This window comes from Trichomycterus rosablanca, chromosome 20 (genome assembly GCF_030014385.1).
Source record: "Trichomycterus rosablanca isolate fTriRos1 chromosome 20, fTriRos1.hap1, whole genome shotgun sequence".
In the NCBI taxonomy this organism is placed as follows: domain Eukaryota; kingdom Metazoa; phylum Chordata; class Actinopteri; order Siluriformes; family Trichomycteridae; genus Trichomycterus; species Trichomycterus rosablanca.
The window spans coordinates 7,790,943-7,851,890 of record NC_086007.1 but is presented as its reverse complement, the minus strand read 5'-3'; the positions used below and the strand labels follow the sequence as shown (position 1 = coordinate 7,851,890).

General features: G+C 38.1%; 5 protein-coding genes across 8 annotated transcripts; 3 read left to right on the top strand and 2 right to left on the bottom strand.

Annotated features, from left to right (window-relative positions):
- Nucleotides 1-5,768: 5,768 nt before the first annotated feature.
- foxn1 (forkhead box N1) lies at nucleotides 5,769-12,751 on the top strand. Its single transcript, XM_063017351.1, has 7 exons — nucleotides 5,769-5,882; nucleotides 6,824-6,931; nucleotides 7,429-7,556; nucleotides 8,709-8,805; nucleotides 10,317-10,524; nucleotides 11,000-11,440; nucleotides 12,408-12,751. Exons 1-7 carry the CDS (start codon nucleotides 5,769-5,771, stop codon nucleotides 12,680-12,682), a joined length of 1,371 nt encoding a protein of 456 aa, XP_062873421.1. The 3' UTR covers nucleotides 12,683-12,751.
- Nucleotides 12,752-16,028: 3,277 nt separating this feature from the next.
- Nucleotides 16,029-25,948, bottom strand: unc119a (unc-119 homolog a (C. elegans)). Of its 3 annotated transcripts, none has more exons than XM_063016955.1 (5): nucleotides 25,637-25,948; nucleotides 19,037-19,150; nucleotides 18,741-18,840; nucleotides 17,837-18,009; nucleotides 16,029-16,431 (listed from the first exon to the last, which is right to left on the bottom strand). In XM_063016955.1, exons 1-5 carry the CDS (start codon nucleotides 25,815-25,817, stop codon nucleotides 16,319-16,321), a joined length of 681 nt encoding a protein of 226 aa, XP_062873025.1. In that variant the 5' UTR covers nucleotides 25,818-25,948; the 3' UTR covers nucleotides 16,029-16,318. The 3 variants fall into 3 exon arrangements, with proteins under 3 accessions (XP_062873025.1, XP_062873026.1, XP_062873027.1); XM_063016956.1 differs by lacking the exon at nucleotides 25,637-25,948 and adding an exon at nucleotides 20,671-20,687; XM_063016957.1 differs by lacking the exon at nucleotides 25,637-25,948 and adding an exon at nucleotides 20,110-20,194.
- A 2,640-nt stretch (nucleotides 25,949-28,588) lies between these two features.
- On the bottom strand, nucleotides 28,589-30,460 carry crybb1l3 (crystallin, beta B1, like 3). Of its 2 annotated transcripts, none has more exons than XM_063016251.1 (5): nucleotides 30,372-30,460; nucleotides 30,168-30,287; nucleotides 29,833-29,965; nucleotides 28,860-29,002; nucleotides 28,589-28,757 (listed from the first exon to the last, which is right to left on the bottom strand). In XM_063016251.1, exons 1-5 carry the CDS (start codon nucleotides 30,458-30,460, stop codon nucleotides 28,589-28,591), a joined length of 654 nt encoding a protein of 217 aa, XP_062872321.1. The 2 variants fall into 2 exon arrangements, with proteins under 2 accessions (XP_062872321.1, XP_062872322.1); XM_063016252.1 differs by having other exon boundaries at nucleotides 30,168-30,286; nucleotides 30,395-30,460.
- A 1,849-nt stretch (nucleotides 30,461-32,309) lies between these two features.
- On the top strand, nucleotides 32,310-35,591 carry cryba1a (crystallin, beta A1a). The gene is made up of 5 exons (XM_063017350.1): nucleotides 32,310-32,411; nucleotides 32,887-33,005; nucleotides 33,777-33,918; nucleotides 34,092-34,234; nucleotides 35,444-35,591. Exons 1-5 carry the CDS (start codon nucleotides 32,310-32,312, stop codon nucleotides 35,589-35,591), a joined length of 654 nt encoding a protein of 217 aa, XP_062873420.1.
- Nucleotides 35,592-36,832: 1,241 nt separating this feature from the next.
- On the top strand, nucleotides 36,833-42,694 carry dhrs13a.3 (dehydrogenase/reductase (SDR family) member 13a, duplicate 3). The gene is made up of 5 exons (XM_063016474.1): nucleotides 36,833-37,021; nucleotides 38,122-38,240; nucleotides 38,334-38,457; nucleotides 38,829-39,155; nucleotides 39,405-42,694. Exons 1-5 carry the CDS (start codon nucleotides 36,895-36,897, stop codon nucleotides 39,662-39,664), a joined length of 957 nt encoding a protein of 318 aa, XP_062872544.1. The 5' UTR covers nucleotides 36,833-36,894; the 3' UTR covers nucleotides 39,665-42,694.
- Nucleotides 42,695-60,948: the final 18,254 nt, after the last annotated feature.

Below are 60,948 nucleotides of genomic sequence, written 5' to 3'. Positions count from 1 at the left end.
AACTTGGTAGAGGTCTAAGTGGAAGAAAGTCTGAGTAGCACTCTGGAAATAAGGTATGTGGTATCATTGATGGTTTAGGAGCTTTAAGCTTATATTAATATTCTATTAATTGACATCTGAAATATAGGTACATTTATTTGATTATTTTAGTTTAAAATTATTAATAATTATGTCAAAAGTTTTTCTTTGCATTTCTGCAACATGTAATTGTAGATATATTTGCAGATGTATTTCTAGCATAATTTTGGCATGCAAATTTATCTGCCAGTGGGATACAGTACAGTGACTAAACCTGTCTATATTTAAGTTGTTTTAATTTGCTAAGACATGATTTGTAAGCATTCTTTCACAATTCAGTAGTGAAGGCCTATTTCATACCATATTTAGTTTGGGGCATTTTTAAAATAATGAATGCATTTATTTTACAATATAATTTTTACAGTTAAAGTAATAGTAGTAATATTATTTTAGTAATATAATATTGATAGTAATAATAATATTAAAACAATAATTAATTATCCTGGTCAGGGTTGCAGCAGTTCTGGTTTCACCATGAAACACTGGGTGCAAGGCTGAAATACCCCGGACAGAGCGGCAATCTATGACAGGGCTTCAGCCACCAACTCCCTTCTTTCCTCCTTTTCCTCCAGACATAGCCAGTCATCGGGCAGTTGTAGAGCAGTTGTAGCCTAGTGACAATCTACTGTCACAGTACTGTAAGTCGCTTTGGATAAAAGTGTCTGTTAAATGCCAAAAATGCAAATGCCTGTATAGATGCCCAGCCAGCCAAAAACAGTAGTGCAATAAATGCATCTGTTCTTACAGGAAGCTTTATATTGACATGGGCTAAAGGGCTTATCTGCAAAAAAGAATACCCTATTTCTGTTGTCCATGAGATCACTGGAAAACTTTAGTAATGCTATTAAGGTGGCAAATTTGTAGCAGGGGCTACTTTAGCCTCTAAGCCTGTGGCAGTGTAAAGCTCACTTGACTGTGGAGATTATGATAGTGTGTAAGTCATGGCAGACCTGATTTTTTTAATTATATTTGACCACCTAGACATATATTCTCCTAGCAGAAGGTTACAGTCACCACTCACAATCTTTGTTTAATTAGCATTATTAGAATGATATATGTCTGGTGATACAGAGAGTATTACATTCTTCCACGCCTGTTGCCTTAATGTAACAGTATTCAAATATGTTGCTAAAATATTAACTAATGGAACATTATGTAATTTATATGACGTTACAATATCAGGTGTAATATCTGTTTGTGTTGTGGTCTTCAGCTTTAAAAGGAATAATAGGTCACATGAATGTCAGAATAGTGCTAAACTTAGTCCTGGCACGTTGGACTTTTGTTGACTTTGCATTAATAAACTATACATTGACAGACTTGATTTGTGTGATTTCTGTTTGAAAATGACATGTTTAACCCACTGTAATAGTTTACCTTAAATCTTTTTTATGCCTTGTGCAGATATATCTACAAAACAGCTGTAGCCAAGACTAAGTAAGTATTTTAAAGATGTTTTATATTTGTATTAAGTTTTGCCTATGGTGGATTAGGACCTGATTTGTGGACAAGAAGGCATTTCAATTAATTCCAAAGATCATTCTGTGCAAACCACTGGAGTTTCTCCACACCAGACTCATCAAACCATGCCATAATGGACACTGCTTTGTGCCCAGGGGCTGGAACAGCTTTGAGCCTTCCTGAAACTGTTGCCCAAAGTTGAAAGCATATAATTTATATAACCACTGACTACACATTGGTATATTCTAAATATTATATATTAGGGGAAAGGGGTAGCTCAGTGGTTAAGGTACTGGACTCATAATCAGAAGGTTGCTAGTTCAAGCCTCACCACTGCCAAGTTGTCACTGTTGGGCCCCTGAGCAAGGCCCTTAACCCTCAGTTGCTTAAACTGTATTCAGTCATACTTGTAAGTCGCTTTGGATAAAAGCGTTTGCTAATGCCGCAGATGTAAATGTCTAAAAATAAAATATCATTTTGATACAGGATTTCATTAATTTTATTACAAATGGACTCATTATAATGCACCACTAATAAAGTGTGTGTGATTTTCAGTAAAGTTCAAATAAAATTCTCAGCAAATCCGGCATTCTGAAAATATAATAGCCACAGTTAAAGTACAGTAAACTACTCCTTTCATCACATCAAAGATAACTGCACCATTTGAGCAGCACAGGGTCATTTTACACATGGACATTGACAGATAAACCTCAGAGAAATCAGATCCACTAGAAGTGCCTTGTTTGATGCTGTTGACATTTGTTCCTGCTGACCTTACCTCAAAGAAAGTCTAAAGAGCAGCACTTAAGTCCACCGAGCGGAAATGAAAAAAAAAAAAAAAAAACTAATGACATGATGTATGAAAGGATAGAGAAAGACACAGTCCATTTCAGATGTCAATCAACAATGTGTTAGAAGACCAAATCTGCAGGATGCAGTTGAATTGACATGTATGACACAAGCAAGAGATCTATGAGGTGGGAGATATTTCTCAAGTTATTGCATACTGTGGTTAAAGTACAAATACATTACAGAATCTGCATTTAACATTGTAGACTATGCAATAGGTTTAAATGAATGTGTTTAAAAAAACAACGTGAACTTGGACTGGTTGATATAATGATGTTGAATGAAGTCAAAGGTTTACATATGCTTTTAAGGGACATGTATTTCAAGGCAACGCTTGGATTTCAATGTCTTCTGCACCTGTTCTTTTTCTGTCTTCTAATACCTCATTAGCGATTATAGTGATTGCCTATGCTGAATTATCTGTGTTATGTGAATAGTGCGAGTACAAAGATAAATGGTCATGATCAGCAAAAAAAAACAAGCTGTCACCTAATGCGGAACGAAAATGAGTCCAGATGCTTGGATGTAATTTAAGAATGAACAACAACAAAAAAAAATCTGGTTCACCATGAATTAAAAGCTGCTGAAACACGGGCAATTGCAATTGCCACTGGACTCTGTGCAGGCCAATGGAGTTTCTTGAAACCAAGCATATGTTCGTTTCTTTATAGACCTTGCTTTGTACACAGGGGAACCTTCATTTTGGAAAAGGAAAGCATCTTCCCTAAACTCTTGCTGAAAAGTTGGAAGCATATCATAGGGGGCAGTGGTAGCCTAGTGGGTAGAGCTTTGGGCTATCAACTGAAAGGTTTAGAGTTCAAATCCCACCTCTGCCATGCATCCACTGTTGGGCCCTTGAGCAGGGTCCTTAGCCCTCTCTGCTCCAGGGGCGCTGAACAATGGCTGACCCTGCACTCTGACTCCAGCTTCTAAAAGAAAAAAAAGCTGGGATATGCAAAGAAAGAATTTTATGTACTGTACATGTATGTATATGTGCATATGACTAAAAAAGACGTCCTATTCTATTTCCTTTATAGCATTGATTTATTATACCTGTTGGGAATTGTTGTAGCTAAAACACCTGAAGTCAATAATAAGAAGGGGTGTTCCAATACGTTTGTCCCAATAAATTGGAATACAGTGGCCAAGTAAACGTGGACTGAATATGGCTGCACAATACAAACTAAGGAGAAAATATTTACTTAGCTTGAAAGAAAGTGAGAACTACTAACTACTATTTGTAGAACAGGTGTGAATGTATTGGAATATGATTGGAAAAAATTCTGGACATTGCTGCAACGTAAGCAGCGTGTAAACCATTCTGCATGTTCAGCTTTTTCCTCTTTGCACTCAAAATGCATTCAAGCAGACTGCAAAGGTAAGCATAAAGTCATCTCAACTTCCTCCATGATACTCAGTTACATCACAAATGTGTTTCGCATGAAGTCCACCTCACCCCTCTTTCTTTCACTTCAGCTCCATGCTGCAGATAAATTGGCCCTAAAGTGACAACTGCTTCATGGTTTGTTGGGGATTTTAATGAGCTTTTTACCTTCTAAGCAGTGCAGTGTGTTTACAGTAAGTGAAAGGAGGAAGCGTTTCCCGTAAATCACCTGTGGTCTTCTGTCTTACTTAAGCCGTGATCGAATATCAGGAGTCTGAAATAAGCAAAGTATATTCTTCATTTCAAAGTTGCAGGTAGACAGTTTCACTTACTGAAAATGCTTATGTTTAAACTTGAGAAAGAAATGTAATCAGTCTTAATAACCTTTATGAAGGTGGTCACATGGCCAGAACAGCTGACAGAGCTAGTTTTAGCTGTCAGTCCAGAATTGGGACTACATATGAATCTCCATTTGTGCATTGACTGCTGAACTACCTGAGTGCCCAACAATGCACAGTGTTAAAAGGAACAAACTAGGATACTTGCAAAAGAACTGCTAAAATCTCCAAATCTTTTCCAGTATAAGAAAATGGTGTTTATGGAAGGATATGTAAGTCACACTGGTGTACATCTTCTCAACTCTTAATTGAACTGGACAATTATGAAATGAATATGCTCAGAATATTAAAATTCTTTTATGGTTGCTTTACAGAAGCTGTGTTGGAAATTGATGTCTACTGAGCTAGAGTCTTTCTCACTTGCAGTCAGCAACAGCTCACCAAAAAGCATTCAGAGTACACTGCTGGAATCACCCTGTCAGCAAATGCCACTTTCACAGGTCTGAATTTAATAGACTTTAAAAAGGTATCTGGGTTTATACGCTCGATCATTTCATGTATATTTTGCTCTTTAGCTGCGGATATAAGTTACTGCTGTCAGGCAGCTGCCTGCAGGAGTACGTACATGTTTTATACCCGTAGCTGGAAGGGCCATGAACCTCTGTACCAGGCACCATCTAAGGACATGCTTTCCTGGAGGCACTATGCCTGTATTTTATCTTGCCAACTTTATTTCCTTTATATTAATGAATGGCAGGTGGTATAGCACATCAAATGCATTAATGTAATTGCTTTCATATCTATCGTTATTCGATCATTACATATCATTATATATCTTATTTTTATGCTTTTTAAGCACAGGCAGCATGTGATGTGCTTCATTTAGAAGGGATAGGAAGTGACTAATTTTATTGCCTTGTTATAAGAAAAAAAAACACAGAATCATATATATTATATTAATAATTGAATTTACTGTATAAATATGTGGTGTATTTTTAGAAAACCACCAACAAACATAGAAAAGAACTAAAATTACTGAACTATGTTTGGACAAACAAGTATGTTTTCCATTGCAAATTGCAGAAAACACTGAAATTTTAAGCTCACAAAACATATAATGGCTCTGACGAGGGACAGCATGTGGTATTCTTGGTATTATTTATTCGATGACCTATTCTGCAGCAATTAAAGGTTTACACAATTTTTTGGTATATTTTTCGGGAATGACTCTTTCAGTGATGGACAGACTAAAATATTAGTACATTTGCAAACCACAATTAAAGTATTGTATTGTATAGCCATTAAGGTTTGTCAGTGCAAAAAGCAATAAAATTTGTGTTAGTTAATTTCGCATAAGCTACGGATGCAAATAATGAAGTTTATAACATGCCCTTGAACAAAGTGTTAAAATGGACACTTTCATTCTTTTTTGTCGTTTGTAGTGTGTAAAATCCACAGATGGCTCTGTCACCAGCTCTCAGAGAGACGGCCTCCTCTACAGGTTAAAGAGCGGCTCTGGAGAGCGTTTTAGAAGGCACAGTGTGGACGGGATCTGTGTGGACCAGGAGTCCGAACCAAACAAGGACAAGCGCTTTCACCCCTATGGGCGGCAGTACAGTGATGGCGATGCCCCTGGATCTTCCCTTTATTGCTGTCTCATGGAGTGTGCGTTGTCTGAATCTCTCAGCCCAGATACCACTGTCATTACAGATCTGGCAGAGCAGAATTCCTGGACTCCACTCAGCACTACCCTACAACCAACTGTGTTCATGGTAAGTGAATTATTATGAAAAAAAAAAAACCATCAGCTGTAATTGCTGTTTGGCTAAATCAAGTAAAAATAAAAAAATATATTACATGCAGGTTTTGTTTGCATGTTCCACTGATGTGCAAACTTGCAAAAACATGAGACAGCAGTGCACTTGTTAACGCCCAGATGTATAAATGTGAACAAAGTACACAGTGTATTATCTGCAATACATATCTTTTATTATTTTTATTTGGGTACATATTCTGCATGTCAATGTAGAAAATCAATGATGTGTGTATTGTATTTCAGATTTTTTCACTGTAATTATTGCATTTTAATTTGGTACTAATTCCTCTCCATAGATTTAGTCACACACTAATCTTTTTATAATCTTCAAAGTAATATGTTACATTTAGTAACATTAGTACTTAGTTACAAAGCCATTGTTGGTAATTATAGCTTTGAGACATCTACAGTAAGGAAATAATTAGCTTTTTACAGCATTGGAGTTAAATATATGTTTCCCAACCAATGGCAACATATTTTATTTAAAACCAGATACATTTATGTTATTTTTTGCAACATTTACATCTGGGCATCTACACAGACATGCCCTGCCTAGGGTGTGTTAATGACTTGTGCTCAATGACTCTGGTTGGACCAGACCCTTTGCAACCCTAATCAGGATGAAGTGTTCATGAAAAAAATAATCCAAAACATTCTAAAGTAATCTTTACATATAATGTAGTGACTAAATATACAGTATAACATACTTTATATATAACATATTTGTTTATTAGTCTTTAATAATCCGTGTTTCTTGCCAGTGCAGTTGAATAATCAAGGCTAAGAATTATTATAAAATCAAGAATGTTATAAAGGCAGATGTGATTTTGGATAACTTCCCACTGTAAAATTATATAAACATTACCTACCTATAATTACCTCCTAATGATCTTACAGAAAGTGGAGGAGGGCACTGCTGAACTGCAAAACGGGCCAGAAGAACCACCCAGTTATTCAATGTCTACCCACAGTACATACGACACCCTCAGTCCCCTGCAGCAACAGGTAAACTGTGTGCACATGCACGGCTTTGCAAATGCCTTTATGGTCATAAATATTTTATCATGCACTAGAGAATGATAAACACATTCAGCTTTGTGTTTTTCTAGTGCATTTTTATTTACTATGTTAAGTCAATATTAGTCCCACAGCTAAAGTTTAACATGTGTCAACAAGAAAATCCTTGTGTGATAGTGCAGAGGAATATCTTGGAAGTCATACTAGCAATCAAAACACCGGCAGGATGTTACAGATTCTTACTGACAGTATACAAATAGGGGTTCAACATACGTACCATGTACTTTAAAAAAGTGCAGTTTTTATTGTAGAAAAGCTGGGCAAACAGTTTTGAATTCATTCATTAATCAAAATTATTTGCAGACATTACAATGCATCCTTTATTTTACCTCTTTTATAGAGTTTGTAAGAACTGTCATTCGTATTGCAATAGCTTTAAATGTCATTTTTCTTTTAACAATCAAAATGTGTGTGTTTTATTTTAGTTTTCAGGTGAATACCTGTTTGGAGGACTAGAAAGCAGTTCACGATATTCTTACCAAAACATTTCCTCACAAACCAATCAGGATACTTCAGTCCAGCCACCCTATCCCAAACCCATCTACTCCTATAGGTACACATATGAACCTCCTATCTTCTTAAACTTATATTAAGAAAACAAAAAAACATACCTGTCCTTGACATATCACTCTGAGGCAGGCAGGTGTGTAATAAACTCAAAAAGCTCAAAAAGCCCTCGGCTTACAACTTTTGAGCTTAATAGTTTTTGTATAGGGCAGACATTAAAAGATAAAATATGTCATGTATATAGAACACTTATTACTTTTTAAGAAACCAATATTAAACCTTTCTTGCTTTTTGAACACATTATTTGCTTTTTTTTATTTTAAAAGGCATATATCTTTAGTAAGATGCACTGGAGCCCGAATCTCATAGTTTTAAGCCATACTTCTTAGTGGTAGTAGTAGGTGTGTTTAGTTTTTAGTTTCTATTGCCAGTAGGTGTCTGCCAGCTATAGCCAGAAAAACTGTTAATTGTTGTGATTAAAACATTATTTCTGAAAATAAAGAAGTTTGTTTCATTCCCTATTCTGTACCATTACCACCCACAATAGTGGCCCAATCAGTTCTGTTTTCATTATTTAAATTTTGCGGCAAAAACATTTAGATGTTTTGCTATTAAAAGTAACAGTGTAGCACTGTCACCTCGTCAGCCAGGGTCCTTTCACTGTGGAGTTTGCATGGTCTTTCTGTGTCCGTGTGGCAACCTATCCAGCATGTTTCCTACCTTTTGCTTATTGAATAATCTAAATCTAAGATAAAAGAATATAAAAAGGACATATACAAATAATTGCATAATATAAAAAGGACAATTCCTCCATCTTAATAGTTCTGGAATCTCCCCTGATTTAAATACTTTTTAAAATCAAATACTTTTGTGGTGTTGATTAAATCATGTGCGATTGCAATTGCCTTGGCTATTCCTGGCCACCCCACCCAAATAGTTCTAGAATCTGAATTTTCATGGAGTTCAGGAGTTGTATGGTTTCTAATATACTACACATCATTGCAATCAGAGCACAATCAGCCTGGGGTAAAGTTCAGATACAGAATTAGGTCCTAATGTCCCTATAGTTCCTGAGGTTTGTTCTTGTGGCTTACAGAATTTAATTGCCCATGTTGTTTAAATTGTGTAAAAAACATTCAATATGAATCATTGACTGATGAGTTGTTTAAAATGTTTTTCTTTCTTTTAAATTCTATAGCATTCTCATTTTCATGGCTTTAAGGAATAGCAGAACTGGCAGCCTGCCCGTCAGTGAGATCTACAGCTTCATGACAGAGCATTTTCCTTACTTTAAGGTACTTCAATAGGTCTTAACTAAATTCCTACTCCCGTGGTGACTCTTTTCACTATTGTCAACAGATTTGTTTGGTTTAGTGTTTTGGTTGAGGATGCATGTTTGCATTAATCCCCATGAAAAGAAGGATATTTCTTAAAGATACACTCAATGATACAGGATGGAACATCTTTCCACTGCTCTTAGGAACATTATTTTGGCAAAGTTCCAGACATGATCAGTGATGGAGAATCACGAACACATAGTTCTGTGTTGGAGCTGCCACAGGCTATGCCCGTTATAGCTTGATCGGAGTGCCTTCACCTGCTGACTTCAGGCAGGCTTAACCAACAAAGGGATTTATTGCACGGCACTGTTTTGGTTACCTTCCAAATACACATCAAAATTTATTTGCATTTCAGTACAGAGATCAATAATGTTATTGTACTGCACTGTACGGTGGCTCAGTGTGCAGCACAGCAAGAAAGTCCTTGGTTTGATTCCCAGGTGAAGCGGTCTAGGTCCCTTCTGTGTGGAGTTTGCATGCTCTCTCTGTGTCTGTTTTTCCTCTGGGTGCTCCGGTTTCCTTCCACAGTCTAAAGACACGCAGTCAGGTTAACAGAAGATACAAAATTGCCCTAGGTGTGTGAATGTGTGTGTGAGTGTGTTTGCCATTTGATGGACTGGCGACCTGTCCAGGGTGTTTCATACCTTTCCCCCAGTGAATTGGACCCACTGCAACCTTGCTGTTGTGAAGTAGAATCATTGAAGAGAAACAACAGATCAACCACAAATTTAAACTCACACAAAAATGGAATTATTTAGTGATGTTCTCCATTGCAAAAGTCATTTCTGTTACTGTTATCATTTGTCAGGACATTAAAGGGTTGGGGTTCCATGGCTGAATTAATTACCATGTTCAATTAAAAGAAACTGGGTGGAGATGAATAAAGCACAACACTGTTGGAAAAACAACTTTTGAAAGTAATACATCTTGCTTCACAACCATGCAGTCTAATGGCTTAATCTGGGTTTGGTAGATGTCAGGAGAAAACTACCTGAATAGATCCTGCTCCTGCCCTTAAGTTACTAGATGGCCAGCATTAGTGGCAAACAAGTGGTCCTGTGGATGAATTGATGATGATTTAAAAAATGAGGATAAATGCACATATGAGTTAAGCACATATGAATGTAATGTTTGGGTATTTAAATGTTGGATCATTAATTAAAAGCTGTATTTAACTGGGTAATTATAGTTGTTGTTTGTTGCTGCAGAGTTGCTAGGCATTAATCTCAAATAGTCTTCGTGTGGAGGAGCAATTCCATGTTTAAGCAAAGGTAAAATTCCTGATGTATTATCTCAGGATGATGAATAGAATCTGACCTGAAACGACTAAGTAATATATATTACTTTTATTATTAATTGAATTAGTTTGGCACAGTAAATAATGTGTGGCAAATATGCAAAAATAGAAATATTTATTACAGCACTGTATATGTTTTAAAACTCAGATTGTATTGTTGTTTGATCAGACAGCACCTGATGGATGGAAGAATTCTGTCCGCCACAACCTTTCCTTGAACAAGTGCTTTGAAAAAGTAGAGAACAAGAATGGAAATGCCTCACGGAAGGGCTGCCTGTGGTCCCTTAATCCAGCTAAGGTGGAGAAGATGCAGGAAGAGCTGCAGAAGTGGAGGAGGAAAGACCCTATCACAGTGCGCAGGAGTATGGCCAGACCAGGTACCACGACACAAGCTTATTTTAATATTTGGGGTTGCCTAGTTGAGGATGGGTCCCCCTGTGTGAGTAATTTCTTTCAAGGCCAGTAGAAGTAGAAGATTAGTAGATGTCTAGACCTGGATGTCTATAAGATCCTATGTGACAGTGCCTATACTAACAAAGTAGCATTAACTCGGTCTGTAAAAGATCATGAATTTAAGCTCTGACAATGTCATAGGCCTCTAAGGCCAGGAGCCCAAAGATGGTATTTTTTTTACACTGCTGTCTAGTTGGTAGGAATGGCATTCATGTCTTTTCTATTAGTCAAAGTGACACCAGCCAGTCTCAAGGCTCTTTAACCTGAAAAAATTAGTACCCTCCAAAAAGTAAGATGGCTTAGTTGAAGAGGTGGTGGCAGAGTTCTTGGTATTTTAAATGTGTTATATTAAAGAGATTAAACTCAATTACCACTTGTGTCTTACTCTGTCTTACTTAGAGTTGCTAGATCATCTTCTGGGCGAGAGACCGGAAAAACTTAAATCCCTCTCTTCCCACCTCAACAACCACACTTATTCAACACTCCCAAGAGCCAGCTTGCTGCCGCCATACACCTCCAGTACTCCGCTCAGACGACCTCACTACAGTTATTACAGCATGCCCTCACAGGCTACTCCTCAGCAAGTCCAATACCTACCCTCAAATTCTCAGACCTTGTCCTTGTACTCCCCTATCCCACATCAGCAGCCCAGCACACGGCTGCCGCACAGAACTGGCAGCCTTGACTCGCCCTTACTTGCACACACACCACCCAGTTACAGTGCTACTCTGCAGTCCAGCCATAATGCTGCAACAAGCATGCAGGAGCTGTTAATGGAGGGAGAGCTAAGCAATGACATAGATACACTCAATCCAAGTCTGACTGACTTGCAGCTCCATGGTAAGAGCGTTGCACAACAGACAAACCTTACAAACGTAAATACTGTCCCTGATCATACTGTTGCTGCTATGGTACTTTTATTTGAATGGCATTTGCAGTTGGACAGTAAACCACTATGTTATGTAGTTACCTCTTTGTGACTTTATAAGACAATTGTCAATCAGTTCAAAACAACTTTTCTGAATGCAAAATTACAACTGATTTAGGTCTTTCACCTTCTACCATACTTAATATTGTGAGAAGATTCAGGAAATCCAGAGATATCTCAGTCTGTGTAGGGTAAGGTCAAAAACCACTGTTAAATGTGTGTGACCTTCAAGCCCCCAAAAGGCATTGCAAGTGAAACATTCATGCTACTGTGATAAAGTCCACAGAGTGCCCATGCTGACCCCTGTTTATTGCCAAAGGTGTCTACAATGGGCATGTGAGCATCAGAATTGGACCATAGAGCAATGCAAAAACAAGTTTACATCATGTAAATGACCAGGTGCATGTGCCTTGCGTACCCATCAGGGTGGCATGAGGATGCACTATGAGAAAAAGGTGGGTCAGCAGAGGCAGTGTGATCCTACAAGCAATGTTCTGCAGGGAAATCTTGGGTCCTGGCATTTACCACCTACCTAAAAATAGTTGCAGACCAAGTAATAGCAGCAGTATTCCCTAATGTCTCCTTCAGCAGGATATTATGCCCTTCCACACTGCAAACATTGACTAGTATTGGTTTGAGGAACATGACAAAGAGGTCAGGGTTGACTTGTTCTCCAGATTCTCCAGATCTCAATCCAATCAAGCACCTGTGGGATATGCTGGACAAAAAAGTCTGATCAATGGAGGCCTACACAATATAAGACTGATTAAAGCTGATCAGTTTAGATCTTATTGAGTTTAAATGAGGCAGTGGTCTTATGTATCTTACAGAACTACTGGATGTTCTGACAACAGGATTGTGTCATTTCCCTTTTGGCAGGTCACTTGTGGGAGGAGCTGAGGGATGACAGCCTGGCTCCGGACTCACTGACAGTCATTGACACACCAGCCACCCCTGACCAGCTCAGCCCCAACCATGCTGGAGATTGTGGAAGAAGCTCTAGTGGTTCAGGTAGTGGGGACATAGAAACAGCTGGGCATGATAATCTTTCTGAGCTATACATCACTGGACTTTGCCCCAGTGGATTCAGCAGTGCAGAAAGCATAGCGAGTCTCTATTCTGCCCCAATATCCACTCCCATACCCCTGCTATGAAAAAGGCTGGTGTCAATAAAGGAGGATATTTTAAACTTAAATGTACACAAAATGTACCACTTGACAAAAAACTAGGCCATATTTCATTTCCAACATTTGTGTTTTTAATTTTGTACTAAATCTATAAGGCTGATGTATTGTTTAATATAAAAAGGTCTAACTCAAAATCTTTACCATGATGCTTACTTCAAGTGCCATTGTTAAGCTCTGTAATGTTTTTATACTACATTAAAAAGCATGGAAATGTCAGGGATGGTGTGTATTTACTACATAAATTAACCATGAACATATACGTGAAAGCCAAAAGTTTAAGGTCACTGGCTAAAATAATTCTTAAATTTAATACAGTGTTTTTTAATTCATAATATATAATCAATTTAACTCAAGTAAAAAGTAAAATTCTTAAAAAGTATTTAATATGTTTCCTCTTTTGCTGTGTTTACAAAATATATTTGCACAAGTTTGTGCAAAATCTGATAATTCATGACCTGATTCTGATCATGTTATCACAGCATGATTTTTACACAATATTTCAAAGAACATATTGTCATATTAATGAATGATTGGTTTTCTGTGTTTTCAACTGCCCCTGTGATGATGGGGTTTAGGTCAGGTGACTGTGGTGAAACGTCCTTGACAGAGTACACTCCTTTGGTCTTTAGTCTTAAAGTATATATTTTTATATACACTACCATGTACTATACTATATATAGTATATAGTATAGTGTATATATATATATATATATATATATATATATATAAATTATATTATATTGATATATTAATATTGTGGTAGTATGTGGATAGTAATTCATGAGCTTGAGCTTAAAAGCACTTTTCTTCTCCAGAATTCATACTGCAAAAGGCTTAGTATTTATGTTACCGTTAATTGTACTCAGTTAATTTATGGTGTTCAAATAAGAATAAATTACCTTGGGTGAAAGTCTGTGAAAGTTGTTTGAAATCCCTAATATGTGGAGCCAGTAATAACAATTAATTATTTATCATTAGTACTGTTTTTTCAGCTTTAAGTGGACATTTATACCTTTATTCAAAAACATTTAGAACTTATAACAGAGCTGATGGTTATTATCAGCTGGGAAATCCTGGTTTTTCAGGCTAAAATGAATATACTGTGGTAAAAGGCCTCAAAAATCTCTTGGAATTTCTGATTTAACATTAAACCAAGAATCTGTCAAAGAGAAAAGTGCATTTAAAAAGTGCTGCCACAGGACCAGCTGATAGGAATCTCCTGTTGTGACATGCATAAACCTGCTAGGGCTTCACCCACATTTACTAATACTTTAACTCAGCTAATTTAAATATCTAGAGCTGGCAAGTAGCTGCACAAATAAATTTTACAATTTTGAAGAAGCTGCGATGAACTTTGTGACACTGATAATAGGTCAAGTATGTTTAAGGTGGATTCCTAAAATTTTCATTTGTCACTGACCAAATAAGACAACCTCTTTGGCAGCATTTTTTAAAATGCATTAAGGGTCAATGTGTTTTTAAAATAACTGGTCCATAGATCAACCAGTGCCATAATGAAACTGGTTTTCTGCAAATCTAAGTCTTCAGTATTTATTTTATGTAGAACATTCAGTTGCATTTAATACCACCAGATGGAGCCAAACATTCACATAAAGCCTTTATTTCTGTCGACCAAATTAATTAAATATTTCTACACATACTTTTGAAAGTTTGGACATTTCTGGACACCCCTGATCAAAGGTCATGCGTTGCTGGAAATTTGAAATGTGCAAAAATAATGGAATTTTGAAAAGTTATTGTTTACCAATATGTTACATTTTATGAATATGTGGGTTTTCTTTAAACAGTTACCCATGAGACAGGGATGGGCACTCGAGTTAAGCATTTAAGTCGCATACAGACTTTTTGTAACTTGTCCCTTATGACTCCTGACTTGACTCTTGACTTGGACTCTAGCCCAAAGACTTGTGACGACTTGGACTAATATTTTTTGACTTGTGAACATATCTGCCCTGAGAGATCACTGCAGGACTCTTTAAAAACATGATTCCCTAACATGTAAACCATTTTATTTAAAATATATAAATTAAATGTGGGCAGTCTGCACTTTTCCTTCATAACATTACAAGTGCTCATAGAATTATGCAACATTTAATAAAGAAAACATTTACTTCATTCATAGAATATAGACTGGATTTGACAATACACAATCACAATGATGTATAAACTACTGAACATTTGATATAGATCTCTCTCTAAGACATTTTACCAGCACAGCTATGAAAATATAAGACAATGTTTTTACAAGTATAAATAGTCACACTTCAGCAGTCCAAAATAGATTAAATCATGTACAAATTAAATTAAAATGTATGAATCCCTTGTTAATAATCCGCACATAGAGTTTACGTGCCCTTTTCAATTTAAGTAATTTAATTTCACACGCAGACACTGGAAGATTAACATTAATAATAATAATGGCCTTATTTTGTTTAAGGTTAAGTTAGATTGCAGTTTCAAAATATACTCAACATGACCAAATCTATGTGGACACCCATACATCACATCCACACGTGCTTGTTGAACATAATCCTAAATCACTGGGATTAACATGGATTTGCCCCCTTCCATTTAATGCTCTAAAAGCTTTCTATCATTTGACAAGACTGCAAGGAACTATTTCCTTTCGGCCACGAGCAGTAGTAAGCTTGGACGCTGATGTTGGGTAATAAGAGCTGGCTCGCCTTTGGGGTTTCAGTTTATTCTGAATGTGTTATGGTGTAGACGTCAAAGTTCCGTGCTGGTCAGTGAAGTTCATCCACATCAAACTCTTCACAATGGTTGGAAGCACACTCACTGGAACCCCAGTTAAAACGATCAGGCTGCCAGTTAATGAAGCTAGATTTATTATTACAAAGAACTCATTTCCATTGCACCACAGTCCAATAGTGGTGCACTTTACACCTATTTGGCTGGTGCTTTGCAAATTACATAATCTTACGTGTGTGTGTGTACTCTAGCTTGCATGCTGAACAGGTTGCGTTCTATAACATGATGAAAGTCACTAAGCTCTTCAGTGTGATCCATTTTACTGCTGATGTTTGTCTATTAAGATTACAAGGCTGGCATTATGTATCTGTTAGTAACTGGTGTGGCTAAAATAGTCTACCAGGGCCCCACATACTATTGGTCATTTAGTGTGTATTTACCAAGTGGCATCACATTATGAGAATGAACTTACCATATAAAAAAGACTTTAGAAAACACAACATACTTTTCACTGTCATGCCAGCTACACATCTGCAGGCACCTAGTCACTCACATACATGCAGAAACACACTACTGTAGGCAATTATCAATAATGTATTTTACTACACTAGTATTACCATTATGTGGACTCAGTAGGGTGACTACAGTGTAGAATTGTCTTTTTTGACTTTTGGTCTGGCATGCGCACACGCGCACACACACACACACACACACACACACACACACACTTTATTTCATCCATACACACATATCCTGAGCTCAGAGTGTTTTTTTTTTGTTTTTTTTGCCAAACAACCATTTTCAGACTGGATTAGTTTAGTCTCGGTCAGGGTTAATGCTGTGGTGCATCTGTCCTTATTTTTAAGAATGCTCCTATGCACCACCGCTGTAGGAGTAATCAGCCTTGTTGTGCATCACCAGCTTGTTGTCTACAAAGTAGAAGCTGTCCGACTGAGTCTCATATGGGTGTCGGATCATCTCGTTGACTGCAATATAAAAAAAACAATTGATAACCCAGCTTTAAAAATGTAGACACAGCCTGGTAATCATACACTATACAACTGCAGTACAAAGAAATAAAAACAGAGGGGAGACGACTATTACGTGCCCTATCCAACACACATGGAGTCACCTGCCACAGGTGGAGTCTAACAGACATGCGGACAGTCCTGCACTGCTGCCCATAAATCATCCACCCCTCAATCAGGCAGTGCTAGAGTGAGTACTTTTTTAACCCAGAATACTTTGCTTTGTATTATTTTACTTGCCATTTTGTATATTATTAACCTATTGAAGCAATAAATAAATACATAGTTATAAAACTATTAAGAATAAATATGCTGGCACTCAGGTGGCACAGAGGTCTAATGCGCTAGCCCGCCACTGCTGAGATGTCTAGGTCTCGAGTTCAAATCTCAGCTGTGCTGTACATCTTACATTACAATTAACTAAAATTAAAGCATCTGCGTGAGGGGTGGATGATTCACAGACAGCAGTGTGTGACTGTCCATACTCAATGTGGTTCTCCCTGACACTCTGCCTTTGGCTGATAAAAAGAAGCAGCTCAAAGGGGGTGCTTAATAGTCTGAGGCCCTCCTCGGTCAGGACAGGGGTGGTGCACTGGCAGAGGAAGTTACAATATGGGAATCGATTATGGCTTGATTAGGAGGAAAGGCTGTGTTGGAAAAAAAAAAGATGAATAGGAAATCACTTTGTCTGGTCACCAGAGTAGGAATACAGGGGGACTAGTTTTATCTTCTATACATGGTAAAACTTTTAGTAAGAATTTACTCCAAGCCTCTTCAACTGGCCACAGGGGAACTGAGTATATGCAAAGTGGGACAGTGCAAAATTAAAGAAAAGGCAAATAATTAAATTGCTGCCTGTAATATCATGCAAAATAATGTATTAGTCCGAGTTGGATTTCTAGATGCAAGAAGTGCAACCTTAATAGTTAGCAGTACAGACTCTCACACATAATGTTTGTTTGTTTCATTCTTAACGCCATGGCTATTATCATGGCTGGATAGTAGATTCAGTCTTTAAACATCAAAGTAGGGGGTTGATTTGCTCTTTTTACTTGTGGGTATAGTGTTAAGAGTATTTGTGTGTCGGGGGAGGGGGACTAAGGTGAAGATTTTCTTGTAGTTGTTTGTATGGTAAAAATGGGGGCAAGTGGGGGCCTGGTCTCCTTTTAGCAGGTAGGTATGGGTCAATTTGGTGTGTCCTATGCGGCATCTTGTGTAGACAATGTGTTCCCATTGTTTTTGGGGTATTGAGCTCTTTGTTTGTATGATAGGGTTGATCTCACAGAGTCTGTTCTAACACAGTGTAGGATAAAATAGTAAAAAAAAAAATTTTTTAAATTCTAGGAGGTAAAAGGGCACTTACTGAGTTCCTCAGAGAGTGGAGGAAATTCATAGATGTGCTCACAGGTGTTCTTACTGCTGGGGATGCAAAACCCAAACTCGAAGTCAAAGCTCTTCAGCAACTTTCCGTGGAAGTAGTGCCGCTCGATCATGCGAAAGTTGTTGATTGGAACGTCACCTACAGCAAACTCCACCCTGCAGTGGTAGGACACACAGTAAGTGCAGCTGTAACCATAAATGCTTTCAAGTACTTTTGTTTCTTTTGCTTAAGCCATGCAGAAGCACAGCTGGTAGGGTGGGTGCCGCACAGCAACATGGATCCTGAGGACCTGGGTTTGATACTCGCCTCTGCTCACTGTCTGTGAAGGGTTTGGCTTGTTCTTCCTGTGTCCATATGAGTTTCCTTCCACCTTACAAAAATATGCAGAATGTAAATTGACTGCTTTAAATTCTGTCTGGGTGTGAGTAGGTGAAGGGGTAAGAACGGTATATGCCCGCCTCCCTTTTGCAACCATAACAGCCTTCATTCTTCTGGAAAAGCCTTTTACATTTGTGCCTATTTAAACAATGGAGTGTTTTTAAAGTTGGGCAGTTATGTTGGACTGTAAGGCATGTACTCATTTTTCTAACTCATCCCAAAGGTGTTCAATGGGTGGAGGCCACTTTAGTTTCTTAAATGCAGACGTCTTTATGGACCTTGTTTTGTGCACAGGGCTACATTCATGCTGGAACAGGAAAAGGCTTTCCCCACACTGTTGTCCCAAAGTCAAAAGAAAATCATATTTTTCCTATAATTAATTTTATTCACCTGTTAACAATTTGTCTATTACTGACATCTGGTACCATGTCCAACACACAGTGGGCTTATAATAGGGTCACTTAGAGCCATTGCTCTGTGATTAATTACTAATTTTCCCAGTACTTACGTGGCTCCGACCTGCCGTAGCCGCAGAAAAGCTGGAGTAAACTGGTACCGCACAAATCGGCCAGCACCAGGGTCAAGGTCCTTTCTGTCATCTGCACTTTCTGTGTGGCACAAAAGGAGTGTCATTACAGCCTGTGTTTGGGCAGAGCTCTTACAATACACTGTATCTAACTGAAAACCGAGGCTCTGAAAAGAAAGCAGAGCCGAAATATCACAAAGTCTATTATTGCACTGCTGGTAGACTGAAGAACTAAATTAAGGTGACCTGGGGTGATGGGGGTCACGCTGAGGACTCACCTAAAGAAGGAGGTTTAGTGATCTCAAAAAGAACCGTTCCCGATTCCATATCTCGGATCTTGAACCTGGTGAACTCGATCTTGTGCACATTGTCCTCTGGATTACACAGATAATCTGTGAACAGGAACAGAAAAATATACTATATTAATATATTTACTGGTCATTAATGTAAATCCAGACATAATCCGTGTTACTTTAGTTTAACACCTAAGATACAAAACGCTGTATATCAGAGGGGAACCATTATGGTCTTCTACACCTTCAAGGAGGGTGTAATCAAATCTGGATGTTTTAACAAGACAACAACCCTGAACAAAGTTAAATGAACTCAAAACTAATATGAAGTGAAAGTATGAATCAGTATGCAAAATGAAATAGATTACATTGAACCAGCCAGGCGGAGGTGGTTGATTTTTACAGGACTCCCTGTAAAGTTTGTTCCTGTGAGTCTTACCTTAGGCTGGATTACACCTAAGAGGCTTACATTCTTTTACCAGAACATGGACAGATTGTCGGATAGTAGGGAGATTCAAATCTGATTGTGTGTACAGGTTTTTCATTTGGGCACAAATAACAGTGTAAGAGTGAAACAAACACTGTATAATTTTGTATTATTTTATGGCTACGTTTACTACCGCCCGAGTGACCTGAACACACAGAGCTCCAGTTTCCTCCCACAGTCCAAAGACATGCAAGTGAGGTGAACTGGAAATACAAAATTGTCCATGACTGTGTTTGACATTAAAAGACTTGAACTGATGAATCTTGTGTAACCAGTAACTACCTGTACTGTCATCACTGTAACCAAAGTGTGTAAAACATGACGTTAAAATCCTAATAAATAAATAAATAAATATATGTATGGCTTTTTATTTGCGTGACACATTCAGGTTGTAGTTTGTGATACAGTGGTGGATTGTGGTGAAATGACAATGTATGACAAAGTACCCCAGAGCTTATATGGCTATATTTAAACGCAATAGCATGATGCTACAATGCTATACCATAAAACAGTTCAGTTATGATAGATCCTTAAGTGTGAAATAAACACATTTTCTTTTACTTACACTTACCTGTTTAACTGAGTATACAAAGCACTTGTCTGCACTTGCCCTGGTTCTTATCACACACTTGTGTACCCAGCCATCATCAATATCCATGGCAACCGTTATGCACATGACACTGTTTCTATGGTAACTACGGCTCTTCACTGAGGCCCAAATTAAAAGCCTCAAAAGATAGAATGATTTATTTTCTCAGAATTTGTGAAGTAAATAACTGGGTTGCTACACTTAGCTTGTAGATGTTACTTGTAAAAATGTGCTACTCACATATGCTTAATTCTATAGAACTGTAACCAAGACTTTATTAGACTTTATTAAAAACAACCCAAAACAATGGCCTAAAACAGTTGCTACCATTTTAAATAAATGTATTATTTACATACAAACAGTTCAGTTAATTAAAGAAACGCAGCAGTGTTTTATTTATTATTATTATTTATGACAGTATAAATAGTGGAACCACTTCATTCTGTAATTAGACAATATTTACAGTATATCTTACATTACCCAGCCCTATTAAATAGCATTTTTCTCATTACTCATCACTTATGCACCACTGAAAACACTCACCATACAAATGATTTAACATACATGACATATCTGTGGTAATTCCTGTGTATTTAAAAAGCATTAGTGTAGATCTGATTTACTTTCAGAAGCTGACAGCAACCACACTTTATTTCCTCTTATATGGTCACCTAGCAACATACCTTGTAACACCAAACCAGGGTAAGAGCCTGGTTTTACTGCCACCAGGTAAACAAGCACCAGGTTTGGCCAACAGTAGAGTTTGATAAAGTGTGGCTTTAGAACAGTTTTTAAATTTACATTAGGAATGTGTGCTTTTTGTTTCTTGACTTGAAGAAAAACTTACCAGCACTTTTTTTTAAATTGTCACTAATTAAGTTGAGTCAAACTGTCCCAATTGTCTATAGCACACAAATGTACTCCTGTGCACCATATGGCCATTCTGAAATGTGATAGTGTTGATTTCGTGTTCTGCCTACACATGAAAGGCAACATGTGATCATGCAGAACTACTGTTGCTAAAAGAACCCCAAGGCAGGATTGAAACACATGTGACCCTGTGTTGTCCTGCTTGCACAACACCTCAGGTACAATCTGGATTAAATGCTTCTTAAAGCTTTTGGTGAAAGTTACATTGCCTCTTTAATGCCAAAGCAAAACTATTACTGGACTGTACATGTCTGGAACACTGTGACTCAGAGTTCTTTGTGTGCAGGTGTTAAATAGGTCAAGTGTAACTTCCAGCCTTGTACTAACCTCCTGCTAAATCAGTTCCATTTTGGATGCTGATTATTGTGTATAGAACTGGAGGACTTAACTGTGCTTTTGATGCATATTACTACTTGCTGACCTGCTTGTCTGCAAGGATCTTCTGGCTATGAAAGCTTATTTTATTTCTATTTTATGCTGTTGGTTTATAAATCTGTATAGCACTTTGATTAGAATAGAAATGGTCTTTTGAATAAAAAAATGCACATATTTAATATAAATAGTCTGTATTTAATTTACTGTGTTTCTAATGTGGAACTCCGGGTACATAATGTTTCCACAGTGTTAGGGGGTTTCCTGCCACCTGTAAAGGTGTGAGTAAGTAAACGCTCGAGTGATACAGTGTAATGAAGTGGCACCTTGCCTAGATGTGTTTCAGCCTTTTACCCAGTATTTCATGCTCTGGACCTTACAGAAACACCAAGAAAACTCTGACCATACATTTATTATTTATTTATTTTATTTTGGATGTTCAGCACATATTTGTGTATTCTAGGTATTATATTTCAGTCTGTTTATAGTTTCTTTACTTTCTGTTCATGTATTTTCTTGTGTAAGGATTTCTTCTATGGTTCCTGGTATAAGTAGTTGTTGCCCTTCTTAAAAGTATTTAGGGCATTCTATTATGAGGTGCTTTATTGTGATGGCTGTTTGGCAAGTATCACAAGTTGGGGGATTTTCTGACCATAAATAACTAATGAAACCTCTCTGTGACAAGTCATATGTTTCTACATATGTTACCTACTATTTTAGGTGGACATTATACACCTGGATTGTGGGGAAATATATTGCAAGGCATCACACACTTTTAGTTACTTACACCTACTGGTAGCAAATCTACCTATTGGCATATTTTAAAAAATGTGGTTGAATACATCAGTACCCTGAGACAAGGATCAAACCCAAGCAGTTATGCAGCATTAACCCTACCCTTTCTACCACCATGCTTTCCACTGTGATGTAGACTACGAACAAAAGCTTTTACTTTTTTTTATAGACTCCAGGTGATTCAGTCACTGACAGAAAGGAGAATTATATAATCATTCGCTGAATTCACATTTATTTCAAGTCCTGTCTGATTTACAAAGTGGAAAATGATATGTAATTTGCATATCGATGGGTTTAGTCATAGACAGCTAGGTTGTGTAAAGACATGTAACTGTTTATTAGAAACTCCATGTTTCAGTCTGCTCATGAATCACTCAGCAACAAGTGCCAGGAGCAAATGCAGGAAAATGTCAGCCGGAGTGTTTTTGTGGTGGATGGGAATTACTCACCATGAAAATTCAGTGAAGTTCAGTGGGAAGTCATGAATACAGTATGTGAACATGCAATTTCACTGTAATTTAAATGCTTATATGCACATCGTTATTTCTGTATTCATTGTATGCAGAACATATTTCTTTGCCTTAAAATTTTTTAAAAGTAACATATAATTTTATTAAAAATATAATTTGTTAATTCTCTTTAACATATTTTTAATTAACAAAAAAACCAAAGACGTACCAACTTTATTGTATTAAGTAAACGTAAACCAATTTAGAATTTGATGCTTGTAACACACTCAATCCCCCTCGGTTTCCTACCACAGTCCAAAGCTATGCAAGTGAGGTGAATTGGAGATACAAAACTGTCCATAACTGTGTTTGAACTGATGAATCTTGTGTAGCTAGTGATTAACTGTCCTGTCACAAATGTAACCTGTGTGTGTTAACCATGCCATTAAAATCCTAATAAATAAGCAAAGATAGTTATAGCTCACCAGTTTGTGCCAATCTTCGTGAGAGACTTGACAATCCGTTTAAAGCTAACAATCAGGTCTTTCACCATCTACTGTACCTAATACTGTAGAAAGATTCAGGGAAGATTGTTGAATGTGTGTAACCTTCAAGCCCTCAAAAAGCCCTGCATTAGAATACATTATGCTACTGAGATAAATATAGCCACATTTTGCATATGCATAAGGGTACCACTGATGCAGAGGCGTATGTTGAGCAGCATGTTAGCAGCTGTTGGTTTGGCTTCCTGTTTTGTAGCAGTAATGTTGCTGAAATTCAACTATTTAACTAATAAATGCTCAATTGTGCCAGGACCTTTGCACCATGTGCATTTTCTAGATATACATATCACATTGTTTAGCTCTGCTGCGACTAGTAACACTTGTGCATGGTAATGTGGCTGAACATGTAATCAGGTTTGATGCACAGGAAGGAAAGACTGAATACACTTTGTTCCTCGTCACACTCTGTGGTTACAGTGACAGAGCAAATTCACAGCCTGATTATAGTTCATCCAAAATAGAGCAACACTGAAGGTCATACAAGGCCATTTATGAGTAAATGAATAAATAGCGAAAGACCAAGCAGATTAATTTAATTAATCTGCTTAAGCCCTAGTGCTCAGAGAGTTTTTGCTCAGTTTTCCAGTCAGCGACACAAAACAGGAAAGTGCTTGAGTTTCAGTGTGATCGAGCAACTAGCTTTGCTTGATGTTGCTGCACCAGTCACCACTGGGTTAAGATTTTTTCCAGAATGTAGTGTGCATAACTTGGTGCACAACCTGCAAGCACCCATTGTGTGGAAATGACCAATAGGTGAGTAAAACTGTGGATGGGAATATTAAAAGAAAAGTATAAGCAGTGTATTACAGCATACAGGTATTTTTCCAGCATAAACATTTTCCAAAACTAGGTGCATCAAGCTACACACAGAACTGAGAATAGCTGATGGGTCCCAAATACCACACTTTCCATTAAATAGTGTTCTAGCTGATTTTCACCAGTACTAGTAGAGACAGTCTTCCATTTTAGCTCCATTTTAACACATTCTTCTGAATTATTATTATTTTTAAAAATAGTATGTTTAAGAACAGTCTGGCTTTGTGTTTTAAACATTAATTGCATATTATAAGACCTCTTACAGGTAACTAATCATGTAGTCTGCACATTTCTGTCATATAGGCCACATTATGAAGCCATTTCCATACTCTATATGTTAAATATATGTAAAGCTTTTAAACAGCCTGTCAATTATAAATCGGTATATGTTAAAAACGATGGTTCCCGTCACTGCTACTTAGATTTAATAACATTTCTCAAGGGAACAGCACCAGTGCACCACCTTAACAACTCCCCTTCAGACCATTTTTTCCATGGAGTTCACACAACCAAACATGGTTCACTGGTGATTTGAGAATTGCTCTAAAAGTACACTTGCATTGTGGCACCAATCTTATTTGGGATAATCATTTAAACATTTATATATGAGCAAGTTGTGAATAAATTAAAAGTTATTTAACAGATTCATACATTATTTAACAGATTTATTTAGCTGAAAGGGCAATATACAGTATCCGGGCCAGTTTCTGCATGTTTTTAGAGGTGAAATTGGAGTACCCTGGGAAAAACATATACACAAAGACAACTTGGAAAACTCCACACATACAGTAATCACAGGCGAGGATCAACCACATGTCCCCACGATGCATGTTGCTATACTGAACTACTCTACCAGCTGCACTGCTGTGCCACTCTATTATTATTATTATTATTATAATTATTTATAATAATTATTATCATAGGGGATCAATTAAGTTGTATCTATCTAGTAATCATAAAAATAAAAGGTAAAATATAACTTTTTTGTAATTAAACATGTTTGTCTATCTAGTCATTATAATAATAATAAAATAATAATAGAAATTCAACCTCACATTTTACAGACAAAAGTAATTATACAATGCAAGTAAAAAGCTAATATAATGTAAATATTTAAAATACAAAAACTCATTTAATAAGTGACGCAATAATTGCATCAACAAACAAACAAATTAAAGAACGTCACAATAACACAAGCTATTGTGCTCTGTTTTATAATCTTTACGTTATACGCAACAATTAAAAAGTGCAATACAGTAAAGGATTAGAATTGATATACTGAATTAGAAATATCTATGGATGTATTCAACAGAAGTAACAAATTCATATTTAAATTCCTTTATTATGTCGCCTCGCTTTGTCTGGGTCAGCTATGACGTAAGTTAGTATCCAACATCCGGTATAACTGTCTGTTTTATAAAGCGCTTGTTTTTACCGGACATTCATGTTAAAATAAACACTCAGGTGAATATAAAACTGCTGAATAAAACACTGGTTCATCTGTAGTAGGATAACCCGATGCTAATCCACTATTAACTGCAGAGCGATAGCACCAGCAGATTTCTATTCTCAGTTAATACTTACTGTCTGTGATCCTCTGCAGGCCGAGAACATCCTCCGGCGTTATTACAGGCTTTTTGCGCAGCTCCTCTTCAGTAGTAGCCGGGATGCCCGCTTCTGCTCCCTGCTTTACTTTCATTGCCCACAACTGCGTCTCCGCTTTCACCGTTACCTGCTTTTCTTGCAGTCGTGTTGATCCCAGCATCCGCTTTATTTACCTCTCCGTTAGCATCAGGGTTGCCAGATTGTATTCTTACCGTCCCGACAGACCAATTGAAGTAAGCGTATGGCACTGCTAACCAGAACGAACTTCACCTTAAAGGATTTCTAATGACCAAACCGCGGACACGTTTGTATTTTAAAAGTAAATGAATAAATAACCAATTTGCAATAAAGTGCACCAATCTGGCAACACCGATGTGCTAAGAATAGATCCATTTATGTATCTTAGCTTGCTTTGATTTAAGTCGGTTTAGTCCCGCCCTAAACAGCTATTGGCTGTGGTTGATTAAAACAAAAGCTCAAAACTAGGGTCCGCGTTCATTCTGCTTTGTGATTGGATATTAGGGATATGATGTCATTAAAATTTCGAAGAAATACATTTATTTATTTATTAGGATTTTAACGTCATGTTTTACACATTCATGGCAGAAACGGTAGTTACTCGTTACACAAGATTTAACAGTTCACAAGTTTAATGCCAAACACAGTTATGGACAATTTTGTATCTCCAATTCAACTTGCACGTCTTTGTACTGTGGGAGGAAACCGGAGCTCCTGGAGGAAACCCACGCAGACACGGGGAGAACTTGCAAACTTCACACAGAAAGGACCCGGACCGCTCCATTTGTGTAACCAAAAACAAATTCCTTGTATGTGTGAGCATACTTGGCCAATAAAGCCTGATTCTGATCTGGGGATCGAACCCAGGACCTTCTTGCTGTGAGGCGACAGTGCTACCCACTGAGCCACGTGTCCCCCCCCCCCCCCCCAATAAATAAATGAATGAATATATATATATATATATATAAACACAAATAACACAGCAAGTACAATAATGAAATGTATTATAAAGTCAATTAAAAACCCTAACTTATTATTTTTAGAAAAGACTGGATTTGATTCAGTACTGGAAAGAGCTTTGACACACATCTTTCATATTTAATAATTATGCCACCTTTAACCCAGTCAACCTTATCACATTACTAGCTTATTTTCAGTTTAAGGGTAACAAAGAAATTTAAAATGCAATAAAATGATCATTTTATGTCCATTTAGATTTAGACAGCAGATGGAAACAAATAACTTTAAAAGCATGCAAAACTAAACTGGTAATTACAAGTACGGGTATGTGTAAATTTTGTAAAGAAGATGGCATATGTACATTGGCCAGATGGGATTCCTACAAGGAGTATTAGCACGTATGGAGGGTCAGTACACTCTCTCCTTATTCCTCCACCAGTGACAAGAGGGGCTTGCCACTTCTGAGGGAAAATTCAACACTGTTCCAAGTTTTTACCATTTAGAGTTAATGACTCTTATATAATCCAGCTAGCAGTAGTTGTGACTGAAACATCTGAGCTCAACAATTAAAAAAGGTGTCCACATACCTTTGGCTATATAGTGTATAAGAAAATACATTTATTTGTAGGAAAGAAAAAACACTCGTTTGAAATACTGAAGTTTGAGATTTTTATTGGTGTTTGTGGAAAATTTGAGATCCCTGAGAGAGATGTGCAGCAGGACAGCACAGTCTCCTTATCAGAACAGATGTTTAAGTACATGAAGTCTGAGCACAAGAAAGTGGAGGAAATGGAAATCCTCATACAGCATGCCATGAAAGATGCTTCCCACCAAAAATATGCTGCGAAATCTGTATTGTTTTAACACAGGCAGACTTTTTATGTTAAGTAGCAAGGGTCTACATCAGTAGGGTTTTAAAACAGTTTCTTTCTATATATATTTAGCAAAGTTAAAATATTAGGCATTGTGAAACATTGGGTAAATTGGTAAATTGCTAGAGAATGCTTAAAATAAAAATACAATTTCATTTAGTTAAATATAATATGCTTCTGAATATATACAGTATGTACAAAAAGAAGGACCTCAGGGCTGAAAACAACAAGAAATAAATCAAGAAAGCATCCTTGTTACATGTTTTATCATCTTGGGGTGTGTTCGAAAACCTAGGGAGCTGCCCTGCTGTCTTACTGCCTACATAGGCAGCTGCCTCAGTAGAGAGGATTCTAATATGTCATCAACTCATAAGGCAGGTTATTCGAACACGCTACTTAGACAGCGATTCCATCGGGTTTCACCTACTAAGCTAACACAGTTAGCATCTTGCCATTCAAACCAATGGGATGAGGTGGCACTGGGCGCTAGCATGTCAACTAACATCTCCCTTCGTGTACCAAAAACGGTTAAATTCGCTGACAAGCCCGAACTTGCAAATAAATGACACTTGTGCAAGTTTATACAAGTTAAAAATCAATAATTATTTATTTACGTTTGAAAAAACTTCGTTTCTCCGCACCGTCAGCCATGTTTTTTAAATTTTTCTGTGAGAGAAGAGCTGCCGCACTGAATGCTGGAATTGCCTTGATCACTGAGGATGCTTCCGATCCTCACTCGTTCTTGAGTCAAAATAACATTGAAATGTTAAGATGCCTAAACAGCATATTAAGGCATCTAGGATTTCAAACAGCCTAATTTTCAGGAGCGCACGTAGGATGACGTAAAATGCTGTTTATGTAGGTTGTAGGTTGGATAAAAATGCAAGTTTCAAGTAACCCCCCCCCCCCCCCCCCCCTCCCCCCAACCAACTGCAGATGATCAACTAGCTGCATTGTTGACTTTAGGTAAGCAATGCAGCCAGACTTTTAATGATCAGGTCTGTGTACATTAGTTATTTTATTGTACACAGATCTTTCTATAGCACACTTCTGCAACCGTAAGTCCCTGCTGCATCTTTCCTCAGGCACTCATCTCAAAGCAGCCTCGACGGTGTGTCTGCATATCCCGTATTCGTCGAATGGACTGGATCTGGGGGTGATTGGCACCCCACTCATTCCAGTGTTTGAAAGGACCAAATTCTAATATGTACTGGTATCCACGATAACCAGGGTACTGATACCCAACCCACCTACAAAATAGAAACCATGTTTTAAACATTTGTAATGGTAATCACATTTTAATAAATACAATTATTTAGCAGTAATGTTAACCTAGATAACAGGTGACTTACGTTCCACCAGTGACTTGAATACTTGCTACTCTGTCCTGGAAGCCATAGGACCACAGACTGGGGATGTCTTCATCACAAACCTCCATCTTGCGACCTTCAAAATTTGCACCTTCAAACAGGCAGATCTTATGATCCTGTGAGTCCTACAAAAATAAAGTAATAAACCTGCCTGTAAGCAAATCTGTCCGTGTATAAAAAATAAAATTTGGTTTTGCTACACTTTGCCCTCTTATGCCATGTTTTCTCTCTGTTGTCCATTGAATTTCTTTTTTATTTTGTAATGGGCCCACCTGCTGTATAGTGGCACAGACTACAATATGAAGTGCAGATAACCGACAATGCCAGTTTCTTTTGTTAGCTCATGGCTGGTTTCTCTGCTCACCTGCTCTTTTTTGATAATTGAGGCTGCCATGCCGGCTCTGTCTGGCCAAGCTTTTTCTTGTCGGCGCTTATGTAGACAGTTTTTATCTTTTTTCCATGGATCACATCCAGCAGCACAGGCTCTTTTTAGCTACAGCCCTTTTCAGGTGAGCCGCAGACCCAACAAAACCCAACCCTATATTCAGACCCAACAAAAGAATATAGGCCTGATATAAGCGGCAACAGGTGCTGGAGTGGAAGTTTCACAGTGTTTCTTTACTTATTATTTTTCCTTCTCTTTCTTTCTTTCTTTCTTTCTTTCTTTCTTTCTTTCTTTCTTTCTTTCTTTCTTTCTTTCTTTCTTTCTTTCTTTCTTTCTTTCTTTTTTTCTTTTTTTCTTTCTTTCTTTCTTTCTTTCTTTTACTTCGTGTGTTACATTTAATATTTTTTCTTTCTTTGGTGCTATATTTTATATTGTGTTGCAACACATTTACACACTGTCAGCTCCCTATTATTTATTTCTGGAGATGCAATTAATGTAAAGTACTTCTTTGAGTCATATTACCATCTCTGTGATAACAGACAAACATAATCTTTCTTTTGATTTACCTACCATGCGTACTGGCCTGACAGACATAAGTTGATCACAACGGTAGCTGTTGGACCAGGTGTCCCAGCAAGGGTACTCTCCTTTTTCCAGCACGAACATCTCACCACACATGTTCTGCTGCTCATAACCCACCCACCTGAGAAGACATAAAAATATGGTCTGTTGTATTCACACACATACAAATAAATGTGTTGTAAAGAAGAGGTGCTATGACAGACATAACCCTTATGAGTGTCTGTCTGAGCGTGTGTACAAACGTCTCATTTACTATTTGGCCAACAGCATAGTCTGTTAACAACAATCTGTATGCACTTGGCTTCATAATACAAAACACTTACGGGCCACACTCCACTTTGATGGAACGCACACGATCAAAGCCCTTCTCACAGATATTACGACACTCGCCATTCAGCTCAATCCTGCGACCCTGGAAATTCTCACACTCGTACAAAAAGATCTGCTCATAGAAAAACATAAAACAGTATTAAAAATAATTTACACTTTTGTTATTATAGCAGTTCAGTGTGAATGAAGTTCAAAATATGATAAGTAAATATTGGTTTACCTTATGGGTGTGCATTCCAATGGCAGAACGACTTCCAACACTTCCCTGCACAGCGGTATGAGACATGGTACAGGCTGCATTTATAGAAAAAGAAAAAAGGTTATAAATATTAATAATTAAAACTCTGTTGTTACCCCACTGTGGTAATTAGGAGACAGCTGCACCTTGTTTAAAGGTCTTTTAATGGGTGGAAGCATCTATGTATAATGTATTTACACCATTTAAATTAAAGTCATTGATAAGTTAAAATCTCAAAACCCAGTAAATGCTGATGTGGTACATTTCCCAGTCATCAGTTGTGTTATGGACACAATCTTCTAAATTTTAAGGTTAATGTGGTCTCTACTTTTGGCTCAGGTATTCCTTTAATTCGATCCCCCTACCCTTCTTTCCGGAATGCCCTGGATCACACCAAAACGCCACAGTATGGCAAAAGCAATGGAATGCGGGACAGGTGCTGGCAGAGAAAACGATGGCAAGGCCCAAATGAAGTAGTGGCTCCAGCTTTTGGAAGGGTTTTATATACAAATACATCCTAACTCTGCAATTAAGCTCACATACCACCATGCCATTGACATGCCAAAACTGGAAGAGCTAGCTGAACTCTAAGGTCTTGCTGACTCTGCTCAACACTTTGTTCCAGATCTCTGCTGGACACCCACCTCCATCAGCAAAAAGCTGGCCTGGTCCACCATCCCACCCCCTCACCTCCCACTGTTACTCTATTTCTTCCTTACTTTCTCTCTCCTGCTGTGTATGAGTGATAGCAATGTGCTGACCTCAGTAGGATGGTTCAGTGATGATGGTGTATATCCTGTTGGACTTGAATCTGTTTGTTTCTGTTTAATGTGTTTTGGTGCTTGTTGTAGTTGCTGTTTTTAGGAACATGACCATAACAGTGCTTTAACAGTGGACAAGATTTAGCCTCAACTTCCACATAAACTATATGGCCAAAAGTATGCTCACAAGTACTTCACTTGATATGGGCTTGATAAACACCTGTTTGCAAAATGTTTGCAACCCCTTCCCAGCTTTTGAGAGCTCTCTGCTCTTCTGATAAGGCTGTGTCTGTAAAAATTTAAGCCCATTTAGCCAACAAGAAATCATTTGTGAGTTTAGGCACTAATCAGGGATGTGAAAGCATAGCTCACAATTAGTGTTCAATGTTTTGTTATTTTGGTTAGAGCCTTTTGCAGGTCACTGGAAAATTGGGAGGCTACATGAACAAGGATTGGCTGTTGTTCGCAAGGGTGGGAAAGCCGGACCAGGGTTCCTCATAACTGGTGCAATTCGACCTCTGCTGGCTGATTGATGGCGCCTGCACAGAGTTGAGGAATAATGTGTTGATCAGGGTGTGGCTCTCTGTGCACAAAGCTGATCCGCATAACAACTCTCCTCATGCAAGTGAAAAGATGCAGTCGGTACTGCACACGTGTCGGAGGGGGCGTGTGTCAGTTGCGAGGCTCCTCAGTCAGCAGTGGAGGGTTGTATCGGTAGAGGTGAAGTGTAATACAATCAGGGTAATTGGATATGACTAGATTAGGGGAGAAAATTGGGGGAACAATGAGGAAAAAATTATCTTTGACTACACAGCTTCTTGAAATGACTTTTTATCACTTATTATTCCTTACTCTTCCTCATGTTCCCACTAGCATCTAATTATTTGGATGGTCATACTAGTGGGCCCATGTCTGCATGCATGTGAGAGTGCACGTGTGTATGTAAGGTCAGGAATTTAGTTGAGGCTGTGAGTGAGTATGGTTAGCAGTTAACATCCTTCACAAACTTTAACTAGATGTCGCTATTGTTACCAGCAATTTTAGACAGGTTACATTTGTGTTCATTTTCTGCCTTATTTTAGGTAAAGACAACCTTAACATTATACCACAGTGTGGATGTGAGTCTTTAAACATGCATGCAAGCAGTTGGCCTGGTGTCCATCACTGTGGCTATGAGCAGTGGGCACGGTGCCCTGCTGGCAGCCAGTAATGCGGGCAGTGTAAAGCCAGTGGCTCAGGTGCAAACAATGAAGCCTGGAGCAAAGTGCTGACTGTTGGCTGGCCTGTACCATATCTCTCCAGTCAGCTAATGTATAAATAAGGGCTCAGTATAAGATCAGTATACTGTTTTGTGGAGCCTTTTGACTGATATTTATAAGGGAGGTCAGGTAAGCCATGCATCACAGTCCCTACAGCCATTTCTATCATTATACATTTAAAAAAGAAAAAACAGATTGGCATTCAAAAAAAGTTCAATTTAAAGCAAAAAAAAACTGCTAGTACCCTATTCTACTAAATAATGCTAACCATATACATCCACGTGTATGCTCTTCTAACACTGCATGTTTGTTCTCCAGGTCAATCAGCAATAAGTTACTTTCAAAAATGACTAATCCCTTACCACTGGGACCATGGAAGGTCAGTATACAGAGATACAAAAACTCAAAAGTAAATTTACCATTGTAATAAACTTGTTATTGTATCTTTGTGTAGATCACAGTATATGACCAGGAGAACTTCCAGGGCAAGCGCACGGAGTTCACTTCATCCTGCCAGAACATTCTTGAGTGTGGTATGGACAACATCCGCTCCCTGAAGGTGGAGTGTGGAGCGTATGTCATCGTTATATTGCTCTACAAAGAGATGCAACCTGCATTTACTTGTAATATGTGCTTTATCATAAGGGGTATAGTTAAGGGATGACTAAATTGGCCCTGGATATCCCTGACATCTTACTGATCACTCTGGGCGGCCCACCCTACAACCAAACCTATTATTTTTTATGTTATTTATATTGATATACTGTATTTACCCCTCCCCTCCAGTTACCCCATTCGTATTTCAGCCTCTACTGCGGCAATCCTCAACTCCCCATCTTAAAGACAGCCAAACCATTGCACACCCCCTCCGCCACATGTGTGGATGAGAGTGCTTATTTTCACCTGCATGAGGCAGGAATGGGGATTCATTTACGTGCAGAGAGTTATGCACTATTCCCATGATCCCGTGTCTCACTGTTTGTCATGCATTCCAATAGACTGATGCCTCATCCAGGGTTTATTTTCACCTTTCCCAGTGTTTCTGGTTAGGCTTTAGACCCACAAAGACCCTCATTAGAATGTATTATTTACTGAAGATAATGATTAAATGAAAGGCAAGTATGCATTTTTTATTTAAACCGTCTACTTATCATAAGATCACACAGCTCCTTAAAAAGGTGACCAGGGTGGTACTGGCTACCCTGTTGTCTACTTGGTCATGCTGAATGTAGCCCCAATTGTTTTACACAGGCCTAATGTGTTGTTTAAAACCCTGTATACACTTCATTTATATAGTTCCAGAATTGCTACTGTTAATTTCACTGCATGTGTTTGCTTGGGCAGCTGGGTGGGTTATGAGCATTCTAGCTTCTGTGGACAGCAGTTTATCCTGGAGAGAGGAGACTACCCTCGCTGGGAGGCATGGAGCGGCAGCAATGCCTACCATATCGAGAGACTGACATCCTTCCGTCCAGTCTGCTGTGCTGTGAGTCTGATCTCCTACTTTAGACAAAAAAGTGATTGATTGCATATCCAACATCACACATGAGTTGTGTAGATTCAAATTTTCTTCATTTTTGCATTAATGTCTATTAGTAAAAACTTAAATATGCACTGATGTGGACAACATGGCTAATGAGTATCTACTGATATTAACAGAACCATAAGGAGTCCAAGATTGTAGTGTATGAGCGGGAGAACTTTATTGGGCACCAGTGGGAAATAAATGATGACTATCCCTCTCTTTTGGCCATGGGTTGGCCCAAAAATGAGATTGGATCCATGCAAGTGCAAAGTGGGGCGTAAGTAACATGCTTACTGTTTCTCTTGTTTACTTGTCTTTATTTTAGTTTGGTGAAGTAGAATGATATAACAATATGATATTTTAACATTATTGGTTGTTAGTATTAATGTAAAATACTTTAGTAATTTATTTATAACATCTAGGGCATATGAATGATAACCATAAACAGTCATTTTATGACAGGAATTAACTGAATGACCTGTTTACTGGAAATGTATTAATAGGGGAAGTCTATGGGCTGTTGCTGGGGCAAAAAATATTTGTTAAAATGTCATAATCTTAAATGTGTATATGCAAACCTGAATGAATAAAACTGAATGTAAATGAAAGTATTGTTAATGTATGCCAGTGTGGCTACACAATGGTGTTGCATGTAGAATTTGTGCCACACAACTCCGGGGTGAAGGGTTTAATTTTTTTGAGTTTTGGTTAATACTTGGCTCGAGTGGACCTTGGCTTGTTCTTACCATGGGTTTCCAATAGATACTGAAGTTTCCTCTGAGCTTTCAAAACACATGATCTTAGTGTCACCTGTTCAGGGTGTATTCTTGACCCTGTGAGACCCGGGCTCCTGATCTGCGACAACCCTAACTAGGATTGAATAGTTACCTAAATTAAATAAAATAAATGAGTACCAATGTAGTGGTGTGAGTCTGATTATATACTGATACCACAAAACCAAGGCACCTTGGTTTTTTGAACAAGTTACTAAAATAATTATTGTATAGTATTATTGTATACTATACTGGAGTCCCTACCTTCAGTCACTGTCTTTGAGAAGGTTTGCATTATGTGTCTACAGGCTTCCACTGGGTACCTTTGTTACCTTCCACCTCCCAAAAATATGCAAAATATGGATTGGTTGCTCTAAATATTCTAGGTGTGAATAGGTGAGGAAATATGTGTTTGTTACACCTTGCATTTGGTTACATTTCCAGGGTCAGGGTGTATTTCTTTCTTGTACCCTGTGTTTCCAAGTAGTGTTGGACCCAAAGAAGTGTTGGAAACAAAGACAAACAAAAAGTAATGCTATGTGCTTATTTGCTTTTAACATTTGTTAAAAAAAAAAAACCAGTTGAGCTTAGACTTTCTTAACAATGAAACCCACTTAAATAGAGTTTTAATAGAGCAAAACCAGCGTAGTATGTAACTAAGTAAAAACGTAATGCTATAGTTCCCACTGACTTTCTCTCTTGTGTTATTTTAGCTGGGTTTGCTACCAGTACCCTGGCTATCGTGGATACCAGTACATTTTGGAGAATGACCATCATGGTGGAGAGTTTAAACACTACAGAGAATGGGGCTCCCATGCTCATACCTTCCAGGTGCAGTCACTCCGCAGAGTCCAGCAGTGAAGGCCACTTGTCCCACTCCCTCTCTTCCCCGCCCGCCTTAACCTCTTAATCCTCCAACTTATTTTCCTTTTCCTCCTCCATCCATCCATTCCAACTGTGGGCTGATGAGTTAAACTGCTAATGGAATAGGCAAAACATCTGGTGCTACATGGCAAGTGTTTACAGGGCTTTTCCTTCCTTGCTTCCCTCCAGTAAAGAAGAGAGCAACAGAGCTCCAGCATACAGAGGTTGAACGAGGAAGTGATGTGACTTTCATCTATATTATTGTCACATTGTAATTTGTGCAAAATAATCAATAAAAGTACTAACATAAAAGTTCATGTTTCTACTGGTTTCTAATGTTTGAGTAGCAGAGTTTTTTTTTTTTAGAAATATGTGAGACATAAAGCCGAACATAGCATCCTAGCCTGACATTCACTTGTAAGTGAAACTTTATATATAGAAGTTTAAAATTGTCAAAGAAGTCAACGTTTACATGAATGATGTCATTGGAGTTTCTAGAATAGAATGATTTTCTACAACTAAATGATTAAAACACATCTGCACATTTAAGGCACAATACCTATTTTTCTCTTTTTTCTCAGATTTTCCCCTCCAATTTTCTCCCCTAATCTAGTCATATCCAATCACCCTGATTGCATCACGCTTCCCCTCTGACACGTGAGCAGTACCAACTGCATCTTCTCACCTGCATAAGGCGAGTTCATATGCAGATCAGCCTTGTGCATGGAAAGCCACACCCTGATCAGCATTATTCCCCAACTCTGTGCAGGCGCCATCAATCATCCAGCAGAGGTTGTAATTGCACCAGTTATAAGGAACCCTGGTCCAGCTTATCCCACCCTGAACAACAGCCAGTCATTGTTCATGTGGCCGCCCAGTCGGATGGCAGAGCTGAGATTCGATACGATGTATCTGGTGTGCTAGCGTGTTTTACTGCCGCGCCACCTAAGCGGCCCACAATACTTATTTAGTGTTAAACTGAACATACTGACAAAAATTCAGCTCATAAACAGACATTGTGCATTGAATTAAATATGACATATTAAAATGATTTCATATAAAATATAAATTCGAATAAAACAGCATTTATAAAACGAGGGCTGGAACGCACTGAATTACAGTAAATGAGCGCCATCTGGTGGTAGAGCATCAGTACTGTGGCTATAACGATCCGGAAGTGTGTCTGTGACGCCATACAAAGCTTTACAAAACAGCGTTCTTGCGGGAGTAAAGAAGAGGAGTTTGCAGTTTGTTTAAAATAGTTTATATATAAAGTGGAGCGAATTAATTCAGCAGGATAATGTCAGCACTTTTAATAATAGTATCTGGAGCTGTTGTATCATATATACTAATTTATTACACTGTATTTAGAGGAGGAAGATGTAAAAGCAGAGTGAATCTGAAGGGAAAAACAGCAATAGTTACTGGTGAGTTGTTTACATACTACAAACTAACATTTATATTATTTGACACCACTGCAAAGACTTGTTTATTATATATAAATTATATATTAGCTTATAACTATAGCTTTTTTCGGTTTATATTTATTTCGGTGGCTTTTAACCACCCCTTAAACTATCTGCCAAACTTAAGGTGCACTGGCAGTAATTCTGTTGTTGTCACTATTACAAAATAAAATATACTCATACAAGACTAAAATAAATAAGATATAAATTTCTCCAATTGCAAGTTCAGTATATGGCCGAAGAAATGTGTCTTTTCATGAGGTTGTCAAATGTATTCGATTAGCGCTTTTTACAATAGACATTGTCTCAAAGCAACTTTACAGAATCTAGGACCAACAGACCAGAAACCCTGTTGAGCAAGCCGAGGGCGACAGTGGCAAGAAAAAACTCCCTTAAAAATACAGGAAGAAACCTTGAGAAGAACCAGACTCAGCAGGTACCCCCATCCTCCTTGGGTGACCTATAAGTGTTTATGGGCCACCCTTCATGCTTAGGGCACAGCCACCCTGGAACAGGGTCCATAATTAGTGTGGCTAAAACACCTAAACTCAATAATTAGGGCAGATGTCCACATACTTTTGGCTATATATTTTCCAAGTCTAACCAGTCATGCCATGGCAAACATGGACAAACAGGATCAGCAATGAACGGCGGTTGAAAGTATCAATCCGCAATATTTCAACAGGTCTGGGGCGGCACGGTGGCTCAGTGGGTAGCACTGTCGCTTCACAGCAAGAAGGTTTGGGGGTTCGATACTCAGGTGGAGTTTGCATGTTCTCCCTGTGTCTGTGTGGGTTTCCTCCGGGAGCTCCGGTTTCCAACCACAGTCCAAAGACATGCAAGTGAGGTGAATCGGAGATACAAAAATGTCCCTGACTGTGTTTGCCATTAAAGACTTGAACTAATGAATCTCGTGTAACCAGTAACTACAGTTTTTGTCATGAATGGAACCAAAGTGTGTAAAACATGATTTTAAAATTTAAATAAATAAATAAATTCAACAGGTCTAAATGCTTGGTCATGTGTCATTACCTAATTTCTTTATCCAATATTTGGCACAGGTGCTAATACTGGCATAGGAAAGACAACAGCCCTGGATTTAGCCCAGCGAGGGGCCAGGGTTATCCTCGCCTGCCGAAACAAAGAGAAAGCAGAGGCAGCTGCCTATGACATCAGAAGGGTAAAGTTGGGCTTACTTATTTACTTATCTGTCCTCTTTGTTTTTATGACATTTAATGTCATTTAGCTGCGATTCATTTTTTGTGTTTCACAGGAAACTGGCAACACTGATGTGCTATTCATGCATCTGGACCTGGCCAGTCTGAAGTCTGTGCAGAATTTTGCTGAAACGTTTCTTAAGACTGAGCCCAGACTTGATCTACTCATCAACAATGCAGGTGTATTTTAGATTCCTGACATAGGCAAATGTATGAGGCCTATTACACCAATAATTATGTGTTTTTAAGCTAATTTATATTCACTGCATCTGTAGTTTTTTAGCAACTTTCACAAGTGCGCAAATGCTCTTGTAACCGAATGGGCACAAGTTTCCACAGACACACTCCAAAATTTTGTGGAAACCTTTCCCAGAAAAAAAGGCAGTTGCAGCAGCAAAGCAACTCCATATTTATGCCCATGGTTTTGGAGTAGGATGTGCAACAAGCTCACGGTCTCGTGTCCAGATACTTTTGGTCGTATAGTGTCAGTTTCCCCCAGAATAAGTGTTTCATTAAGCTTTTACTGATATGTAATTTTTTTCTTCTTTTAGGTCTAATGGGTCCAGGAAAGACCGAAGAAGGCTTTGGCATGACATTTGGAGTAAACCATCTAGGCCACTTTCTGTTGACTATGCTGCTGCTGGACCGCCTAAAGGCGACGGGTCAGAGTCGAGTCATCAATGTGTCTGCGCTACTGCATCGTCTCGGTTCTTTGGACTTTAACATCCTCAACACGCACAAGGACGTGGTGACAGGAGAGTCATCTTGGCACTGCTTTAGGGCCTACTGCCACAGCAAACTCTGCAATGTACTCTTCACCCGTGAGCTCGCCACCCGTCTAGAGGGGACCAGCGTCACCTGCTACAGCCTCCATCCTGGTTAGAGATCCTTTAGTTATTATTTCCATTTCTGATTTAATTCAAATATCAAATCAGTTGTAAGATGATCCCAATACTGATCTCAGAGGAGGCATAAATAGTCCTAACCACAGAACACAAGCAGTTTACTATCCAGAACTCTTAGCCATAAATATCCATGGCATCTGTGGGGTTTGACCTCTGTATCTCATATTGTTAGTTTTTGTTGACAATAATAATCCTGATTCTGTATCTTTTCTCTTGTATCAGGAGTAATTGCTACAGAACTTGGGCGCAATATGGGCGTGTTGATGTGGCTGCTGATGCTGCCATTTTACAAGCTCTTCTTCCTGGACCCAGAGGCAGGAGCTCAGACCACGCTGCACTGTGCACTGCAGGAGGGTTTAGAGCCTCTAAGTGGACGCTACTTTTCCTCCTGTGCCCTACAGGAAGTCAGCCCTGCGGCTCGTGATGATGCGTTGGCCAAAAAGCTGTGGGAAGTGAGTGAAAGGCTGTGTGGTTTATCATGAGAGTGAGGTACAAGGGACACTAAAGGACTTTCATTAATTATCTTGGGAAAAATTTTCGCCTTGGTTTGATGACCACTCGGTGTTTGGTGGTAAATAATATTTCAGTTTATTTTGCTGATTAACCTACAACGATCATATACAAAGCCTTTTATGTTGCTCATTTTCATTATTCTTATACTGTCTTAAATTTTTTTTTTCTTGTATTCATGTACATCTACATTATATACATTCATCATATATAAAGAGCTCTCCTAATGACTCCGTATTAGTCACACCCATTGCTAACAAGTGTATAAAACACATTATTAATTCATTTCATTTATTGTTCATGTTTTACCACTGCTTTATCCTGGTCAGGATCGCGATGGGTCCGGTTTCCTGGGAATCGCTGGACTCAGTGCACTAACATTGTATTTTCCCTGAACATCCTTCATTCTGTTTTAGTTTTTAGACTTCTTTTTACTGCACTCGTTTCCCAGAGGAAATCCTCTTTGCAACTACAACCACCTCAATTTTTTAAAGAAAACCTCCCATAAAATATTGCCTGTTCAGTCAAGAAAGCTTGTATGAGGCCAGGTATATCCATATAATAATAATAATAATAATAATAATAATAATAATAATAATGTGAAAGCCTGGCTCATCATCTCTGTTCCAGTTCATCCAAAAAGTGTTCAGTGGGGTTGAGATCAGAGAACATAAAAGTGCCTTTCTGCTGACATAAAGTTAAAAGCATATAATTAATTGCCATTTCTGGGTCAGATAGTGTATGAAATTAGGGCACGAGTAAAAGAAAAAAAAACGTTATTCATGGCCGCTCAGGTGGTGCAGCGGTATAACACGCTAGCACACCAGAGCTGGGATTTCGAATACATCGTATCAAGACTCAGCTGTGCCATCCGGCTTGGTGGGCACGGGTTCCTCATGGCTGTTGCAATTATGACCTCTGCTGGCTAATTGATGGCACCTGTTGGGGAATAATGCTGATCAGGGTGTGGCTGTCCGTGCACAGAGCTGGTTCACATTATTTAATGTTTTTTTTTTCTGGATTTTTTGTTGATATTCTGTCTCTCTCTGTTAAAATAAACCTTCCATAAAAATTATAGACTGTTCAAGTCTTTGTAAGGGGGTAAACTTACAAAATCAGCAGGGGATCAAATACTTATTTCCCCCACTGTATGTGTATGATTGGACATTTTAATAGCTCAGACTGCTAAAACTCAAGATTTCTCTGCTAGGAGTGAGTAAAAAAAGTCACTGAGATTTACAACATAATACTATATAATATGCATTATGTTTGGAACAATTAAAAAAAGTTACAGTATAGAGAAGGATAAATTTGACAACATTTTGACATGTACAAATATATTAGACAAGGATGAGGAGGATCAGCCAATACAGTACAGTTACTGTATTTATTTAACTACAACAACAACAACTACTACTACTTCTAATAATAATAATAATAATGTGATGCTATAAATTATTGTTTTTGTTCACTGGGTGGCAGTAGCGTGCCACCAAAACATTCCTCACCCGTCATGGCTCATGCTTAACAGAATAACGTCCAGGGCAGCATAACCCTAACTAAAGAGACTTGTGTCTAGATGACAGCCATTAGGATATGGCTCTGCCAAGCTTTATATGACTTTGAGAATTGGAAATCATTCCCTGTAATGGCAAAAGCAAAGAAGGACATTGTGTGGTGCTAATGATACAGTTAGGTGAAGTTACAGCTTCACCTGCTTATTACTGGCTGTTCTTTCATTTTACTGGAGAGCTCAGTGACCGTAGAGTAGGAGTTATTCAAGCCTAATAAGAAATTACATTCCAAACAGCTGTATCAGATGATGAGATTTTCTCGGCTGATCTGGCTGACCCTGTCTCTCTGCCACTGTGTTCATGGTGAAGTTGAGATCAGTACTGAAAGACCAGTTCAGAAAAGAACATTGCTCATCTTTGCTTATTTTTGTAGTTGATGAATGATTAGGTTTCTGAAATTACAAGTTAATTTGGCCCATGCTTGCATTTTATTCACATTTTTGCCCATTCAGATTCTGAGCAGAAAATACCACATTCAAATTGGGTCAAATTAATCTTGTATAGTCACTGCTAAATGTCTCTATAGTTGTATTTGAGTCAGATTGAGTGGTTAGTAATTTAGCAACACAGTATAATGATATCCTTCCCTGTGATAGACTGGCCTGTGTTGTTTTCATCTTTTTACCCAGTGAATCAGACTTACCGTGACCCTGAATAGGATAAAGCAGTGGTAAAACAGACAATAAATAAATGAATGAATATAATAATTTATACAATAGTTAGTTCCGACCTTACAATCTGATTGGTTGAGAAGCGTTCTAACTCTGCTGATATTCGTGATAACAGCACGGTCTTTTCACATCACAACTGTATTACTCCGCTGACGCGTTGCCAGTAACGACATGCGCACACAGGCGACACAGACTTTTTTCCCGATCGCGTTTTGAATCCGTTATCTGATACACAATCTAGTGCACTGTGTAGGGAACATAAATCAATTGTCTAATTCACTATCTAGTGCACTATGTAGGGAACATAAATCCGTGATCTGATATACAATTTAGTGCACTGTGTAGGGAACATAACCAATTGTCTAATTCACTATCTAGTGCACTATGTAGGGAACATAACCAATTGTCTAATTCACTATCTAGTGCACTATGTAGGGAACATAAATCCGTGATCTGATACACAATCTAGTGCACTGTGTAGGGAACATTAATGTGTTTGTAACGCGAACAGTTAGCTTAATAGCCCAGTTAGCAGCTCATAAAAGTTCTGTTATCACCAATATCCTTTGGTGTGTGTAAGAGGTTTTTTATTTCTTTTTTTTCCCTTTTATTTCTTTTTTTTCTTGTAGTTCTTACCTCCCTGAAATGAGTTTTTGCAACTTGGGATGTCTGCTTTGTAGAGTTGAACTATATATTCGTTGTGGAACTACTTTTTGGCGGAAGGTATTGTCAATATTAAAGCATAATTATTATGAAATTCAGGGCTTCTTTGATTTATTTTCTTTTTTTATTTTGTAAAAACTGTTGTATAAAAGCAATAGAACACTTGAGGTCGTGTGTTATCGCGAATAACATCACGGCTGTGATCTACGACCGAACCTCTCGTGTTCTATTGCTTAAATCAACAGTTTGCTTCTCTGAGAGTATGGTATACATTCTTTGTATTTTTACAGCATTCTTTTTTTACAATAACCATCTATTAAAATAATCTAAAGCCAGTTGGTAATTCTCTTCCTTTTTTTTTTTAAAGTAACATTTGTATAGCTCTTTTTAACATAAATAAACATTATGTGGCACTGCCATTTTGCTAGTAGTTGCTTTTCTGACAAAGCAAACCTAAAAATTTGGATAAATATCAATAATTTTCAGTAGAAATAGTAAATTATGGAAAATCCCTGCTTTCCTTTACCTTTATATAAATGGTCTAACACCTATTTATCTGTCTGGTTAAGTTGAATCTATTTATAAACCTGATCCTGAAGGTAACTTTTAAGAAGTCCTCTTTGGTAAAAAAAAATCCACATTTTTATTTGTAGTCATTATTATCCTTACTGTCGTGGCATCTTTCCTCTCCACTTTCCCACTGTTGTGCATACCTTTAACTTGATACCTCTTATATTCAAGCTTGCTATTTGTAAATACCTGGTGTAAAAAGAAAACATAACAATAACATTAACCTTACCCAGTTATACTTTTCATGGACATTTAAAGAATGTACAACTTACAAAGGCCAGAAATGTCAATTCCTCTTCCTCACATCCACTTCTCTGAGGCCTTCACGCAATTCGGTTTGTATTGGCTGCATATAGTATTAATTTTGGTAAAACTTATAGGACCATTATGGTGGGTAGTTCTTGAAAATCTATGGTTAGTCTTCACACGTCTGTTTCTAATGCTATACAAGTCTGTAAATGAGCTGCCCTATTGGATCTGTAGCAGTGACACATCGATGAACGATGCCAGGTGTTTGCCTTGGATGCACTCTCGAGCTCCTGGGTACTTAACCACTGGATTAGTGCATCAATTAGCAATCAGTGCATAGGAGACCGATTGATTGAGACTGGCGATACTTTGCTGAGTGAGAAGCATGCTGGAGTGTGCGGCATAACAACTGAGGGTGAGCTTTTGTGTGTCTGTATTCAGTTATGTTTTAATAGGGCTGAAAAAACCATATTCCAAAACATGAAGCCATTCTGACGACACGTTTCATTTAATTTTATGAACTGCCTTATCCTGGTAAGGTTTGCAGTGGTTCTGACACCAGGCTGAACAATGTGCCAATTCATCACACACACTCACATGTAGTCACTTGCACAGACCAAAGGGCAATTTAAAGTAGCATGTTTGCAAAATGTGTGATGTACAGCAACAAAACTGTGCAATGATTGAAATATTTGGACCACCTAAAATAATAATAAAAATTTTGAAATACTGTGGCACTGAGCTAAAAAAAAGTACCTGGTGTTAATCATTAATAATCACTTTTTACATACACTGATACTACCATACATGAGATGCTATAATGTAACCTGAAACACTCAAAGGACCTGCCTCCAATGGTATCATCTCCTTAGAAGTGTGCACTTTACTTTATTGCCAAGTTACCAAGGGCACAAGGGTGTAAAAGCAAGTATTTGGGACACAAATTAAATTGGCTTTCATAAATGCTGGTCAGTTCATCTGACTTAATATGTAATTGAACCAGATGGAGCTTTTAAGGAAAAGAATAGTTGTGGACTCATGGTATGGAAAAAACAAAATGCTGTGTTGAGGATGTGTAGAAGGTGTCATGGATCCAGACCTCCACTGCTCCGGCCTGTAGGGACAGAGAGTGGGAATGACACCAGATCACACCAACACTTTAGGTGTGAGGTACGATACGGGGAGGAGCTGCTGATTGTGTCCATGTTTGTGTGTCATGTGAGTTAAAAATTTGGACGATTATTCAAATCCAGCCTCCTGGGCCTGTACCGAACCTTTTGTCCTTCCTTCTTCCTAGCACTCCTCATGGAAATGCTGTTTGAGGTCGGTAAATAGAAGCATCATTTGGGTCATGTTATTTCCACAGGTGCAATTAACATCCCCATCTGCTAATCTGTGATTAACGATGTTTACAAATATGCAAGCACGTTCTTCAGAGCTACTCACAGCTTCCTTTCTCTCCATCCCGCTCTGGTCTCTCGGTTCCCTGGCCAGTTTCAAACACCCAAATCCATTGAGATTTTTCTATTGTCCAGGTATTAATTGGGGGGACAACTCAAGTTGCTGAGCTCATTATTAGAAACGGAGGGGAGGAAACGCTGAACAAGAGCTGCTGGCACAGGCTGAGAGGACGTTTTACATCAGTACTGCCTTCTCAGCAGTACAAATGTTGGCATGTTTCATGTTGGAGAGAAGCTGGAGTCTCAAACAGTGCTGTGAAAAGTATTTGTCTCTTCTATTTTTTGCACATGCTGACTTGAAATGATGTCTTGGACAGAAAAAAAATTATGCACCACCTATTTCACCCATGTAAAGAAACTAAAATTCTACAAATTGTGCCACTTTTTACAGCAACAGCTCCAACCAAATGCTTCTGATAGCTAGAAATCAGTGGTTCACCATGCTGTATAGACATTTTGGTCCACTCCTCTCTGCAGAAACACTTTACTTCAGTCACATTAAACGGATTTCAAGTATGAACTGGCCACTTTATTAGGAAAACCAAACTATTTGTAGATATGCCTCATTCTTTGCTTTCAGAAGAGCCTCTATTTTTTGTTTCCACATAGCCTGTTCCCACTGTGGCTTTATATCCTGTTCTTGGCTGACAGGACTGAATGTGTTCAAGACTTCTACTTCTACTTATTGTGCTATTTTTTTTTTTTCAAAGCTCACTACGGTTGTAAAGTGGTTTTTGAGTCACAGAGAACCAGTCTGTCAATCCACTTCTGATCTCTTATCAATAAGGTGTTTCTGGCAAACTACCAAAAAATGTTTTTCTATTTCTTTCTACTTTCGATGCTGTGATATGGGAAAACCAGCCTGTCTGGCACCTGCAAACATGCCACCATCAAAGCCACTTAGATCAGTTATGGTCTTTGATGTGAACATTATCTATAGCTCCTCACTCATGTTTGTATGAATGTATGCATTATATTGTTGTTACATGACTGCTTGTTTGAATATTGACATAATAAGCAGGTGTACAGCTGTTCTTAATAAAGAGGCTGGTCTGTGTAATTTTATCCTTCTATTTTGTAATGCGTTCTGCATTTAATCACACACCTTCACTGAGAAAAACATAATAAATGCTACATAATAATTGATAAGGTACTCAGGTGGTGTAGCGGTAAATTACAGTAGCTCATTAATGCTGGGATCCAGGGTTTGAATACCCAGTGGTGCTATCGGTTGAGTGTCTACGTACATACATGATTGGCTGTCTGTATGTATTCAGCCGTCAGCCACCATTGCAAGACAGCCAATCGTGAGCTGCAAATATGCGTTAAAGCTAAACACACAAAACTCACACAACAAAGGATTAAAAAAACTCTATATAGAGTTTAATAAGGATCATGTTAGGGAAGGGACATCTTTTCAGGTGTTTAAGATGTGTTATGCTGCGAGGATAGGAGCATTGATGCTGAGACTCTTGAATATACACTAGCATTTTTATTTTGTGCATATGCTACTGGTTTTACATGTTAACAGGGTAGCACGGTGGCTAAGTGGGTAGCACTTTTGCCTCACAGCAAGAAGGTCCTGGGTTTGATTCTCAGATTGAGAGGTCCGGGTCATTTCTGTGTGGTTTGCATGTTCTCCCCGTGTTCGCGTGGGTTTTCTCCGGGTGCTCCGGTTTCCTCCCACAGTCCAAAGACATGCAGGTGATGTGAATTGGAGACACTAAATTGTCCATGACTGTGTTCGATATAACCTTGTGAACTGATGAACCTTGTGTAATGAGTAACTACTGTTCCTGTCACGAATGTAACCAAAGTGTAATACATGACATAAAAATCCTAATAAACAAACAAACAAACAAACGTGTTTACAAGTATAATTAATACACTTTGTATTAAAAAAAAGAACTCCTAGAACTATCAAGGATGGGCACACATACAATTAATATGGACACCAGTATCCTTTAGGGAATAACCAATACTAGTTTTGAAATCAATCCCAATCGCACCCCACTCTTGGAGTGTGAGATCACAGAAGGAACTTTTTATTTTAAAAAACAGTTTGCTGTTTGAGAGCCAACAGAATATCTATACGACAAAACGTGAAGATCACATTATGTCTCGGTTTATCAAGTACTGAAACAAGTACTTAACTTTCTTTAGTCATCCAGGTCTTTTAGATGAAACAGCATTTAGTGAAGAGTCCTCCCCTGGACATTTAAGTGTTTTCAAGATGCTCATTACTTTAAGCAGAAAGGGCTTCTAGGTGAGAGTGACCTATCAATTTCTCTGGGACTAAATAGTGACGAATTTTAAAGTTCACAGTCCTCCAGAAAAATGTGCTGATAACCCAGCAGCATGCAGCTTGGCAGGCTTTGAGGAAAGCTTAAATACAAAAATTTTTTTTGCAGATTTTGCTTAATCAGTAAAAATGAAATTAAGTCTGCTGAGGTCAGTGATTTTAATTTAAGAACTCCAGAGCAACCCAATTCATTTGTGCGGGAAATGTAGAGAAGTGACCATGTGAGAGGGGTTAATAGTGTGAAGGGGAAATGTGTACTAAGCGAGCACTTGGCATTTTTTTCATCCAGTCGCAAGCTTTCCTCCGTTTGAGAAAATTGCACCCAAAGAAATGTCTTTATTTTCAATGGGATTTATGTTAGTGGATGAGCTGTAGTAGGTAATTTCCATATGAAAAATCAGACAGGGCTAACAAACCAAAAGTAATAGCCAAAACATATATTATTATGTACACTTTTACGGTTGCTCCCTCTTATGATTGATTCCAGAAGTCATTGTTTAGCTGGTTCACTCTACTAAATTAATTTGCTAGTTTGGGGCTGTTGGTGTTGCTTTAGACAATGCAATTTGAAGTAAAGCATAATTAAAAAGACTTGGTACTGTACTAAAAACTTTACAAATGTGCTTCTTATCCTGTAGGTATAGTCAGGACCTTCTTAAACAATTACTATAAATAATAAAGTAATAAAGTAAGTCAGCGGTCACACCTTGTTGGTAGGTTATGTTCCAGCAAGGTTACGGAATATATTAAAGAAATGATGGCAAACCACAATAGCACATTCAGTACAAGAGTGTTTTGTAGCAAAAACGTAAAACCTGAAAAGAAGAAAATGGATTTCTAAAACATGTACATAAATTGTGAGTACTCCTACACAACACAGAAACTGTCAGAATGGCTATCTACTCTCTTAACAGCTAAAATGAGCCCATAAGTAGACTAGACAACTAGTTTACCCAACCCAGACCATACCAGTCCTTCTCCTCTGCGGACCTCGATGACTAAAGCCACTTATAACCTTTAAAGATAAAATCAATACAGATTTCATATTGACTTTTTTAAAGATGGTTACTTGACCCAAAACAAGCTAAAAAAGCTAAAAATACACACAATTAGGAAGATTTAAATAAAATAAAAGAACATTTTAAATTATACAAACCCCTCTCCAAATGGAACAATCCAACAGGGGTCCACTGAGCATGTCTGAACTTGTCCAGGCATTATTTAAGGCCACCTAAAACTAAGTTTGGGCCTTTTGTCCAGATCAAGAAAGGTATAATGAAGCCCATGTAAGTATTCTGAGTTTTATAAAATCTGTAATGAATAAAATATTTAAGAGGAATTAATGATACCTGCTGCTTATATCATGGTTTAGAGCCCAACAGCGTTTCCTGTAAAATGTGAGCTTATTCACCAAACAAGCAACATGATGTTTCAAAGAGAATAAATAAATAGCAGTGTTGGCTGATAAAACATTTATAATGTTGGGGTATAATATATAAATATTTTTAATTAGGATGTTTAAAAGCAGATTATTTAGCTTAAAGTTTTAATCCACCATCTTGATCATTGTTACCTTAGCATTTGTTCAGCCAGCAAACATTATTGTGTTGTGCAATCCATTATATGAACAAAATCATTTGTTTTGTAATTTGTAAACTTTATTTACACTTTTTTACATTTAAATTTTTTACCTTTATTACAAATGATATAATAAAATGATTGGCCCTATTAAAAAGCTGTACTAGTGGTGCTGTAGGCCGATCGGCTGTCTACAGAAATATGATTTGCTGTTTGCATTGAATTGGTGTCCTGTCCAGGGTGTATTCCTGCCTTGTGCCAGAGGGTTTTTGTGGAAATTGGACCCACCCTTACCCTGCCTAGGATAAGTTATGGTAAAAAATGAGGGAAAAAAATCCTATTTAAAAGCACATTGGTATATTTGTAAACTTGATCAAGTTGATTCCTTTTGTACAGATTTTCATTGAAGCTCATGTTCAGATATTTTAAGCAGTTGGGTCTGACCTACCCATCAGCAGCTCATTAAACTATATATATTTGGTGCCATAATAAATAAACCTGCTTCATTTTGCTTCATTCCATACCAATTTTAACATTAGATTTTTCCCCTTCCTTGGAAAATGGGGAAATTCCACTAACAGCTTCAAAACAACTCGGTTTCCAGTTTGCCCCATTATGGTTTATTTTTTACTTTAGCATTGAAGAGATGTAGACAAGCATGTCAGTGAATGCTGGTGGCCATACATTATTAATACATCAGAAACAGTTTTTGTTTTGGAAATTTTTGCTTTAGCCTGACCTGCCTTTTTGACTGCCAAGTTGTCTGTCTGGCAACTAATAATACTGGTCCAATGCTAATATTGATAGTTATAAGAAGTTTTTGTCATCTTTGTCAGTAATCATCTGCCAAGTCAGTCAGCATCAAATTTGTTGACAATGTGTGCTTATTTGAATCAAGTGTATTGGTGCATCCTTAATACTGTCTTATCACTCCCACCATAAGTACAAATCAAACTCTATTCTACCTCTTTCTTCAACAGTTTTAAAGGTTCAGGCAGGGACGTACCTGCCTGTGTAAGTTTTATGTGCTGACTTTAATTACCCATCTTCATTTAGTTTTTGTCTGGAAACAGGAATAAAATAAGCCCCGAATGAGGCAATTTGTGATGCTTTCCTTAAAATAACAACCTTCATAAACATACATTCAGTCACACTATTTAGGTAAATGAGCCCATTTTGCAGCTTTGGCAATTTACTGTAATTTTATGAGGAAGTGCAGCTCGCCGCGTGCTGTGCAGCGTACTGCTGTGTTGGGTCGTGTCGGGAAAGCTGTCATTTAGACAGAGGCTGCATTTCGCAATTGTTTTACTAATTGCCAATTAGCTACCTTGGAATAAAGTGCCATCCTTTGTTATATTTTAGTGATTTGCTGTGTAACCAGTCATTACAGATGCTTTCGGGATGTTTACAAAAACATTAACAGTGTCACGGGGGAGAGATTGGGCTTTTAAAAAAAAAATCTAAAAAAAAATCACAGCATCCCTCGAGGAGGTGCTCGTTTAAAAAAAGAGGAGAGAAATGGGGTATTATAATAACCTGCTGATGCACTTCTTTTTTGTACTAAAATAATGAAAGGGAGTTTGAAGTTGCATTAAACTGTAGAAAATTTTTTTTTTTCCTCCCACAGTCCAAAGACATGCAAGTGAGGTGAACTAGAGATACTAAATTGTCCATGACTGTTTGATATAACCTTGTGTGAACTGTTGAACCTTGTGTAATGAGTAACTATCTGTCCTGTCATGAATGTAACCGAAACATGACGTTAAAATCCTAATAAACAAACAAACTAGACCCACTGACACAGATCAGGACTAAACTTTTACTAAGAATGAATACAAAATTGTGTCTTGCTTTGTGCCAACAAATCTGATAAAATACAAATCTATATGTTCAGAATCGGTCATCCATGACAGGTTATGTATCATTTTTAGTTTAACTGTCACTAAGTTTAATGTATGCTTAGATTATAATAAAGAAATAAAAAGATTTGAAAACTGTAATGGTGTAAATAATAGTGGTTTGTAGGTGAAACACAATCAAAACAAGGTTTTTGGGAAAAGCTTGTTTACACATCATGAATTAGAGCAATTTTCTGTATTGCGAGCAATTTGCTTTGTTCAAGACAGGGAATTTCAATTACACACAACTTTGGTCAGAGAGTAAACAAGACAATTTTTTTGTCAGCACTAGGTTTTGTGTGAATTCTTTTGTAAAATGGTAGATATATTTAAAGAGGGAAAATATAGATTTAGTAGTTGTTGCATTGTTGCATAAACTAAATGAAATGTTTTATTTAGCAGGGTCCTTAAACCAGTTGTCATTAGTCCAAAATATTTTGTTGGGCGGTGTATAGCAGTTCTGAGGTCCTCTCATTAATATACTGTATGTTAATTGTGGTTGAGAGAGAATCTGGACCACTTTGTCGCTTAGGTTTGTCTTCCAACAAGCTTTTTTCAGCTAGAGCTTTTTGGGAAAGTGGAGGACAATTTTGTTTGAAATATCTGGCATTAATTAATGTAATGTGCAGCATTAATTTCCCCATTTATTCTCACCAGGTCACTTCTGCTTTAGACATACAGTGGAAACCTTGTTTCCTGACTCATGTGCCTTGTTAAATTAATACCACATACACTTAAATTTGTTTAACCAAAGTTCTGTCTAACACATTTAGGTTGATTCATGATAACTTCAGATTCTACTACTTAGTCAGAATGACAGCTTGTGTCACCCCAACCAAAGTTTTCACATCCCACACCACCTCCATGTGTGTAGCTACTTTAGCATGTACATGGGACCATGATTTTCTGTCCCTATTCTGATGCCACTCATGGGGGTGCCTCAAACTACTGGTAGAAGTCACTGTTGCAGTGGCAAAAAGGTGATTTCCCCTATCCTTCCATATGTCCTTGTCAAAACAATGAACAAATAAAACGGCCATATTTTATGCATTTTTTTTTTTTTTTTTTTTATTATTTTTTTTTTTTATAAAACAGTTGAAGTTGGTATATTGCTGCTCACACCTCCTCTGACCTGCATGCAGCCCTTAACGGAACCCTTTTCCACCCATGCACTCTGCACAGGCACCTCTATCTGCCAATCAGGGTTCTTACACAGTGTTTGAAGACCTTCACTCACATAGTCCAGTTATCCCTCCCTGCAGGCACTGCCAATTATGCCCGCTAGATGACGCCCAGCTGCCCGGTGGCAACACCGAGTTTCGAACCGAGGAGTTCAGAATCTCTGCACTGGTGTGCTAGTGGAATATCCTGCTGTGCCATCTGGGCGCATCTATGTTTTACTCCCAACACACAACTTTTATGAACTGGATAAAACACTGACGTATCTCTTGTTGCGTTTTGTTCTGTAGTAAAATAGTTTGATATATTAAAAAAAAATAGAACTCTGTGTTTAATGTCTTTAGGACTAAACTGGTTGATTTCCTTAACAAGGGCCCATCATGAACTTTAGAAACTATAGAAATAGACTGAGCTCCAGTGTATTTTTTATAATTACATTTCTAATTTGTTGATCTTATTTTATCCTTTTATTAACACTGCAAAGAATTAGCTTTTTTGTGTTGATTTTTTTAGGTTTTGGCAACCCTGTAACCATTATGCTAAATCTATATATTTTCTGTAAAGTAAGCATAAAGCGTAGCTGGACAAATAGAATTGAGATAAGAGCATAAGGGATTTGGTGTAGTGACTGCTGCTTTTGTGGTGTTTTCTCCAGGGGGGCTAAATCTGTTAATTAATGAGTGGTTAACTAACTCCTATTGGCTCTGACGATTGCAGGAGCTTGCCAAAGCAATGGCTCAGACAGATGTGCGAGCCAGTCGTACGGAAAACGAAATCGACATTGGCTGCTCCTGCCTTGCAAAATCATGCAGTAAGTCATATCTGTTAGACTTATCATGCCACTCCGCATCTTCCCTTTAATTTGCTGTTAATCAGCTGTAATTGTGGCAGCTGCTGTGCTCTCACTCTCCGGGTCGGTGTGCCTTGCTAGGCCCACTCAGCCACAAGTGCCTTTATTTATAGTGAGACTATAAATCAGTAGCGCTGCCTCATCACTTCAACTCATCAGGAAGAAAATCCTTAAGCATATGTGTACAAGGACCCGGGGTGCATAGTAGTAAGGGGTGACCCAGCTGAGATATTCAGGGGCTGCCTGACCCATCTCGTGTCAAGAGTGAAGCTCAGGTAGGATTTAATTGGGTTTCAGTATTGCTCAAAGCCCTTCAGATGGGCAAAAATGAAGGCTGTATGGAGCTGGGCAAGCTTCTGCAGCTGAGCCTCTCGATTGTGACCCTAAATCTAACCTGATACTACTGAAATCCTGAGAGCTGCTCTCAGGTCAGGAATTCAGATGTATTGGTTTTGATCTCTGGGCACAATGCATTCGGGGCGACTTGACTGATTGGATTTGGATTTGGCATCCTTGGAGAGATGCTTCTTTTGGAGAGGGTTTTTATAAGAGGAGATTTAGTGCTAGGACTAACATTTTATTTAGACATCAGCAAAACAATGGGCGGCACAACAAGTGCTGGGGTGGTATGTATCTGAGGGGGTGGACTTACTACCCTTTTGGGCAGTTGTGTGGAGCAGCGGCAGACGGCACTGGGTCATCAATATTGGCTGCTAGCTATGGATTTGTTCTATTGATCAGGATGGGCAGTGTAGCCAGGGGAAGCAAGGGCCTGCTGATCCTCATTGCAGCGATTGTTTAGGGTCACTGACAAATCCAATTGCCTATCAGGGAGTGATCATGGGAACAAACGGCTGATGTCGATGCTTGGGCCGTGCTCTGTGGTAGCTGTCACTCAACATTACTACTGATTTGGGTCTGTGTATGTGTGTTTTTGGAAGCGAACAGATTATTGCACTATTATAGTGACTTTGCACAGACGTCTTCCTTCTGTTTTATCCTTTATTACTATTATGCTGTATACTGGACACAGGTCAGGAATATGCTATTAAAAAAAAGTCAATCCACCTTTTGCATGTTGTGGGAGTAGCAGTTCAAGCACCACCTGAAAACATGGGGCACAAGGCAGGAATATCTGTCAAGTCTGTCACAGGGCAACATATACTTACACATTCAGTCACACCTAGGGTTAATTTACAGTAGCCAATACGTGGGATGAACATGCATTACTTTCCCTAGACCAAGGGTGAGGACCAAAGCCAAGTCCCCAGCTCTTGTGTTTCTTGCAGCATCCACTTTATCAGCTGTGCCACTGTGCCATCAGACCTTATTATGACAATAAAACCAATCATAAAAGCACAAACTGTACATCAATCATGCTTTGTCCTAATAGCAATCATTAACAATGCCCACACAGTTTATTTGCAGCTAGCGTTCTCAGTTTGATCATTTCCTGGGGCTTCATTCGACTGCTTGTCTTCGTCCTAGCTCACAAGTCTTTCAGAAACCAGAAACAAGGTGTGCATTTCAACAGCAGAATGAATGACATCCCTGCAGGGCAGTTTAGTAAACATAGCCGTTCCAGTTCCTCCCTGGATTCTGCTGTATGATATGCTGTGGTCAGAAGAGGAGCAGCTTTAGTTGGTAATGCTGACTGGCATTGCCCAGCTACTTAAGGTGGCAGACAGAGAACCTGGCTTGTGTGACACTCAATCAAAAGTGTAACTTGGGGCACTTTGTTAACTAATTATGGAAAACAGAAGCAACCTCGCTTTAGTCAGCCTTCCCCTTTACACCCCAAAGCCTTTTTGGGGGTGCTTTTGATAAGGCTTGCTCTCTTGTCAACAAGCGTGTATTTAATTAGTGCTGATTGTTGTTCGTGTGTTCAATAGTTATTAATTAGGCCTGGGAGGGGCCTTTCACTTGATTGCTTGCCTGGAGCAGAGACATCTTGTGGTGTTCTACACTCTGCCGTTACACAGTCTGAACGTCAAGGGTGGAGGAAAGAAAGATGCTTTGAGGGAGAGAGAGGATTTATTTTAGGGTCAATGACAAGTTCCGATATTGATTTTAATCAGTGGAACGACGATGTAAACTGGAAAGCTCTGCATATTTCTACTTGGAGTCTTCAATTCAGTTCTGTATTTTAGGACTTTGGGGTGCAAAAAAGCCTAGAATGAATGATGGTAATACAGTTATACATAAAATCAGGCTTTGAACAGTGATTGTTGATGTATCCAAAGCCTGGTATGATGGTGTGGTTTGACTATTTATGATATTTTTGTATTAGATACAACAAAACTTAAAATATAAAGACAAACAATTGTTTACACCTCTTGTAGCCCAAAACATTAAAAGGAAATAATCCTTCTTAATAGTATAATACAAGACCAATAAAAATAGCATAAAACACTGGTTCCTCTTGTGAATATAATGTGACAGTATTATATTATAACACACACATAAAGTAAACATAAATTCATTTCCTATTTTATTAGCTACCCCTGCCATACAGGTGAACTGTGTTGGTATACAATTACTGGCTGTAGCCAATTAATTCTCATTTATCAATTGAAAGGGACCCTCACTGAGCAGTGGGAATGGTAGTGTGTTTTTAGGAATGAGATACTCTCTGTGGATGTCCACCATCCACTTGTGCAAAGCATCAAATCAAGGCAAGACTGTCTAACAATATCAGGTTTTGAGTGTTCCAAAGACCACAGCTCTTTAACATGTAAATGGATGATTCTTGGCCCAGTTGTCAAGTTTTCTAGAACTGGCCCTTGGTCAGGTGGGTAAAAAAAGGTAAAGCTGAAAAAGCTCTGAAAACCCTGTGCAGAGATGGGAAAACTGCTTGGTGGAGAACCATCTCTGCCCAACTCCATTAATCAAACCTTTATGGCAGAGTTGCAAGATTAAACCTATTAAGTAAAAGCCATATAACACTATAAAATTAACAGGTTAGCTGCTCTGTATAGCATCCCTGCAGTGAAACATGGTGGTGGCAGCATCATGCTTTGGGGTTGCTTCTCAGCTTCAGGGACAGGGAGACTTGAAGGATGGATACAATGACTTAAACCCCTAAATGTGTGTTGGGGGATGGATGCCAAATCTGATGGAGCTTGCAAGGACCTACCATAACAAATGGGGCAAACTGCCCAAATACAGGTGAGCAAAGCTTGTGGAGATGCATCCAGACGGTTTGCAGCTGTAATTACTGCCAAAGTGGCTTCGACAATATACTGAATAAAAGGCCTGAATACTGTAAACAAGAGATTTTAGGTTTTTATTCTAACTAATTTTGAAAACCTGTCACTGTCCCTATGTGTGATTAAATGTAAACTGAATGGTAAAGATGGTAAATATATCTAATAACAGTTCTGCAACATAAAGTGTTGAATAATTTCTGTATCCATTGAACATGCAGAGGTGAGGGTGAGTGTGGGTAGAAAATTATTTCTATATGTATGTATATTTTACTTTATATGTGGCGACGGAGGTCTAAAAATATAATTTTCTGTCTGTGTGCAGGAGGAATTGTCTTGAGGTTCATTCTAAACTTGTGCTGTGGGGTGCATTTCCCGCTGTTCAGCTGAGCATATACCCTCATTCAGAGGCGGCACAAGCAGCTCTGCCTATTAAAATGTAAATTCCCTCTCTGTGCACCAGGCCCAGACTGTGGAACTCAGCGGGTGAAGAGGTGTGTGTGTGTCCATTTTCTATCATGGTTTATTTTAGAGAGGGGTGAATGTGACAGTATAGGACTTTAATTCTGACTTTTCCATGTGTGCTATAATTAAAAGAATTAAGATTAACTGCAAAATGGCATTGAGTAATAGAATAGTGAGAATTATAGAATAGAATGTGATCATTGCCAGCTCTATCATTATTGCTTTAAATATTGCTAAAATAATAATACTTCATTTTATTAACTACTTCATATTGGTCAGGGTTGTGGTGGGTCTGCTGCCATGTCACTGAGAACAAAGCATTGGTTGGTCACACACACATTTGCTTACATTTAAGGGCAAGTTAGTGTAGTCAATCCACCATCTGCATGTTCTGAGAGGTGGAATCGTGAGGAGACCCACATAGACACAGAAAGAGCTTGCCAAACTACTAAAGATAAGGGTCAAACCTAGCCTGTGAATCATATGGCTTACAATTGCTTATATATTACTTATAGTACCAGTTCTATTTTGTTATTTACATTTTATTTATATACATAACAGTTCTCATTTATATGGGCGGCACGGTAACTAAGTGGGTAGCACTGTCGCCTCACAGCAAGAAGGTCCTGGGTTCGATCCCCAGGTGGGGTGGTCCGGGTCCTTTTCTGTGTGGAGCTTGTATGTTCTCCCCGTGTCCACGTGGGTTTCCTCCGGGTGCTCCTGTTTCCTCGCACAGGTGAATTGGAGACACTAAATTGTCCAAGACTGTATCTTTGTATCGATATAACCTTGTGAACTGATGAATCTTCTGTAATGAGTAAAAGATCTCTGCGAAAAGACCTCACCAGGGAAAATACATAATTACTTAACTCACGTCAAACTAGTACACTTTATGTAATAAAAGAAATGATGGGAGTACCAAGCCACACCCCACCCTCTAAAAACTTGATCAACTTTATATGAAACAGAAACTTGACATGCCACGTATATCGCCGTAATCGTGCTGACGTGGCAATAAATCCCAGCTATCATCATCATCTGTAATTAGTGACTACCTGTTCTGTCATGAATGTAACCAAAGTGTAAAACATGACGTTAAAATCCTAATAAACAATCTAATTTATATGCATGTGTATATATATGTATATGTACATGCATATAAATGAGAGCTGTCATATATATATACATTTCTATAGAAGTCTAGAACGTGTAAGTGTACTCACTGAAACCAGACCCACCATGACCCTGACCAGAATAGCGTAGTATAACATTGAAATGATTTATGCTTATTTCATTGCTTACATGAGCATACAGTGAACTTGTGTGTGTGTGTGTCTGTGTGGGGGTGGTTGGAAACATGTGACACCAGCTTTAATAATGGAGCGTTTAATGTAAAAATATAGGACAAAAACTACTTACATTAACTGATTTTAATATAAAAACTTAAGCAGATCTCTAGATCTCTTGCAGTTATTTAAATAATAAAAAAACTTAACTTGCTTGAACTCGTTACCATTAGAACTTTGTCCTCTGTCTAGTCTGGCTTTATGAGAAATGTCTGCTTTTCCTCCTGCATGATCCAGTAGGTGGCGCTGTGATCTTTCTGTAAACACTGATGTGCGCCCATGTGCACAACACTGAGGACATGTTTTTCTGATATAGGGTGCTGATCTGCTCTGTGCGATTGGACAGGCTTATTTCTCAGACCTGGTTGATAATTAGAAATAATAGAGCATATAGTGAAAGTCCAACACTAAATGAATCGATTACTCTAGTTGAGTTAGTGTATGACTGGGGTTTGTGCTGCTGCTAAATTAAGAGCTGTATTCAATAAAAATATAATCCATGATGCTACAGCAAGAACAAGGTTAGAACAGGACTTTTTATTAGCTAATCGTTGGTCAAACTGACCTTATCTTTAGTTTTTTATCTTTTATTAAGTAAATTCTAAGGACAGTCAGCTGTGTTTAAAATAAGTACTAGAGCAACATCAATGTCTTATTGGTTTTTAGTTTTATGTTCCTAACTTCTGTGTATCGCTTGCTTCTCCTCAGGGAAAAAACCCCCAAAATATGTAAATTAATTGACCTAGACCTTTTACATTAAAAACAAATTTTGAGATTTACCTGGGCAGCTTTAATGCAAAAAGTCAAAACAATGCCAGATCATACAAGAAATAATGTAAAATCAGTTTCGTAATGGATTGTTTTGGATAGGGTGACGCAGAGGAATAGCAAGTAGTGTTGGATGCTGCACAGCACCAGGGTTCTAAAGACCTAAGTTTGAACTTTGTCACTGGTTATTTTTCTGTGCGTGTTTCTTCTGGGTATGCCGGTTTCCTCCCATTACCTGAAAAGAAAGTAAGATGCAGCATAACCTTTAATAAGCCCCTAAAATAGTGTGACTTATTATGTAGTTATATTTTGTATTTGCATTTCTTTTTTACCTAAACTTTTTCTGTCTCATAGGCTTTACTGTAAGTTTACATTAGGGCTATGTCCCTATGTCCTATTTCGTAATACGTAGCCAACTGTAGGTGCTTTCAGCGGTAGGACAGAAGTTAGCATGGGCACTTTGACTGGTCTAAGAAACAGCCCCATAAACTGTGATGCTCTGTCTGTTTTAACTCCAGATGCTCTGTCTCCTCATCACTAGTATTACAATTTAAAATCTATAGTTTGAGCCACAGAAGCTCCTCTGCTGGTCCATCAGTCGCCACAGCGTTCATGTCTTTGCACATCAGTAAGTCTTGGCCACCCAAAAACCTTTTGATGATTTGTGGTGTGTCCATCCTTGGAACAATGTGGATACTCACTGACTACCTGAGATATTTCAAGCCCTTTATCTGTCCAAAATTATTTGGTTTTTGTCTCCACATATCTTTTGTATTTAATGTGTGTACTATGTAATATAATAGAAATACAGTAATGCCCTATTTATGTACTATAACTGGTGTTAAATATTGTATGACGATAAGTGTTAGGTGTTATACTAGGCTGTCTTACTGGCTCAGTAGCCATAATGTCCATGGCTTATACTGGTAATGCTGAGGATCTTAGAAGCTTTAGGTGGTATGATTGATTGCTGCTGTTTTAGCTCTGGGAGGACGGTAACATTGCTAAACATCTTTTAGTGCTGAAGACTGAACAAATCCTGAACAGTGATACTTTTTTTCTTTAGTAAAATTCAATGTACTACTAACAGCAGAAATAAGAGTAATATATGGACCATTTCAGATCAATTGCTTTCAATTGTCTTAGAATAACTGTCATTGACACAGCAGTTAGAATTTAAATTATTCAAGGGTTTTTAATGCTGCTACAACTAAAATCCTGCCATTGTCACCATTAATAACATCAGATGTTTGCTTCTACTGATAAGTATTAATAGATTTTAAAATGTACATAGTGTACTTATTTTTTGTGTGATTTTAGGTGAGTGATTTAAAGTGCAACTAGGTCGGTTGCATTGTGTGCATTTAAATGTTTCCTTTAAATTATTTCATTAATACAAGACATTATTGTATAATGCATCTTTGTATACAGTTACAGGGCTTTTTTTTTGTCATTTTTAGTAGCCCAGTTGTGCTGGTCAGGGTATTGGTGGGTTTAAACCCCATCATAAAAGCAATGGGCACAAGATGGGAATGCACCCTAGACTGGACATAAGTCTATTACATGGCATCTTGCACTTATACACTCACTCATTCATGTACATTTAGGGTTAAATTAGTGTAGCCAGTCCATTCGTTTACTCCACAGACAGTGCTTGGTTATGGGAATTTATCCGAGGTTAGCAAAGCTGTGTTTAATGCCACATCATTAAATGCACACTATTATAAACCCCTGATAGATTTCATTTGATTTAGATTCAAGTTTTAGTGCAGCCTTGATCAGGCACCATGAAAAGTAAAACAAAACCCAAATCAACGTAGACTACTCAATATTCCCCTTCCTATGCTTTTGTAAGATGATGCTGATGAACCTTTGTGGTGAGTACTTGGTAAATAATGGTGTAGTGCATGCTGTTCCATGAGCGTACGCCACACTAATACAGACAAGAATACAGATTGGTTTTGTTTTCCTTTGCCCCCCCCCCCCCCCCCCCCCCCCCCAACCATATAAACATCTTGCAGTTTTCTCACTGTTGTAAAATTTGTTTGTATTATAAAGGCCACTGCTGCATTGTTTCCATCAAAAAGAGCTTTAAAATAAAATTGACACTAATGAAACTTTAATGTAAATAAATCTTTAATAGGCTCCATTGGTTTGAACTTAAGTATAATTAACGATAACTTTGAGAGTACAAGTGTTGGGTTCTTTATGCTGATTGATTTTTTTTTTTTTTAGATGTAATTTTCAAAGCTTTTAATTAACATTGACCCAGTTATTATGAGTCAACATCCTAAACACTAATATACAGTATAAACTTTTTATTTTTCTCATTCAGCCTTGTTGGTGTGACTTGGTGTTATTTATCTGTGCCTGGTCAACTAAATGCTTTGAATTCTAAGGGGTATTGAGCAGGCTTGCTGTCCAGAAGGCATTTACCTTGAATATGATACAACCTAGCAAAATATTCAAGCCATGTG

Bases quoted from the DNA above. Each gene is read 5' to 3' on its own strand.
- foxn1 (XM_063017351.1), top strand. From the start codon at position 5,769: ATGGAGTGTGCGTTGTCTGAATCTCTCAGCCCAGATACCACTGTCATT. The intron at 7,557-8,708 runs GTACACATATGA...TAAATTCTATAG, and splicing joins AAACCCATCTACTCCTATAG to CATTCTCATTTTCATGGCTT. The intron at 10,525-10,999 runs GTACCACGACAC...TGTCTTACTTAG, and splicing joins CAGGAGTATGGCCAGACCAG to AGTTGCTAGATCATCTTCTG.
- unc119a (XM_063016955.1), bottom strand. From the start codon at position 25,817: ATGCTGGGATCAACACGACTGCAAGAAAAGCAGGTAACGGTGAAAGCG. The intron at 18,010-18,740 runs GTAAGTACTGGG...CTACCACTGCAG, and splicing joins CTACGGCAGGTCGGAGCCAC to GGTGGAGTTTGCTGTAGGTG. The intron at 16,432-17,836 runs GTAAGTGCCCTT...TTTATATTGCAG, and splicing joins TCCACTCTCTGAGGAACTCA to TCAACGAGATGATCCGACAC.
- crybb1l3 (XM_063016251.1), bottom strand. From the start codon at position 30,460: ATGTCTCATACCGCTGTGCAGGGAAGTGTTGGAAGTCGTTCTGCCATT. The intron at 29,966-30,167 runs GTAAGTGTTTTG...ATGTCTTCTCAG, and splicing joins ATCAAAGTGGAGTGTGGCCC to GTGGGTGGGTTATGAGCAGC. The intron at 28,758-28,859 runs GTAAGTCACCTG...TCTATTTTGTAG, and splicing joins ATTCAAGTCACTGGTGGAAC to GTGGGTTGGGTATCAGTACC.
- cryba1a (XM_063017350.1), top strand. From the start codon at position 32,310: ATGCAAGCAGTTGGCCTGGTGTCCATCACTGTGGCTATGAGCAGTGGG. The intron at 32,412-32,886 runs GTGCAAACAATG...ATCTTTGTGTAG, and splicing joins GTGTAAAGCCAGTGGCTCAG to ATCACAGTATATGACCAGGA. The intron at 33,006-33,776 runs GTATGTCATCGT...TTGCTTGGGCAG, and splicing joins CTGAAGGTGGAGTGTGGAGC to CTGGGTGGGTTATGAGCATT.
- dhrs13a.3 (XM_063016474.1), top strand. From the start codon at position 36,895: ATGTCAGCACTTTTAATAATAGTATCTGGAGCTGTTGTATCATATATA. The intron at 37,022-38,121 runs GTGAGTTGTTTA...TATTTGGCACAG, and splicing joins AAAAACAGCAATAGTTACTG to GTGCTAATACTGGCATAGGA. The intron at 39,156-39,404 runs GTTAGAGATCCT...CTCTTGTATCAG, and splicing joins CTGCTACAGCCTCCATCCTG to GAGTAATTGCTACAGAACTT.